Source organism: Carettochelys insculpta, chromosome 2 (assembly GCF_033958435.1).
Source record: "Carettochelys insculpta isolate YL-2023 chromosome 2, ASM3395843v1, whole genome shotgun sequence".
Classification (NCBI taxonomy): domain Eukaryota; kingdom Metazoa; phylum Chordata; order Testudines; family Carettochelyidae; genus Carettochelys; species Carettochelys insculpta.
The window spans coordinates 234,079,667-234,151,755 of record NC_134138.1 but is presented as its reverse complement, the minus strand read 5'-3'; the positions used below and the strand labels follow the sequence as shown (position 1 = coordinate 234,151,755).

Sequence of the window (72,089 nt, the reverse complement as noted above, 5' to 3'; positions counted from 1 at the left end):
CATCCCCACCCCCGCCCCCCACCCCAGCTGCCCTCCCAACCACTCTGATCCTCACCTGCACCCCCCGCTGACACCGAGGCAGCCTCCCTGGCCCTCCTGCCAAGGCAGGCCACCCCCCCAAAGGCAGGCCCCTGCCCCACCACTGAGGCAGGCCCTCCCGCCCCCCCACCACTGGGGCTGAGCCTGCAGACCCCTCCACCTCCTTGTGCTCCTGGCCCCATCCAACCCCCAAAAGGGTGCCCCTGGAGCGGGAGGGGCTCCTACAGCCTCTGGGGTTCACAGCCCTCTGTCTCCTCCCTGGAATAATGGCCTCCCTCCACCTCCCTGGCCCCTTCATTCAGGTTGAGATACCTCCCTGTTCCCCGACCCCCCAATGTATATAGGTACCCCACCTCACTCATGTAAATACTTACATTCACAGTTTTATTCTTCCAAATTTGCATTTGTTTATTGTTAGTAAAGTATAGTTTCATTTATAGCTAAAGTAAAGTTTATTGTGTGCAACACCCCTGTGTCCCCCATTATTGCTAGGGGAGAACAGTGAAGGAAGGATAGGCAGGAAGGTCCTGAGGGGCGTGCCCAGGTGAGGGTCATTGTGGCCCATGGGTGAAAGCCACCCAGAGGGCTTCCTGAATCCAGAGCCTGTCCTGGTGGACCTGGGTTTGGAGGCCATAGCGGGCTGCTTGTATCCAAGGCTGGCCGTGGCCATCCAGCTTGGGGGAAGATCTCCCCTCTGGCCTCGATGAGGTTGTGGAGACTCCCATGACCTAGGGGATGTTCTCCACCCCAATGTCGAGGGTCTGAGGGGGCACCTAAATTTTGGCTTCAAGTGGTTGAAGGCGTGCTCGGTGGGGTATCATGCCTGTGTGAGCTGGCTGTTGAAGACCGCCTGGGAGGGGGTGAGGTCTGCATGAGCCCAGGCAGCAAAGGGTAGCTAGGGTCACCCACTGTGCAGAGGGGCATGGTGATGTCCCCAGTGGTCTGTTCCTGTTGAGGGATTTAAGGCCCATCCTCCATCCTGTGGTACAGGGTGAAGTTCCTGAAAATGCACACATTGTGCACCCACCTGGCCCTCCCACATAAATATCCATAAACCAGCCCCAAGTGTCCACCAATGCCTGGAGCACAATGGCGTGGTATCCCTTCCTGTTCACATAACAGCCAGCACTGTGGTCCGGGGCCCTGGTGGCAATGTGTGTGCTGTCCATTGCTCCAAAACACTGGGGGAACCTGAGGGCAGCAAACCCCATGATGGCCACATCCAATACCCGATGCACACAAGCCTCTGGAGTAGCACCTGGTTAATGGGTGTCATGACCTGCAGGGAACAGACACACTCATGGGAGAGAACAAGGATGCCCCTTCCCCCTGCCCCCATCCCCTCCCCCTCCCAGATCTCCCCTCTACCCATCTCCTCCCAGACCCTCTCCGCTTGCCCCTTTCCCCTGACCCTACCTCCTCCCTGGGCACTCTGTGCCACCCCTCTGGCAGGGGGCCTGTGTAAAGATGGAATATCATGGGTCCCTGGGGCCAGCCCCCTGCCTTACTTCCTCACACCCCTGGCCCTGGCAGCCCCCTCCCTGTGCTAGGCCAGTGAGAGGAGCATGCCTTACCTCAACGATGATGGCCCTGATGGTGGACTTGCCCACACCAAACTGCTGCCCAAAGGAGCGGTAGCTGTCTGGCATGGTGAATTTCCCAACAGTGATGACCATGCGCTCCTCCATAGGTAGGGCTGGCTGCATCTGGGTGTCCTGGCACTGGGGGATGGGGACAAGCCATCTGCAGAGCTCCATGAAGGTGTCTTTCTTCATTCTGAAGTTCTGTGGCTAGCACACATCTTCCCACTCAGCCAGAACCAGCTGGTCCCACCTGTCAGAATTTGCAGGGTGGGTCCAAATGTGCTGGATGGCCTGGGAAGGGTGGGCGTGGCAGGGGCTGTGGTGGGTTGGGACTCCTAGGGCTGGGTCTCCAGCACCATAGGAGGTGGAGGATGGCTGCCCGCGAGATAGCCAGAAGGCAAGCCAGAGCAATCCTGTGGGTCCACAGCTGCTGTGGGTCCATGGCTCTACAAGATGAGGGTCAGAACCAGACACAGGTTCAGCTTCATTGTGATGAGCTTGGCAGTTCTCAGCGGCATGTGCAGGGATGGGGCTCCTTGGGAGGGGCCTTTTAAGGCAGCACGTGGCCCGCACTTCCAGAAGGGCTTGTCAGCCATGTGACCCCATCCACAGCAATTCCTGGCCCATTCTTTCAAAAGAGTGGCTGTGGGTGTGTGGACACGCTCTTTCAAAAGAATGGATGGTGCTTTCACTCCACTTTTCATATGTAGACACGCTCTTTCAAAAGAAGAACTTCTGGAAGACCATCTTTCAAAAGATTGCTGTAGTGTAAACCCAGCCTCAATGTATGTGTTGTTTAATGGTCACTAATGTGTTCCCTTATGCCTTATGTTTATAGGCTCTAATAACTTCTGATATTTTTCTTAACATTTTCTTTTATTGGTATGGTAAGTCAATAGAATATATATATATATATAGATATATATAGATATATAAAGTAAAGAACTCCATGACATTTTATTAAGCATGAAATGGTGTTTAAACAAAACGGGAATTTGCTGAAGTAATGTTTCAGTAAGGAAGGAAATACCATTGACTTTATTACAGCTGCCTAATGTTTTCCATGAACTGCAGAAAATAATTCATTGTATCTTAGTGACCTACCATAACAGCTGACTGCTTGCACTTGATGGAAAAATTGCTAGTGTCTACTAAAGATTAACTATTTAACTTCTCAACTCTCACGCCTCCAGCCTCGTCTTTGATTCCTCTGCTTTCAGTTTTGAGCTGCCTTGTGAGCTGTTTGCCTGAAATTTGAACTCCAACAATCAAATTTGTCTATTTCTTTATAAAGTTCTTTTGTAGAAAAGAAACATCTGGATGGGAGCATGTCTTTGTTGCCTTATGCTCATGTTGAGATCTCCAAGAACTAAAATCAGAAATAAGTTCCAGTTAGTTTTTAGCTTTGTTATTTTATCTCATGGGCTGAATGGTGCAGTAAGCATGAAGGAAAGTTATGGACTGTGTTCACACATGCATACATTCTACAGCAGCTCTCAGGAGAGTACATTGCAGAAAAGAGTTGCAATGAAAGCTTGCAGCAGGCTGTGATTAAGAGGCGAATTAAGTGAAAAAATAATAATTATAGCAGATAGCAACATGGGAAACAAAGTGAAGGAGTGTAGGACAGGAAGAGTGAGAGCAGGAGATTTGCTTACTGACACTTCCCAGAAGATTCCCAGAAGGGGAGGGATAGGTCAGTGGTTAGCGCATTGGCCTTGGGAACCCAGGGTTGTGAGTTAAATCTATGAGGGGGACTTTTAAGTGTTTGGAGCAGGTTAGGCTTGCAGAAGGGATAGGTCAGTGGCCTGAGCATTAGCCTTGGGTTAGGAGTTCAACCCTCAAAAGGGCTGTTTAGGTATCTGGTGCAAATAAATTAAAAAACAAAACAACTATTAAGTATGTTGATTGGTCCTGTGGTGAGTGCAGGGGCCTAGACTCAAGGTCCTTTCCAGTTCAATGAGATAGGGGTGCATATATATATATGCGTGTAACTCTCTGCAGCTGACAAAGAAGATGTGGAGGGGTAGCTGTTCTGCAACGTACCTCACAAGAGATCTAACTTGATCTGTACTGATAATGCAGTATTATACCCTTCATCCTGAAGGACCTTTAGCCCTCCCCACCCCCAGACATTATTAATACAACAGCTAGCTACTGCACCACAGTGGAGGAGTGAATGGTCCAGACAAGGGCTCTGGGGCAAATTTATTTTCTCATGAAAACTTACATTGAACCCTTAAAGTCCACCCATAATGGACAAGACCTTGCACATCCCCTTGAAATATCACTTATATATCATTCTAGAGACATACCTACTTTGAATTTGACTCTATAAGGTATGTGAAGAGGCCTCCCTCCCCACGCTTGAAGCACAGCTGCCTCTAGGATGGAAACTTGGTGCCTGATTCTTCTCTCTCACTAGTGTAAATCAGGAGATTTGCCACTGAAGTTAATGGGTTTAACTGTTATAAAATTGGTGAGAGGTGATCAGGCCCCTGGTCATTGTAGGCAGGGAAGTGTTAGGTGTTGTCTTTAGTAAATCTGGTCAGTTAAATCCACTGACTAATACAACTCTTGTAAAAATTGCCATGAAAAGTGGTCTGGACCTCAGCTTTATGTCCTATTCATAGAATGACACATGCAACAGTAAAGTGGCTCCAATCATCATATGAGGGCATTGGCACACAACAGGATTGTCTGCTACACCACTCACCCACTTGAGTAAGTATTCCACTGACTGGCCATGAATATCACTTTTTCAGGGGGTGGGCAGGTTGCTTGTTCAAACACTGACAAGATCTGCTTAGGAGATGAGATATTGTAAGATCACTACTGAAGCTGGCTTGGTTGTGGTTAAATCCTATTCTTTCTTTCTCCACAGCATTTTGAAAACCTGAGCTTTCCTTTTGATCCATATGTCTAATACACTCATTCACACCAAGGTCATCTCTAACCCGGATGTCTGTGAACACCTCTTCTCTCTGACTCGCCTCATGTGACATCAGGTTAACTATTCAGGGAATAATTATTCAGCATGAGTGAGGGTATCAGAATCTCTCAGTCTTTAGAATAAAAATGACCGTCACAGATCTGGAAGCTTTGCAATATAAAACTGAGAATACCAGAAGTCACTATATTGTTCAAATAATCACTTCAGATGAAGAACTGTTGTTCCATGCAATTTATCTTGAATACTTTGCCAGTCAGTTTTGGAATGACTCAAGAGACTGTGCTTTCATGGCTTCCCTTGGAAGCTCTTCTATCATAGACAAGTGATAGATACATGAATGTGTGCATAATTATGGATATAGGCTGGAGGGGGTATAAAGCAAATGTTTATTAAACCATATGACATTTTTAAAACAATTCACTATATGGGTTTTCATTTACCTTAAAACTCCTGTGGAAGGTGGCCATACCACCTTAAACATGTCTCATCTGGGACACTATGTAGGGGTAGGCCTGGTTAGTATTCAGAAGAGAGACCTCCTGGGGTTACTGGATACTCTGTCGCAGAGAAGTAGCTGTGTTAGGCTACCTCTTAGCTAAATGTAAATTGGATTTTGGGGGAGGGATACCTTTGGGGATGGGCCGGGGGGGGGGTGGTTGTTGAGAATTGGCCTTGTAAACTCAGGGTTGAGTTCAATCTTTGAGGAGGCCATTTAGGGATCTGGGGCAAATAGATTTAAAAATATTTGTCAGGAATGGTGCTTCGTCCTTCTGTGAGTGCAGGGGAGTGGACTCAAACACCTTTTGAGGTCCCTTCCAGCTCTAATGAGATATATATGTGTAAATTGAGATTTTTAGTGGAGGGGGATCATAGACAGTTGTAGTGGAGTAGTGTTGTGTTTCATACTCATAAAGAAGGGTTCTTCCTATCTTTAAGTCTTTACCAGTCAAGCCATGATAGGAACTAATAGATACTGTACCAGCGTTCAATCAATCCACCAAGGATTTGACAGCAGTAAACCAGCTTCCCATGACTTTGAACAATAAATCAAGCAAGAAAAGCATTTAGGTGAGTATCTGAAAGACAGGCTGTTATGCAGTTCAGGTGGAGGAGAAGTTGAGAAATTCTAGCTAAGGACTATCGCGTGCTGCTGTAGTTGTGTAAGGCAAAGTTGGCTTCAGGGTACCAATAGAAAGGGTATTCGATGAAATTCCCTGGGAATACAATGTTCTGCATTGAATTTTTCACAATTTATTTTATACTTTACATGAAAGGAAGGTGATGGGACTGTGATTAGAGGATCCTGGGATGTGAGCCATTAGGGGATCCAGTTTCCCAAAGGGTACCTTAGTGGTGTGATCATTTTTGCATGAAAGCAAGCTTATCCTGAAATACACCTACACTGTTCACATCCAGATACTTAAGAGAAAGAGAGAGGAATGCAAGAATACAAGATTTTACATACATGTTCAGATCAATGGCCCATCTATCTGGGATCACGTACCTGACAGAAGCCAAATACAGATTATTCAGTCTGGATTAACACTCAGTGACAATTATGCAGTTACATGACTATCGGATACGTTTGCCTCATCATTGTCTTAAGCATGTGAGTTCATGGTGGATGTCTCATTATAGAGTTCCATCCCAGCTAGTGTCTCTGACAACATTTTTATGTGTCAAAGTATCTAAACATTCTTCTGGAATTCTACCAAGTTTTTTGCCTTAATGGTATTTTGTGACATGAGTTTCAGAGGTTAATTAAATTAGTTGGGTCTATACTACAAAGTTCTGTGTACAGAATCACTGTCGACCGAGTTTTGCCAACAGAATCTCTGTCTACAAAACGTCCACACCTAATAGGGGCTCCCCCTGTTTATGTCAACAGAAAATGACCAGACTACCCAGCCTTCTGTCAACAGAACAGCCAACCAGAAGCTCTTCAAACAGGGCTGCCAGGTGAACTGGAAGCCCTCTCTGTTGACAAAGCCCCCGCACCGCTTCCCCCCGGAGCATCTATACTACTTTTATCCTACAGAATCTGTCTACAGAGATGCCATGCCTCAAAGTTTCCAGACATAACTCTGCTGGGAAATAGGTTGTGTTCTGTCGACAGATTCTAGACAGAATGCATTTGTAGTGTGGACATTCCCTAATTTTGTTGACAGAAGGCCGTTTCTGTAGACAAAAATTTGTAGTATAGACACAGCTATTGTGTAAACCTGATTGATAAACCTATATTGTTTGCCTTTCAATTTCATTGGGTGGTCTTGTGTACTTGAAGGAGGAGACAAGATAAATAAGGATGCCCAGCTGTTTTTTCTGTACTAATCACCATTTTTTCATACCGTAGTCATAGCTCCACTTAATTGAGGATTTTGATATTTTGAAATTTGGCTTCTTTGCTATTCAGAATGCAGATCAACAGTTCTAAATTCTCCACCAAAGGAAGTGGAACCCTGGCTCCACAGAAACCTGCCTGGTAGGCCGTCTCAGATCTGTGGAACCCGTCAGCCCAGGGCTTTCCAGTCCCAGGGCAGTCCACATTACGGGCTGCCCCTTAGTAGTGGATCATGGAGCCCCAGACCTCCTCAAGTTTGAGGTAATATTTCTGCCGTACTGCCATGGAGCATAGACACGGCAAGCCCTGTCCCCCTAGTAGCTCATGAATCAGGTGGCAAGACAGGCAAGTGGACAAGTAGCCAGAATGGAATCCTGGCTTCTACAGCTGCTTTGTCAAATCTGAACGATCTTCATGAAATGTTTAACCATTTGATGAATTGGTAAATTCTGACAAATATGTTTTCCTGGAATTTATTTGATCAGATCATAATCTAACTCTGCCCCCATTCAATTGTGTTTGTAACATAGGATGCAGTTACTCCAATGTCATCTAGAGGGACATCACTGAAGTGAATGGAGAACTCCCAGGTTAGAGACAAAAGAATCGGATCGATAGTCTCTTACATGATCATGTGGTGTTATGCAAATAAAATACAAACTCACTCATTCTTCTGTATCAAGTGCAAGTCAGGTACATGGAAGTAGCATCTTGCAAAAGTTTTCTGTTATTGCATGCTTACGCTAATGTTCCACGACTCTTAGTAAGTTTGACATATTCTTTATGGCCCTCAGCATCATTTGCTGTTATTCAGAGATATTAGATGCTACTTATGTTTTATTCAGAGAACTAGACAGCTGACTACATGACTACTTGTGCATTTTTGAAGATTTTCTGAATTGTGTTTAAGGAAGGTTCCAGTGGTACACAAACCCATTAAGTTAATTTAGCAGCATGGATCTGTAGCGTTTCTTAGATGCAGCACGGCCTTTGAGACAGTTAACTATGAAGCTGATTGATCTGTAAATGTAAATGGATTACATATACCAGCAAAGTTTCACTTTCTGTGTTATTTAACCTATAAGATAGTGATTACGTGACTGTTAGCTGCCTAACTCTTCAGGACAGCAGATAGCTTTCAAACATCAGGTTAAAAATATAAAAAATATATATAATATAAAAAAATTTAAAAAAATGTTTGTTTGGCACACATAGAATACCAGAAAATACATATTCATCTAAAATTTTGCAGAAATATTTTATATTAAATGTTTTAACCAATATTAAATGGTTTTCTTCAAATTCAGTCTCTGTGCCTTTCTTTGCACTTACACAAATTTTACTTTCCTATAGCTCAGCTGACTTAGTTAAGTTATTCTTGATATAAATTAAGATAGAGAATCAGTCTCTGTTTCATTGTGGATAATTAGAGGTCTGAGTAAGGGTTCTATATCCAATCTTAAATTTATTTTATCTGTCTTGACCATCTCACCACTCAAGCTGAATACAGTAAACTCTTTCATGTCCAGAAGCCCAGGATTGAGAGGTTGCTGGATATTCAAATATTCTGGAAATAGAGAGGTATACCTAGCAATGCATAGCACTAAAGAAAAACAAGGTTATATATTAAGAAACAAACCAAAATGTATGCAGAGTACTTTATTTACCAACGACTGTAGTATTATAAACTGTAAACTTATACTGTATTTGCTGTATTTATTTGTGTTTACTCTCACTATACTGTACTTATGGAAAATGTAACTACAATTTACTTATGGTTAAAATACTGGTTATTTGAGAATTCTGGATAATAGAATGCCAGATATGAAATTTACTTCATAATTTTTAACAGAGTCTAGAGACATTTCACTTGGGCTATGGCTAGATGACAGTAATTTGCTGACAGAAAACTTTTGTCGACAGATCGCAGCCAAAGTGCCAAGTGATTGCAAGAGTAATCTGCTCTGTCGACAGAGAGTGCCTGGACTGCCCAGCTGCTCTCTCGATAAAACAGCCAACTGGAAGCACAGCAGACAGGGCTGTTCGGGAAGCCCTTTTTGTCAACAGCAGGTCCCCTGGAATGTTCAGGTCAGCTTTCTGTTGACAGATGTCTGTCAACAGAGGAGTTATGCCTCATGGAGAGTGGGATAAAACTGTTGACAAAAGAGCTGCATTCTGTTGATTTACTGTCGAGACAACACCTTGGGAATCCAGACTTTCTCTGGGCTTTGTCGACAAAACCCTCTAGTGTAGACAAAGCGTAGGGTATTTTAATGTATGTAACTGCTTCAGTGCTGACTATTATATCAGAGGTGTGGAGTAAGACACATGTCCAGAGTTATACTTGGTATGTCTTTATTGACAAGCCAGCTTTTCAATCAAACTTATAAAAGGAAGGTGCTAAAACACGCTGCGGCCTAGAAACCACAGTGGAATGCAACGATGAAACAGTTACGATGGAATTCTCTATGAAACTGAAAAATAGAAAATGAGATAGAGTGGTGAGACGCATTCATTACAGATTGAAGTAACTGGTCATTCTTTGAGGCATACAGTATCTCTTCTGTGTTACTTATTTGATATTTAGGGAAATATGCATCCTTGCCGGGTGGATTTTTTTTTGCATGCATCTTGTGGGGTAGTCTGAGTTTGTGATGTACCTATCAGATCACCAGGTTACTCCTGGAATGAGCAGGAAAAAGTCTTAATAAATGATATCTGATATTAATTGATCCTATACTTATCAATAGTTTAAGGCAAACACCTGAAAACTTCCACTGTAGAATCTGAAAAAAGGCATAGAAAGCAGCCAGACTATCCGAGAGGTTGATGCATACATGACTGCCCCTGTCCATACCTTTCAGAGTCTGCCAAGATATATGCACTGTTCTGTTGTTTGGATCTAGGTCTTCTATCATTCCCTGAAGTAGGATAGACAGTGGGAAAGCTCTCTTTTCACACTGAGTCCTTTTATAATGTAAGGGTCTTGCTGTCAGCCTATAAAGGAAAACAGTTCCTGGAATGGTGAGACAGCTCATGTGTAAAGTGATCCTGCATCAGTTCCACAGCTGCCACAGCAGCAAACACTGGAGCCAGACAAGAGTCTTCACTAAAGGCAGGCCAGGAAGCCCAGCCACAGACAGAGACACTAGTACATAAAACACATTCCAGTGGTTGGCATCTGGGTCCTGCAGCTGCCAAGTACACCCTGTGTGTGGCCGTGGGTGTTGGCTTCAGTACTAGAACATTTTGAGGAGGAGGCCAAACAACCAGTAACCCGAGGAGAACAGAGCCAAGTTACTCCAGAAATTATATTCATATGCCAGTTTGCTTGCTCTGTCAAAAGACAAAGTTTTATCTCTAAGATGTTGCTTTGTATGCATACACGACAGTTTGTAGAGACAGGCTCATATTTATCACCTGGAGAGGGGGGTAGCCACTTGTGCAGGAGATCACTTGTAAAAAGCTACGCCACTCTTTAATTCATCCACAGGCTGCTTTAGAGACCTTAGGGCCATGGGCCCAGTTGTACATTTCTCTTCACATGGACAATATGGGAGACACACTATCAAAAGAGATATGAGCACTAGTTGAGCTGGTGCCACTGACAGTAAAGAATGCTCAAGGCTGTTCATACATAAAGAGGTCACAATGGCTTTTAATTTAACACTTTACAACATACACACTTAGTATGTATAGTGCAGCAAGACAGACCTGTATTACGGATATATGTATTTTCAGTAACACTGCACATTCAAGGCTCTAAGAGCACAAGAAACATAAAATCTACCATTTCTCAGGTCTGAATAGAGTGATGTTCCATACGCAATAACTGCATTCTCTAATTTTATTTTAAGATGAATAGCGGTTGAGGCATGTGGGGGGCACGGTAGGGGAGTGGGGGAACCTCTCAAATTAAAGACTGTATTTTTGACTTTCCCCTTCCACGCCTCTAAGGCTATGTCGGAACTCGGTGCTCAGAGTGTATCAGGAAGCATTTAAATCCCACAGAATGGTTAAAAGCTAATACTTCTTATAAAAAACATTCTTTTGAGGCCTGATCCAAAGCTCATGAACTAAAATGCACTTTGGCTCAGGTCCTTCATTTATTTCTCCTTTCATTGTCTTACAGAACCCATCCCTTTTTACTACCTGAACAGCAAAGCCCGTAAACAAACAAGTCACCTCCAGATGACCCATTTTACCACTTCGCAAACATTAACGAGAAACTGATATTTTACTTGAAACTAAGTTCTGTTCCTCCCTTGTGTACATTTATAGACAAATTTCCCTCCTGAGATTTCCTAGCAGCCATTTCCAGAGCCTCCTGCTATTGGAATCCTGCTTCAGACAGTGGTGGTGAAATTCTGAAGAATGAATGTTTTGTTACTGACTTCAATACGGCCAGGATTTCACACTAGTTTTTCATTTTGTTTTGTATTGTCCGCTACACAGAACAGCCCTTCATGAAGCAAGTCAGTTAACACAGGAGAAAGTTCATAATATTAAGTAAACCTTTTTGAATATGTCTTTCAGGATCCTATAACCTGAGCTCCAATCTGAGCCTGAACTTCTATACTGCAATTTAAACAGCCCCTTAGCCCAAAATCAACAGGCACAGCTTTGATGGCAGAATTGCTTCCAGTAGCAGAGCAGAAGTAAGGATGGTCTGGCTTAGTATGGCCGCCCCTAACTTCTACACTCCTCCTGGTAAGGCATTGCCTTAAAAGCTGGGCATCCGGCCCACAGCAGCCATTCTCCAGCTGGCCAGCTCTGAAGGCAGCGCAGAAGAGAGGATGGCAATACAGCAACCCCACCCCCTAAAATGACCCTGTACCCCCAGCGCCTTCTTTTTGGGTCAGGACCCCTAGGTTTCCCTCGTATAATGTAGGTTAAAAGCACACAAAGAATCAGATTTCACAGTCGGTGACACTTTTTAATCACATGAATTTGGTAGGGTCCTGCTTATGGTGCTGCATAGTTAAGGCAGTCATTTTGCATATCCTTTACAAAGAATTAACCTGAAGTACAATCTCTTCTTTTTTTAACTCCCCTGCTATCCTTTGACACAAGGATTATGATTATGTCTGCCAAGGGGTTCATTGGCGGGTTATTTAGTGGCCGAGGAGCTGAATTCGAGCCCTGCAGTGTTTCCCACAGAAATGACAGTATAATCTTGGGAGAGACATACTCATTCACTGGATTGTTGGGTCCTTTCATCCCTCCCTTGTTACTTCTCTGGCTCATGAGCATGTCTGTTCTCCTCAGAGTGAGCTGTGGCTTGGAGTATGGCAGTGCTCAGCAAGCTTTATCAGCTCATGGCACACTTCAGCGCTCACTCAAGTTCACAGCACACCCAATATATATAACCCAACCCCTCCCCGTCTGCAGAGCCAGGTCCCACCAGCCCCCAAAACTCTAACTCAATGCCCTTCCCCTCACCCAGAGCCAGGCAACCCTGGTTCCCCACTCTAACCCTAACCCTTTCCTCTCCTCCAGAACCAGACACCCCCAGCACCTCATATAACCCAATTCCCCACCCCTCACCCAGAGCCAGGCATCCCCAGGTACTCCCGACTCCAACTCAGTGCTGGTAACTCATTAGAGCTGCTGCTACTGCCGCCAACACGCCAGAGCCACTGCCACCGTCACTACCGCCCCAGAGCTGCTGCCGCTGCTGCCGCCATGCATTTCTCCCACTAGCTGGTGGGGCACATGCACAGAGCAGCAGATGGCACTCCCACCTCTCAGCTCTGAGGCACACTAAGCACCTCTTAATGGCACACCAGTGAGCCACGGCACACCGGTTACAGTGCACTGGTGTATGATGTGGCACCACTGTGTTCTGTTCCACCCTAAGTCCTCCTGGGTTGTCAGGTTGATGCCTCCCTTTTTAAGGTACACATGCAGTATGTCTGCGAAGGGCTTCTGCTGCCATCTGTGAGCCCTTCTTGCCTGGCTTGCCTCCTGAAGCAAATCTTCCTCAATCTCGTAAGTGTCACACCTACGTGCAGAGCCATCTCCTTCACAGGAGGAGGTGGAGTAACAGCCCCAGACCCTGCACTTTTGTACCGCCCTGCCCCCCAAAGGCTTTAGTTGACCTGTTCATTAGTTTTTCCATCTAATGGAGGGTTACCTGCTGGATTTTGCTTAGTCCTAGTGTTCAAATAACTCCCTAGTGCCACTCCAGCATGCAGTCTGTGCAGGGCAGGCTGGCCGGCCTGACCCTGCCCTTCCAGGTTTCTGTCTTGGAGGGACAGCCTCTTCCCTCTTCTGGCAGTGGGACCCTCCACTAGTCCAAGCAGTCCTTCCAAACACTGCTAGGTGCCGGCAGCCAGTTTCCAGCTGGGCCCCTCTCCCACAGCCCAAAACTGTGCTGCCCCCAGTGCCCCACACTGCCCACTTCTATGGGCATTTCTCTCCTCTCCCAGCCCTCCGTGTGTGTGTGTGTGTGTGTGTGTGTGTGCACAGTGGGGAGCAGGAGAGGGGTCCTTGCTACCAGGCTCCAGGCCAGGGGTGGGGGCAGCCTTTATGACCCACTGCCTCAAGGTCCTCCTTGCTTTTTTCAGTTCTCCAGCAGCAGGTGCCAGTCTTGGGGTTCCCCTCCTTGCAGTACCAAGATCTAGGGTCCCAGCAGGGCTGGCAAATTACAGAAGAGAGTTTCCACTGACTCCCACCCCGTTTTAGGATGTTTAAAACTTAGCCTGTATTCTAAAATCTGAATGTTACTTGGATTGCTTAGAAATCTGCCTTCTGGGGATGCAGAATAGCGGTAATGATTCAAATGTGGAGTCATTTGACCAAGCCTGCATTACAAGCTACTCCCCAAAACCTGTATCCTTTTGGTCTGTTAAACAGAGAGTAAGGTACTGCATATGTTGAGATGAGTCACAGACAAGTTTCATTGACACTGATGGCGTGAACTTGCTGGACCATCAGTTAACATACCAAGGATAAGCCAACCAAATTGCTGTTAAGACAGAAGGAGTTTTGGAATAGGTGTCTATAAGGTGCTACAATCTGAGCATTATAGGTGGCCACTTGATTTTGATGAAATTGTAATCAGTCCTGGGGACTGGAAATTAAGCACGTGAATGCTTCCAAGGCAGGGGCCAGTACTAGGAGTCAGAAGACCGGAGAAATTAAAGGGAGAATAGTGTGGAGCAAGGGGACTGTGGGGAGGGGGATAAGTGGGGATGGTTCATAGGGGAGGGGAGAAAAATTGGGGCTCCAGGAGAGGAAGCCATAGTACCATCCAGGCCTTCCAGTGCACCCCCAGACCCTGCACCCCCCCAGGAAGGTGGATTTCAGAATGCAAGATCGTAAGTGGCAGGATACTAATCATAACCAGTGAAGGGTTTTCATTACATGAGCTTCGTTATAACTATAAACTAGAACTATGATGTAAGAACATTATAATTATGCATCTGGGTGTTACCAATATTTAATCTGCAGCCAGCAGCTGCCCTTGAAATTCGCTGTAACCAGAATCCACCTGTATAAAAAATGTTAAGGAAGGGGGCCCCAAGCAGGTGACTTGCCCCAGCTCCCCTGCCCCGGGACAGCCCTTCCTACATGCCCAGTGGCCAGCCCAGCAGAGTTGGTGTTTCATGACCTGCACTTCTATGCTGCTGAAGTAGAGTACATAGCAATGAGGTGGACCAAGAAAGCAAGTATAAGAGTGTGGAGGGCAGAGGCGCTGAAAGAACATGTGCAGCACAGAACATAGGGCAATGCTGACACCTGGTGTCCAGTCCTCAAACACACATTTAGTTGTCTGTTTCCAGTCACTTATACAAAATGTGAAACATGCCATGTGACTGCTGTGATTCCCTCCCACTTTCTGCCAGTCAAGACTGCTTTCAGATGCACAGTTTGTGTTTAAGTAAGAGGCAGCCTGCCACAGAAGAAACACAGCAAGAAGTCCTTCATCTGACGAAGCAGGTCTTTGCCCACGAAAGCTTATGCTCCAAAATATCTGTGAGTCTATAAGGTGCCACAGGACTTCTTATTGTTCTTGAAGATACAGACTAACATGGCTACCTTTGTGATACTTGTCACCAAAAGAGAGACAGTATTTTCTGTCATGGAGATGTTAACATTTTCTGTCCAACCATATTTTGCTTTTCCCCTTAATCTAAAATAAGCATAATTTACATTGGAGTACGTGGCTGCTCTGTCCTATGTTTCTAGGCAGAGTCACACATACAATCACATTATCTCCACTTCCAAACAAGTCTGGCTCCCCAGCCATCTCAAAACTGCCCTCTTTGGATGTTCCACAGCCTCTTTCACACATGGTCACTCTCTCTACATCTCATTTCACTCCCAGTACAGGCCAACGCTGGCCTCCCCTGTCCCATCATAGTCTATACATCTGTCTGCCAGAATGATCTCTTCCTCTGCAGGTCCTCCCATTTGAAATGGTTTTCTTGTGTCTTCCCAGCTCATTGATTTTCCAGATATTTCCAAATCTCATCTGAAAGCAAATCTTTCCACCCTTAGTTTCTCATTCCTTCTGTCATTATACTTTAGCTCAACTTTGCCTCGTACACCACAGTATTCTGTAGGACTGTAGACATGGCATGGTTCTGCTGGCAAAACTCCCTCTGTCACCAGCCCCTTATCCCTGATTTTTTTCAGAGATAAGGGGCTGGTCACAGAAGTGGGTTTTGCTGGCAGAACCGCACCGACACAGCTTGTTTTCTGTGGCAAATATGCAAGTGAGCACATGAATATGCAAATGAGCTCCCATTTTCAACTTTATGAGCCCTCATTTGCATCATACTGCTGGCAGCTGGACTGAATCTAGACGCAGCCCAAGTGAATAGCTGCAATTAGAGGTACCGACAAGAACTTCCTCAATGGCACCTGGTGCAAAGCACATAGATTTCTTAAATAAGGAGATTGTGGTTGTCCTACTTACTTTGGCCTTGAGTATTTCATAGAATTATAGAATACTAGAACTGGAAGAGACCTCAAGAGGTCATCAAGTCCAGTCCTCTGACCTCACGGCAGGACCAAGCGCCATCTATTATCACCTCTGTTAGATATTTATCCAACCTGGTCTTAAATATCTCCATTGATGGAGATTGTACAACTATCCTTGACGTTTTATTTCAGTGCCTATCCACCCTGACAGTTAGGAAATTTTTGCTAGTGGCCAACCTACACGAACCTTACTGAGATCATTTGCGATGATCCTAAATATCCATCAGCTGTCACTACAATCTCACGCATACACAGCTTCGGTATGGTATACCTATGGTAGGTACTGTAGTTTTCAGTTAATTTAATGCTCTTAGAGAGCCTACTTTACTTAAAATACTAAATACTAAGGCCCCCGGCTACACGTGCTGCATGCTTTTCGAAACTGGCAGTTTTGAAGCATGTGCGGCTGCCGTTATGTTAATGAGGCACTGCATATTCATGGCAACACCTCATTAGCGTATTCCAAAGTGCTATATTACCATTGCCCCTCCAAAAGGAGGGGCTAGTGTGGCTACAGCCATTTTGTAAACACTGCAGGAGAAATAATGCTTATTTTAAAATATTTATTTTGAAATAGGCACTGTTAAGACACAGAATAGCACTACTGCGAAATAAGCCATTGTGGCATCCAATGGCACTATTTCGAAATAGGCACTATGGCTGCATCTACACTATTGCTCCCTTTTGGAAGGGGCATGTAAATACAGCAGATCGGAAATGCCAATGAGGTGCTGATATGAATATTCAGCACCTCATTTGCATAATGACAGCCACTCGCTGTGCCAAAAGTACTACTTTCGAAATGTAAAATAGCTGTGTAGATGGGGTTCTTTTGAAAGGCAGACATGCTTTCAAAAGTACCCATCTTCCTGAAAAAAATTAGGCAGAAGGGTGCTTTTGAAAGTGGGACTTCCTTTTGAAAGAACCCCCTCTCCACAGCTATTTTGCATTTTGAAAGCAGCACTTTCAATGCAGCATGTGGCCCTCATTGTACAAATGAAGGGCTGAATATTCATCTCAGCCCCTCATTAGTATTTCCGATCTGCTGCATTTACGTGCCCCTTCCGAAAGGGAGGAGTAGTGTAGACGCAGCTTATGTGTCCAGACATGCTATTTTGAAATAGCAGTGTGCTATTTTGAAATGCTTTCTTGTGTGGAGCTGTGTTATTTTGAAATAAGCTATTTCGGAATAGTTATTTCAGAATGGATTATTTCAAGATAACGCTGTTATATAGATCATAGAATCACAGAATCATAGAATCATAGGGCTGGAAGGGACCTGAAGAGGTCATTGAGTCCAGGCCCCTGCCCCAAGAAGGATCAACCCCAACTAAAGTCATCTCAGCCATGACTATGTCAATCCGGGACTTAAAAACCCCTAGGGATGGAGATTCCACCACCTCCCTAGGTAATGCATTCCAGTGCTTCACCACCCTCTTGGTGGAATAGTTTTTCCTAATATTCAACCTACTCCTCTCCTTCTGTAACATTAGCTGAGGGCCAACTGGCTTTCAATTCATGTTGTAGAGGCTTATGGCTTTAGTCACTAAGGTCCTAGGTCCAATCCCACCTGCTGACAACCAGGATTGCTGTCTTTACACACATACTGGCCATTCTCTTAAGTCATGTCCACTCTCAGAAAGAGGCTAGACCTCCAGAGAACCCCATGAGGCTTATGGAATTCCAGGTCCAACACTAGTGGAACTGTGGGTGTCTGGGGGCCATGGCTCTCTCATTTTTCACTATCTGTCAGGACAAGTGATGGAGGGATGGATTGGAGAGTCCCAAACAGGAGTGGGGCCTTGAGGGGGAGGCAGCCTGGGGGTGAAGGCCATGGTTCAGACCCCTGTGGGTCCCCTCCTACCCTCCACACATGCATCTTTAGGGTGCATCCCCTGCTCCTGTTCAGCTCATGAAGTACATGCTTGCATGGCTGGCTAGGAAGCTATCTCAGTCCTGTGAAGAGTTTCAAAGATTTTGAAAATATACTCTCTGAATTGGGACAAATGGCTCAAAACCCACAAAAATGCTCATGGGAGAGTGAGAGACAGAGATGTAGCCTTAGAGTCCAGGGATCTCCCAGTTGTCTGGGCCTGGGGAGTTTAAACTTGTCTAAACTAAAATAGATGTTTCAGCCAAACTTATCTCAGTTGGATGGCCACCAGCCTGGGGCCAAAGTCCGATCTCATTTATACTGGCGTAAATTGGAAGTAACTTTATGGAAGTCAGGGGACTTGCCCCAATATAAATCTGAGGCGAGGGACTGTTTCTGCTACATGCTGGTCTGAAAGTGTCAGCATACACCCTGTGCCTGTGTAACCTATGTGCCGTGGGGAGGAAGCATGAGTGAGTTGCGTTTGGGTCATTGTTGCCCGGCAGATAAAGCCCTCCTGGATTTGGGTGTGGTAGCAGGTCTGTATGCGAGCATGTCTGAGAGGGGGTTTGTTTTTCGTAAATATGAACCACTACCCGACACAGGAGGCCCTGCTCTTCTCCCTCCTCCCTCTGCTCTCCAGCTGGCCCTGACCCCCAACTCCCTCCCCACTCCTGCTTGGCCCAAACATTCCACACACTCTTAGCCCAAGGACCCCCTGCCTCCTGCTCAGACTGACCCCCCCGCACCAAAAGGCCTCAACTTCTCCCCTGGCTTGAACACCCTATCCCTGAAAACTCGTCCCTCACCCCCTGCTTGGCCCACAAACAGCCACCGTCCCACCCCAGTTTGTCCTGGAGATTCCCTCCACCCCTCCTTGCCCAGGAGGGGGAGGATTATCTGGGTCAGGGAGCAAGTGATGGTGACAGCTGCCGCAGCCTCAGGGGATGGCTCCCCTTCCCAGCACTCATCACATGTAGCTCTGCTTTGGTCTCCCAGCATGCTGAGCCCCATGGGGCTGAAGGACAGGGCAGCATGCCCAGGTGGGAGGTGAGCGAGACTTCAGGGTGGAGATCCCTTGTGGCTGCTGCCACTGCCTGTCCATCCCCTGCCCTGGTAATCCCCAGACAGGCTGGTTGGGGAGGGAGCTAGGGGTGAGGGTGGGGACAGAGTAGGAAAGGGGCAGGAGGCCCATTAGGGGGATGTGTTTGCACCTCTTGCACCCTCCCTGCATACAGACCTGGGTAGTTTGGGGTCTGCTCTAGCAGGTTCCCTATTGCTAGAGTCAGACTTCATGAGGGCAAGTGGTCAGGGCAGCTGCTTTGCAGGGGGCCATATGCCCTGTGTGAGCTGGGAGAAGCTGAGCCAGGAGCAGGAAGTGGGTTTTTTCCCCAATTCTGAAGTATTTTGCAGCAAGTTTTTTTTTTAAAGAAATCAATACACTTAACTGAGTGACTAGTTAATCAGTTAGCTGACTGGCTAACCGTGACTTCAGCAGAGGAAGAGTCTGCCTGGATTCCAGGAGAAGGTTCCTACAAACAAGTGGAGGGAAGAAGACGTTTCACACCAAGCTGTCCCACCCAGAAGAAGGCTTGTCCTACCCAGAGGAAGGAGTCACTCAGCCCCAGCCTGCTCCTCTCTGTCCCGCCATCTCCTAGCTGAATCATTCCACCACACAAGCAACATGGCTCAGAGCAGGGCTCAGGGGGAGCTCAGCGAGCTGGGGCCAGGTCACTTTGCTTCCCACTGCCACCGGTGAGTGTGAGGGAACCCGGTACCCCACTGCTGGAATAAGGCCCCCCCCAGTTCTCTCCCAGGTCATGTAGTTGGGGAGAGGAGGTTTGCGGGAAGGAGTGCAATGGGGACAGGAGGGGGATGAGCAGGGGCAGAAAGAGGTGAGGTGGGAGTTGAGCAGAGGTGGGGCTTGGAGGAAGGAATGGAGCGAGGTGGTTGGGGGCAAGGAGGAGCAGGAAGAGGCAGGGTCTGGTGCTGAGCAGAGGTGTGTCCTGGGCCCCACACACACCTATGGGCGGTGCTGGTTTCAGACACAACAGACTATAGATTCGGTGATCAAAGAGGAGCGTTGTTTCTTCTCCCTGCATTTCTGTGGGGACTGAACTGTTCTGATTTTAATTTGTTTTCCGTATTTCTGTTTATATATTACTCACAAGAACACAAGAAAATAAGAGTGGCCATACTGTGTCAGACCAAAGGTGCTTCTAGCCCAGTAGCCCTTCTTCCAACAGCGGCCAATGCCAGAGGAATGAACGGAACAGGTAGTCATGAAGTGATTCCTCCCACGTCATCCATTCTCAGCTTCTGACAAAAAAACTAACTCTGGGAGTGTCTGTGGATGACAAAATGGCCATTTTACATTGTAAAAATAGATTATTTGTCTTTTTGTCATACGTTTTTATAAAGTTGTTTAAATTCATTTCTTTACTTCTTTTGGGACTTGAATATGGGAAGCGTTGACCCTGTGCAATTGTTGCTGAAAATCCTAAGAGATGGAACTCTGGGTCTCCAGTTACTTGGCTCTGTGAGGGGTTTTTTAAGTTACCAGAGAAAGTCAATGAAGTGAACTCTAACCTACTCCAAGCTTCCATCTGAGCATGGCACAGTGAGTTCTTCTTTAACATCCTCTCCAACAGCCACTCCATCCTTATAGTAACCTGCTTCTTCTTGTGACAAGCTGTGCAGTGGCAGTGTATCAGGTCTTCTGTTCCTGCCTCTGACTGGTAGTCCATGCAGGATTTCTCTCAGGGGATTCATGCCAATGTCCTCATTGGCCTGCAGAAAGGCCTTTCTTCCACTTCGGATTCCAGTCTGTGGGCCCTCTATTTGGCAGCCATCGAGTCTGCTCTGTCAGACTCCATGCTGCCAGTCAGAACTGGCTCCTACCTTGGCCTGTTCTTAGTTCCCTCCCTCCTCCCTGCCCCCCCCCCACCCAATCCTTTTCAAACTTTACAGAGCAAATTCCAACTGTTACAGTGAGTAATGCTTCCCAGGGTTATCTTTATAGAAGCCCGGTTCCTTTTCTTTTGTCAAGATTCACCAGAAGAGCAGCGGCGGACTAGCCACTGCACTGACAGGGCCTGTGCCTAAACTCCTATATCCTTCAGGGTTTGGTTTAACATAGAAAATATCTCAAACTCTTATATTTAGGTTAAATAGAGAACAAGAAAGTATTAAGGTTTCTTGACACAAAGTAGCATTTACCCAATACTTTTACGTATTTTAGAGTTGGGCCTTAAAAAGTTTATTTGCTGTTTGTTCATGCTTTTATATTTTAGATTAGGGTGACCATATCTCCCTAGACCACATACAGAACGAGGGGCGGGGGAGAGTGTTAGCCAGTGGCTGGGTAATGTGTGGTGAGGTACTCCCCTGGGTCCTAAACAACGCAGTTTTTTACTGTTAGAGCAGGGAGCTGCTAGCACTCCTACGGCCAGGCTGTAGTAACCAAACGGTTAAAATTCTTTTTGTTGTGCCGGCTGTGTTGCAGTGTCAAAAGGGTTAACAGCAGTCAGGCTCAGAGCTTAACTAGTTACAAGTTTATTAAGCTACAGTTATAAGCGTGCGGTTACAAAGGCTATTGTTTACTTCTTATATGTTAGCAAAGTACAGGTGTTAACAAGTTATGTTACAATCCAATGCAAAGATATCTGTTACCATCTAACACAATGATATCTTGATACAACGACGTCTAGTTACAGAGCTCTAATTCTTTAGCTGAGCACAAAAAAACGGAGACCTAGCATGGGTGTATCTTACCCTCTCTGCGTCTCTTGATACCAGCGTAGCCAAGCCGGATCGGTCACTCAATTCCGCAGAAAGACAAATATGAGGTTGGGTGTCCCCAGTTGTGGACCTCGGGAGGCAATCACGTGACCCGGCCAGCAGGTAGCTGGTGGAACGCACTCAAAGTTAGAGTTCTGCTGGGCCCACCTTTTATGCCCCTTTTAGGTTACGTATTCTCTTTCTTATCTAAGGTGCCAGATCATACTGGTCTGTCTTTTGTGACGCCAGTTTGTTACAAGGGCAATTCTTACTTAATTTGCCCTTGTAAGACAGGAGATAAGCAATTTGAGAGTACAGGACATTCTTTTTGTGTGGGCGGGGGACTTCCCCTTCTGGGATGGTTGTGTGGTCATCAAATCCATCAATGCCAGCTGGGGTGATTTCTGAGGGTCCCCCCCCCCTCTTGTTGACAGTTTGGCCTGTTAGCCTTCTATCTGTACTTTCTGCTTCTCAGGGTCACGATAAGTTAGCACATCTGGGCGTCAATGAGGGCATCAAAGACTGTGCTGTCAGCAGCCGTTTCCATGCCCTGTGTGCTCCTCAGTTGCGGGGGGCAGTGAGCAAGCTGGCTTGTAAGGGGGAGACTTTGTCTGGCTACAGAGAGGCAGTGCTCCCCTCCCACATCTCTTCCCTGCTGGCTCTTTTTGTTGCAGAGAGCACGTACTGTGCTTTCAGGCCAGCAGCTGCACCTGCACAGCTAATATGGGACAATTAGTCCATTTTATAAAATAAGTCGGGGTGTCTTTTTGGCATCCCAAATACAGGAACGTCTTTCCAAAAATGGGCCAGATGGTCACCCTCTTTCGGAGCTGGGTTTTGTATCAAAAATACTGCCTGGAAAGCCTACATTTTTCAGAATTTACTGAATTTACTGATGATTGGATCAGTGCAAGAAATGTTGTTTTCTTTCATCTTATCACTTGGCTTTTTCTGACCAAGGACGTGCACAACAAATTCTACAGCGAATGATTAATTTTATTTTATGCAGATTCTTACAACCAGTAAGGTGCATTACCTTGTTCCCTCCCACTACAATTCTCTACCATAAACATTATGTGTGCGTCTACACTAGCCGGCTACTTCGAAGTAGCCGGCACAACATCAAAATAGCACGCGTCGCATCTGCACGCGCCATGTGCTATTTCAACGTTGAAATCAACGTTAGGCGGCGAGACGTCGAAATCACTATTCCCATCTGAAGATGGGAATAGCGCTCTACTTCGATGTTCAACATCGAAGTAGGGCATATGTAGATGATCCACATCTCACTACGTCGAAATAGTGGGGTCCTCCATGGCGGCCACCAGCTGAGGGGTTGAGAGACACTCTGTCCAGCCCCTGCGGGGCTCTGTCATCGCCGTGTGCAGCAGCCTTTAGCCCAGGGCTTCTGGCTGCTGCTGCAGCTGGGGGTTCATGCTGTGTGCACGGGGTCTGCAACCGGTTGTTGGCTCTGTGGATTTCATGCTGTGCAGGCTGTGTGTGTCTGGGAGGGGCCCTTCAAGGGAGCAGCTTGGGGCTTTGCTGGCCCCTTATTTTGATGGGGAGCGCTTGTGTGTGTGGACGCTCCACATTTCCTTCCGGGGTGGCTCCTTTCAATGTTCTCCGTTGCTATACGACATTGAACATCGATGGCACCAGCCTTAGAGGATGTGTAGATGATTGCACGTCAAAGCAGCCTATTTCGATGTTCTTACACGAAATGTGGTTACTTCGACGCAGTGTGCTAATGTAGACGTAGCCTATGCTTATAAGAAGCATACCAATTTTTAAGGGGATAAGGCAATATGCTATGTTCATAGAATACAATTTGGGCATTAAAATGATCACATGCTTTTATATGTGCATATACACACATATGCCAAAGGTTTTGTAGGTAATAATTTATTGTTATTTGTTTTTAGCATTGCTTGGTCAGCTCCAGTGGCCAGCTGAAACTGCATACAAGGGACAGAGAGCTAGGGCTTCTGTTGAATGCCTTTGACAGTCTGATGTTTTTGCAGTATGAGCCCATAACTGTGATTCCCTTTTTTATAAATAACAGTAAACCACATAAACACTGACCTAAGCAATACATAAATTCAGAAAGTATAGCACAAAGCACTTGCATTAATAACATTCATGAACAATACAGTTGATTCCGAAATCTCAATCTTCACTTTTTTATTAAATCTCATGTTTATGGAAAAAGTATTATCAATCAATGAATATTGAGCAGAGCGTTCCTTTTACTTTATCCCACAATACAAAAAAAAAGAGGTTACTACATGAAATCAACAAATAAGTAAAAGAAAGTATTTAAAGAAGTATACAATCAACTTGAAATACTCACTTCTCTAGAAAGCTAAAGAGAAACAATCTGACTGAATTTTAAAGTTTTATAATTTTCTCTAAATATCATATTAACATTTGCAGCTATAATAGGGGTCATGTCATTGTGGAGCAATGCTGCAGAAATATATTTCAAAGTAACTTTTGAAGCTATAAAACCTAAGGCAATGCCATGGGTAATTAATCCCATCATGTTTCAGGGCATAGTTTGATTGTCTGAAACACATCAAGAAGGATCTTCCTTCATATACTATTTTGTACAAGTGGTTAGATGTACTATAGGTTTGTTTTTTCAAAGCCGCAAATATTGGTTGTTGTCCAGTAGCTGGAACAGACATATTCATGTGACTGGTCATACTGAAATACCATAGCTGGATTTGGCCTTATACATGGTACATCCTATGTTACTGACACAGCCAGAGTTTTTATAAATTTAAATTCTGATTATCATATTCAGAGTATAAGAAATATAAATGTGGAGAATCCTCAGACTGCAACAACATAGTGGTTTTCATATTGAATGACAGTGCAAAAAATAATGAAAACCCAGGTGAGATGATAAGAGTGATTGTATGTAGGAGAAGGTGATAGGGCTTTATCCCTTTCATGGCAGTCGCTCAATAATGAGTAGGACATCTTCATGTCAGTCGCCTATTTGTGAGTCCGTTAATGACTTACCAGCCTGATTCTGCAGCCACAGGTCTTATCACAGAAGGGGCAGGTGTTGGTAGCTGTTGGAGGGGCACAGGACAGTTTTTGCTGCTTTTTTCTTCTCTGCTTCTCCTCATCTGCACTGTTGTGGGACCTCTCAAATTGATTCACCCCCTCACAGATCACTACTTTCCACTGGGGATTGGTCCCAGGCAAGGTTCCTCTAAGTGTCATCACTGATATTGCACTTTTTCATGTGTGCCTTCAGCATGTCCTTATATAGCTTCCTCTGCTCCCCAACACTCCTCCGTCCTTCCTTCAACTCCGAAAAGAGATTATGTTTTGGGAGGTGCTCATCAGACCAACCACATGACCAGTCAAACGAAGTTGCTGGTGAATGATAATGGCTTCAACACTGGTCATGTTTGACTCTTCCAGGACACTACTGCTCATGTGTGCCTCTCCTCCCAAGAGATCTTTAGGATTTTCCAGAGATAGCATCAATGACTTTATATCCATCATGGCATTGTAAAAACCAGCAGTGTCTGGGTCATGTTGTCTGCGGAGCTCATTCCAAGCTGAATAATATCATTCTTTAAACAAGACATTCAAGAATCTTGCTTTGCATTAGCACGTGTGCGTATCACGTCACAGTGCTCGTACCTGGAAAACTAGGAGATGAATTACAGTGCTCTGCATTGGGTGTCAAGAGGCTGGAGGAATGATGGAAGCAGGAATTGCACAGAAACCCAGACGCTGCCTTCTGAAGCTGCAAATGAAGTATCAAAGCTAAGAAAAATATACTTAAAATGCTCCATGGATGCAGACATGGAGCATAAAATACTTTATTCAGTCTCTTACGTTATTTAATATCATATGCTATTGGACCATCCATGGAAAATCCCAAATAGAAGGACACTCTTTCTATGCTTTTGCCACTTCTGAGCCGACCTAGGAAAGCTGGTCGCACTGGTATACTGATTTTTTCATCAATTCCATATTCCACATAGACAAAATCATCTGCAACTGTGCCACGTAGCCGAAGTAATAGCTCTTGAACACGCTTATCTTCCCATATGTAGCCTTTTTGCCACAAGGAATGCAAGTTATGTCCTGGGATGTCACTGAAAAACTGGTCAATTTTTCCTTTATGAACAAGCCTCTTCAGACCTGTACTATTCCCAAGATAAAAATGAGCAATAGCTTGTTTGTAACGATACATTTGTTTGTATTGCCCTCTAAAAGACTTCTTCAGTGATATGACATACTTTTCCATTTGTCTGGAATCCTCATCTAATTGTTTTTGATTCTCTGGCCAGAACAGTAAAGAGGCTAAGAAGTAAGGTGCTGAAAATCGATGATCTAGATCTACTTGCTGTAGGATTTTTCTAAGCTGTGCTTTCAGTTCATGACGAGCACATATCTTCTTGGATTTAGGTTTAATGCAACTGAGAACAATGTTTGCCAAAATGAAGTTCTGCTTCTCCCTCAATAGGGGTCCAGGTGTGCATTTTTCAATCAAAAATGTATATTGATTCACTATTTCTTCCATTTTGCTTGCAGATTTTTCAGGACTATTGAGATGCTCCAGAAGTCCAGAAAACCTGTCTGCTCTGGAAGCCTCCAAACTTCTCCTACAGTTCTCTTCCTGTCGAGACAAGCTGAGTTTTGAGCTTGTTAGATTGTCCCCAGATATCTCATGATCCAAAGGGCAAAATATATCTGCGTATTTGTTGAAACATTCTCGAACTCTCTTACGTATTTTGAACTCCGCAAATTCTTTTTCAATATTTTTTGTTTTTAGAAGGACAAAGTAGTCCTCAAAAAATTCAAATGCCTCTTTCAAACTCGAGCGCAAATTAGATAAATAGCCACTGTAATGGTCAAGTACAAGCTTAAAATCTTTACTTTCCGTGTCAGTAGTTGCTGTTGGGATGGCATGCTTTCCTGACAAATATTGTCGCATATCTATTTGGGACAGTGTATTTTTTTTGTTGAAAAGAGGAGTACAGCCAAGAATATCTATAGCAAACAGACCAGTTTCTATCTCTCCCAAATAACCAGCTGTATTATAAGTATCATATCTCCTTTTAGACCTTTGGAGTTGCAAAGCTTCTCTTATATTTTCTGCACTTTCATTTTGTTGTTGGGATTCTTTAAAAGCCTCTGAAGCACGCTTGGCAAGATCTAGCAAATGTTTCAAGTCTTCCACAGCTATGACCTTCCTCTTTGCATTTTCATCCACCCAAATTTTTATCTGACTTTTAAAGACTTGGCCTAAAGTATCTGATATATATGAATTGTTAGGGGCCCTTTTTTTGGCTTTTTCAGCCCACTCAAGCGCAGAGGTAAAATTCTTGACTATAATATAATAGTGTCTTGCTAAGGCTTGACATATAAATGGGTTTTGGCTAAATTGAAGGGCTGCTTCACGTAAAACATGTTCAACTTCAGCACTACCTTCTTCTTTTTGAATTTTTTCAATTAATGGGGAAAACAACGTGTCTGTGTCATCTCCATGTTCTTTACGTTGTCTGGTAAGTAGCATACTTAGAACATCATCTAGAAGTTTTCTTCTTCCTAAGCCAGTATCATAAAATAAGTTCTGTCCTAACAATTGCAGTGTTATTGCACTTTTAGTTAACCCATAGGTTAGATTTAATTCTTCTAGACAACAACTAGCAATCAGTGGATGAATGATGCGTACTCCTTTGTATGTTCCATGTTCTTCCACCTGACTTTGTATTAAAATATTAGAACAAATTCCCATCTTGTCTTCTAAACTTTCTTTGCCCCAATATTTGCTAACTATGCCAAAGAAATCTTCACATTGTGATACTGAAATAGTCGACTCTGTAACATAAGAGTTTAATATTGCTAGGAAGGAAATAAGTTGTCCTTGTTTGCTGCTAATATCCAAACCTTTTAGTGTGTTCTTGACCACATTTTGTATATACTCTGGATTAAACTGTTCTTTCATAATCATAAATGAATAGAAATCTTCAGGGTGCTGATGCTGCTGTTTGATTTCTTCTAGCTTCCTCTCAAAAGCCCTTTGCTCTTTGAAAGAAAGCTCATGTTTGAGATTAATACTGTCTGATCGGCTGTTCTTTGAGCTTTCTACAGGATTCTGAGACCTCATACAATTTATAATGATCACGAGACAGTTTTCATAGCTAATGCATTTTCCTGCTATAGCTGACTGAATTTCATGCTGCAGAAGATAGACATTTTCTTGCTCTTCAAAATCATCTACAAGAAGTAACACTGGCAAGTAGTCGTCTTGGTTGGTTGCTCCATAGGTGATTAGAGTTGTCAACTGTGTTCCAATTTCTGCAAAATCAACAGTTTTATTTTTCAGAACAGCACATCTGAATTTAGTCCTTAGTTCCCAGAGAACATGCATAGCTAAGGTAGTCCCACCACAGCCTGGAGAGTGATAAAAGTTGATAACTTTGGATGATTTTTGCGTAGGGGACTTGACTGAAGATTGAATCAACTCTTCAAGTTTTTCATAACTGTCCCTTTTGATAAAAGGTGAAGTATAGTTTTCAGAAGAGAAATAAAAATTCCACCATGTTACTTTGCCACCACGGTAAAAATTCTCTTCTTGAGATTTTATGAATTCAGAAAATTGAGCTTTATCTTTTTCTATTTCTGTGTCTGTGCATTCATTTTCACAAAGTATTTCCAATGCAGTCATGAAGTCTTCTTCCTTCTTTAAAAGAATAGTAGAAGAACCATTACATGGTAAAAGCCTTTGAGAAGACTGTGTCACTGATTTCAATTTAAGGATAGTACCATTCACTGTGGGAAGGTTTAAATTAGCAATGCATTTGTTAGTAAGTTCTTCTGGACTAATGGATCTAGCTTGTAGAAGATCTTTCCATAGCTGGAATGTTTGTGCACCAATACAAATGCAGAGCATGCCTTCAAGCCCTTTCAGCTCTTGGTAAAATGTGCAGAATGTTTCAATAAGGGGATCCCCAGGATCTTGCACTTCGGACAGCAAAAGAAACACTACTAGAAACTTTCCTCTCTGCAGTACATCTGAGTGTAAAAGAAACGAAATCAATTTCCTAACTTCAGCAGCCCTTTCTTGTTGCCACAAACGAGGAGGTAAAGGTCGATATTTTTCATCATTAAGGTCTGATCTGCCATTGCAGAAAATCCAGCTCGGCTGGTGATAGAGATTCAGATCTTCAACTGTTTCAGAAACTGATTTCCCTTTCTCATGATATTGATTTGGAAAGTGAAGGTTTGCGCCTCGTTTTTCTCTGTATTTTTTGGCCACCCCAATCTTTTCTGACTGAGAATCAAACTCCAGCACAGCAAACCATTTTACTTCCTGCAGAAAGTCTAAGTTCTCTGTCTGAGATGGATGACACTTGTTTGTTACTAATATATACCAGTCATAATAGGAATTATCCAGCAAGTCCTTGTTACCTGTGAATAGGCTAATCAGCTTTCGGCCCTCATTCTCTTTCTTCTTTCGTTTTTCTCTGTGTTCTTCCTCAGCTGCTTTTCGACGATCTGCTACAGTTATAATCTTGGATTTAAATGACTGACATTCTTTTGGATTATTAAGAATGTTCTTAGAGCAGGGTCCATCCCGTACATATAAAGATTGTTCCCAAGATTTGGTCTTAAAATTGTAATTATTAGTAAGGAAAAATTTTGTTTCACATATTGAATGTTTTGGAACTACATCTACTTCAATGACAAATGTATTTGATGGAGTGTTATTTTCCAATAATACTTCCACAAATCGAGGTTCCCTAATACAGGCTTTTGCATTGCTGACAAAACTTTGATCAAAGTACTTTTCAATTTTTTTATTAAAATAGTCAATAAATTCATCTTTGCTGCTTAGTTTCACTCCTATAATTTCCCCATGTGGCTTGTTGCTTACTCCAAAATGGATAGTACCGTTGGTGCGAGAATTCAGGCATGCAGCTGCAAATCTAAAGGTTTCATTAGTAAATTTCAGCTTAATATCCTCTTCTGTTGCATTTTCTGTGTTTGTGAACAATTTGAACTCATGTGCTGGCTCAATGAGATTCAGTGGCCCTGTTTCAGGGACATTAAGTATATAATGCTGTATATAACGACGACTGTCATGAAATTCATCAAAAGGATATGGCAAACAGTTTTGTCCGGATGGACGCTGATTATTTTCCAGTAATTTCTTTGATGTATCATTTGCTTCACCTAAGTTGTTTTCTATTCTGTCTGTGAGTGCAAGCTGCATAGACGCTGTGCCTTCAACTAGTCTAAGTTCTTGCGACTCACTGGTATCTGCCGACTTTGATTTTCCTTTATTGCACTCATCTTGCTTTGCAGTTTCTCCACCTTCCTTCTTCACTAAATATTTTTCATCAGGAGTCCTTTCTCTGTCTTCTTCTCTAACTGTCTGAGCCGTGCTTTTAGCTAGAAAGTTACATTTCAATGCATTTATAATTTGAAGTGCTGGGCCATACGTTATACCGATAGCTGTAAGATGTTTTATAGTAAACAGCTTCAAGTTTGAACCTGACACATCTTGATTTAACAAGATTTTGCTGTATTTCTGATCTATCTCAAGTTCTTCAGTTACCCATTGATATACTTGTTCTTTTGTCCAGTTCTCAATATTTGGAGGCAGATTGGGTTGCTCGCTCTTCTCAAGATTCTTAACTTTCGCCCTTAAAAGAAAAAGGCAAAACAAAAAATCGAAGTCATTATGTATTAATGGTATATTAATTTTAAAAATTATTTTCAATCATTTGCTATCAAATTTCTTTATTAATGGTATCTGAACTATAACATAAAGGATCAGTCTATATGGAGAAGATAACAATAATGCCTAGCTTTTATACAGAGTCTAAGATACTACATATGGCAAACAAATTATCTTGTCTATTATTGCAAAAAGAGGAAAGATATTTCACATTTCAGTTACTGCCTTAAATTAAATTAAGGTCAATAATGAACAAAATTTGGAGTCTTTAGCCGCGTCTACACTAGCCGGCTATTTCAAAATAGCCGTGCCAACTTTGAAATAACGCCCGCCGCGTCTACACGTGCTGAGCGCTATTTTGAAGTTGAAATCAATGTAAGGCGGCGAGATGTCGAAATCGCTATCCTCATCAGGAGATGGGAATAGTGCCCTACTTCGACGTTGAACGTCGAAGTAGGGCACATGTAGACAATCTGCGTCCCGCAACATCGAAATAGCAGGGTCCTCCATGGCGGCCATCAGCTGAGGGGTTGAGAGATGCTCTCTCCAGCCCCTGAGCTCTATGGTCACCGCGTGCAGCAGCCCCTTAAAGCTCCCTGCCCCCTGAGTTCCTGTGCAGGAAGACCAGAGCCCCAACCACCACCCTGCACCCATGGCAGCCAGCCAGCCCCCCAAGTGCCCACAGGGCACCCCCCCACAAGGGGACCCAGGGCTCCCAGCCTGCCAGCCAGCGGGGGAAGAGGCAGCGGGGCCCCTCCTGGATGGAGGCCGAGATCCAGGACCTACTGGGGCTCTGGGGTGAGGAGGAGGTGCTCCAGGTAATGGGGAGCAAGAGGCAGAACGCGGATGCGTTTGCTCGGCTGGCCGAGGGCCTGGCTGCCCGGGGTCACCCTGCCCGCACTCCTGACCATGTCAGGAGTAAGGTAAAGGAGCAGCATCAGGGTTATGCCTGGGACACAGCCAGCCGATCTGGGGCCGCCCCCGCTGCTTGCCCCCTTTACAGGGAGCTCAGGGAAATCCTGGGCCCCCGGTACACCTCCTCCCCCCTGGCCACCCTTGACACCTCGGCCGACAAGCCCCAGCAGGCCCCAGAGATGGAGTCTGCCCCGGAGGCCAGCCCTGCACCTCAGGGACCCCCCCAGGAGCCCATCCCTGGGACACCGGAGGAGGAGGAGGAGGCCTCCAGCAATGGGGGGGCTGCAGATAGACCTTCCCTCCCGCAGCTCCAGCAGGGTGTCCGCCCATTGGGTGTCCCCCCGACCGTGGGAGCGGACCCTCAGGTATGTAACCCCCCCGGTGCACAGCCCTGGGTTTAAGGGGCGGGGACAAGGGACATGACCAGGGCCCTCCACGCACCCAGATGACCATGGCCCCGCGGACAGCAGTGGCATGTCCCTCAGAAGAGTCCATCAGCCCCTGCCCCCCAGCAGGACAGTGCCATGCCCCATCCCTGGGAATGGGGGGAGCGGAACCTAGGGTCCCCCATGGGGGGGGTTGGACACCCATCATCATCATCAGCATCTCCGGGGGACGGGGTTGGGGAACCAGCAGCAGAGGGGTGGGGGGACAAGGGCCACGGGTCAGGGCCCAGACTAACGGCTGTCACCACTCTTCTTCCCCCCTCTGTTCCACAGCTGCACCATCGGAGGGCCCAGAGAGCACCGGTGCGGCGTCTGTGGTCCCGGACAGCCCACTGGGGCCATTGCAGCAGGCCAGCCCCTCGGCAGAGCATGGACCAGCCCCAGGACGAGCCCAACAGCGGCGGAGCCATCTGCGGGCATCCATGGACCCCCAGCTGCTCACCACCCTCCGGCATCAGCTGGAGGTGTCCGAGTGGCGCCTGCAGGTGGAGGAGCGGTGGCTCCATCTCCAGGAGTGAGAGCTAGCCTGGTGCCAGGAGGCTTGGGGGGCCTTCATGAGCACGTTCCAGGACATCGCATGGCACTTGGTGCCCCCCACCGTCGCTCCGTCCGCCGCTCCGCCTGCCGCCCCTCCACCATCAGCCGTCCTGGGGCCTGCCACCGAGGGGGACCATGGGCCTCCGGACACCGCCCTGCCCTATCTGCCGGTTCTCCCAGCCCCCACCCAGCCTCAACGGGGCCTCCGGCCCAGACGTGGGTTGCGCCCCCCCACACCAGGCGCTGGACAGTAGGGGTGCAGGGCAGAGGACGTTGCCCCCCAAGGCTCCCCTCCTTTGTACATATTCCCCCCATCTTTGTAAATAGTTTTTGTTCTACCCCCGTTTAGTAGCTGCCCCCCCATGTACATAGTTCCCCCCTTCTTCTTTTAATAATAAGGTTGCACTGTTTTGTTTAAAAAAAAAATTCCATTTATTTCAAAGAAAAGTGTGGGGGGGGGTGCTCTCGGGTGCTCTGTGGTGTGGGCGTGGGGGCAGGGAGTGTTGTGGAGGATGGGTGGGGCAGTGGGTGGCTCACCAGCAGCTGGCCCTGCCGGCGTTCACTCCGCAGCCTGGTCAAAATGGGCCCGTAGGGCCTCCTGGACCCGGATCCCCTCAGGGTCGACCTGGCGACTGGGGGCAGTGGGTGGCTGGACGTCGGCCCTGCCGGCCTCCACAGCCCAGCCCTGGAAGAAGGCCTGTCCCTTGCTCTCCACCAGGTTGTGGAGTGCGCTGCACACGCCCACAACCTGGGGGATGTTGGTGAGGCCTGCATCCAGGCGGGTGAGGAGACACATCCAGCACCCTTTGAGGCGGCCAAAAGTGCGCTCGACCACCTGGCACTCATGGTTCAAGCGCGTGTTGAACCGCTTCTGGCTGGCTGTGACATGGCCCGTGTAGGGGTGCATGAACCAGGGCTGGAGGGGGGTACGCCGCGTCTGCAAAGAGGCAGAGGTGCATGGTGGTGTCGCCCACAGGGATCTCCCGCTGGGGGATGTAGGTCCCCGCATCCAGCTGGCAGCACAGGCCCGAATTTCTGAACACCCGGGTGTCGTGGGTGCTGCCAGGCCAGCCAACATAAATGTCCAAGAAGCAGCCCCAGCTGTCCACCAAGGCCTGGAGGACCACAGAATGGTAGCCCTTCCTATTCAGGAAGTGTCCTCCGCTGTGCTCCGGGGCACGGATGGGGATATGGGTCCCATCTAGACCCAAAAGCAATTTGGGAAGCCCAGGCTGGCAAACCCCGCGATGGTGGCATCCAGGTCCCCAAGCTGCATGAGCCTGTGGAGGAGCAGGGCATTTATTGCGTGGACGACCTGCAGGGGAAGGACATGAGAGAGCACCAGTGAGGGGTGTGCAGGGTGTGTCTGGCCCTTCCCCAGGGTTCCCCCTCTCCTCACAGGGCTCCCCCCGCTCCCCACAGGGTTCTCCCCCCCCCTCCCCCCAGGGCTCCCCCCTCTCCCAACAGGGTTCCCCCCGCTCCCCCTGGGTCCTCTTACCTCCATGAAGACAGCCCCGACGGTGGCCTTGCCCACGCCGAACTGCTGCCCTACGGATCGGTAGCTGTCTGGAGTGGCCAGCTTCCAGACAGCGATGCCGACCTGTTTCTCTACAGTGAGGGCATGTCACATGGGGGTGTCCTGGTGCCGTAAGGCAGGGGTGAGCCACTGGCAGAGCTCCAGAAATGTCTGCCGGCTCCTTCGGAAGTTCCGGAGCCAGCGGTCATTGTCCCACTTGCCGAGCACCAGCTGCTCCCACCAGTCCGCGCTCGTGGGGTATCTCCACAGCCGGTGGCGTGTGCGGCTGGGGGACGGGGGGTGGGAGGGCAGCAAGGTCTGGGGCTGCTTCCTCAGCCCCTGGGGGCAGCTCATCTTCCTCAAATAAAAGATGGTCAGCTGCCTCCTGCATGGCACTGAGCAGGGCAGCCACTGGTCCTCCAGGGGCAGGTGTGTGGGCGTCTGGCTGCTGCTGCTGCTGGGGGTCCATGCTGCTTCCACGGGGTGTTCATGCTTGTGGCTCTGCAGACCGTGTGCTGTGCAGGCTGAGTGTGTCTGGGAGGGGCCCTTTAAGGGAGCGGCTTGCTGTTGCCCCGGAAGTGCTAGTCTGCCCTGTGACCCTGTCTGCAGCTGTTCCTGGCACCCTTAGTTCGATTTGGGCTGCTTTGGTGTGTAGATGCTCCCCTGCAGCGCTTATTTCGATGTAGTGCTGCCCAACGTCGACGTTGAACGTCGACAGCACCAGCCCTGGAGGATGTGTAGATGCTATTCGTCGAAATAGCTTATTTCGATTTTGCTACATCGAAATAATCTATTTCGATGTACCATCCCAGTGTAGACGTAGCTTTTGTTAGCCATTCAGTCACCTATATCAAATTAGTTGGAATTTTTAGTCCCTTTATTGGTCAACAGATGAAACTGGTGCTATGTTTGTATTCTCAGCAAGGAAACCAGTGGCAAGGTGGCTTCATGCTTAGCTCTGTGGTGTCCAACCTGTGAAGCCTGAAGTCCAAATTCATTATTTAAAAAATAAAACTCCGCAATCAATAATTCAAAGAAAATTTTCTGCCCTGTTCCACTTTTTAACTCCTTTAGCACCATGAACACAATGCAAAGGGATCACAAAACACTCACAAGTTTTCTGCTAGGGACTCCTCCAGTACATACAGTGCCAACATAGCTATAACCTATTATAGTTTAACCACAGCGGCAGGTGAAGGACTTGGCAGGTGATGAAGAGAAATGGCTGATATGTGCTGTGCTCTGTAATCCCTTGATGATTAGAGTAGGCTGGTGCAGGTCAGAGCACCCACCTGGTCAGGGAATCAAGTAGTTATAAGTGATAGTTCTCAGAATCTCTTCCTTTGTGAGGGTTGCCCTGGTTAGCTGTGTCAGAGAGAAGAGCCATCCTTTACCAAGCCCTCTTCCAGGCACAGTAACAGCCAATTTAACTCCTGTCCTGTTCTTCCCTGGGTTGCCACAGTCTGGCAGCAAAATACGCAATGGAGGATTCAAAGCTACACTCTCATACAAAAGAGGAAATTGGAAAATTGACATCAATGAGAAAAATTGGATATAATTGGCATTCGTGAAGCCTGGTGGGATAATCTGCATTACTGGAATGTTAAAATCACTGGCTACAACCTGTTTAGGAAAGATGGAATGACTCAAAGACGTTGCAGGTGCCACTCTACAGTGACAGCACCAATATCTGCTTTAGAGCAGTTGATAAGTCAGACCATCATGAGCCTGAATGCATATGAATCCATGCACTAAGAAAGCCCAAGAAGTGTGCATCTCTAGTCTTTATAACAGACCACTGCATTAAATAGATTATCGGGTAAGTACTTCCTTAAGTTGTTTGCAATTTGTGGAAAGAAAAAAACGTGGTTGTATGGTGGAGGTCTCATTGGAGGTAGAAGCAAAACAACATTAAAATTTTGAAAAATTATAGATGGCCATATTCTTGTGCAAAATGTGCAGCACCCCACATAAGGTAGCTATACCTCATTATGACGAATATATTTGAAATAGGGAGTTACCACAGAGAGAGGACAGCTCTCACAAGAACATCTCCTGGGCCAGTGGGGGAAGTGGTGGGCTGCATTTGGAAAGGTAGCACTTCCTAACTTCTCAGGGTAATGACAGGGCTGATTCAAACATTTTAGCTTAGAAGCTACAGATTTCAGTTTGAGGAGTGGGAGTATTTCAACTCACAATCAAATACAAATTTTGTTCTCAACACAATTATTCCCGAAGGACAAAATTTAGAGCCTTGAAAGGCCTAGGTTGGACGCCACTTCTTTAGGTATTTTTCAGATATGCTAAAGTTTTAGTTTTCATTGATGTCGATCTGGCATATTTCATAAGCAAAACATTCACTTAAATAAAATAAAAATGAATAACAAAGCAATGATTGTGGGAATGTCTAAAGAAAACGGTTATGATCTCATTTACATTGGTTTAACTGTTGTATTCAGCAGAGTTAACCCTGAGTTCTGTTCTGAAATAGAGATTTCCATTGCAAAGCTGTTGATGCTTAAACAATGATAACAGTAAGAGTTGGGTATAAACCCCAGAAAACCCCTGAAAGGATTAAGGGAACCTTAGGGTGCTAGTAATCTCACTGATTGTACATAGGAAGGTGTAGTCATGTAAAGGAGATAGACACAAAAGAGGAGAGAGAACCAGACAGATGGCAAGAAGAGGCCCAGAGGAGAGGCTGTAGTAAGTTCCCTATTTTTGGGAAGAGGCCTGATAAAAAGCCAAGGAAGATGGAAAGGTAGGAAGCAGACAATCTGTTCCTGAGATGAGCTTAAGGGAAGACCAGGAGCTGTTTGTATCACAATCAGTGGAACAGGAGTCGGAGGCCTACACGGACCTTCAGTGCTTATCACAAAGAAAAATTCCAGTGGCGCTATGAATTCCAGTATACAAGAAGCTCAAAAGTCTGCAGACCAGGGGTATCGCAGCAAAGAAGAGGCCAGTACTACCTGAGTAAACAACATGATCATGGTAAGACCCCATCAGGCAAACCAGACAACTGCAGAAAACCCAAGCCACTGAATCAGGCAATGAAAAGATGCCACGATCCACTGCCTACACTTGATGACATCTTGCCAGAACTCTCCAAAGCCATAACCTTCATGGTCCATAATATGAGGAATAGGTTATGGCACTGTGGTGGTTTGGCTGTGCCACTCTGGCGGGAGAAGGGTTAAAAGCAGGCTGGAGGGACCCTGCACAAACCCAGCCAGTGAAGGATAGGCTTATAGGGAGCAGATCAGAAAGCAGCTTGCTGGGGCAGCCCTCATAAAAGCAGCTGCCCCCCCGAGCAGAGGATGGTTGGATCCTAACCAGTGAAGGAGAAGGACTTGTTCCCAGTGAGAAGCATCTTGGACAAAGCCTGATACCTGCCAATCTGTGGACTTAATAAAAGGGCAGAGAAGGTTCATGAGTCACATGGAAGAGGCCCAGGGAGGGTGAGCAGTCAAGGAAAAGAGAGAGGGCGGAACATGGCTGCCATCAGAGGATCCCTGAGTCAGGCCTCGGTCTCTCCCTCCTCACATCTCACCTTGCCACACTGGAGGAAGGCCATTACAAACTGCAGTGTGACTCTGAGGCAAGAGGCTAGAGATGGAAGGACAACCTAGGTGAAAATAATTGCTGATGGTACATTACTGTAGGTGAAAGGAACCATGATATAGAACAGCATCAAGAATGACAAGAGTAGCTTCTCTGCTGGCAAGTAGCCAGGTGAGCCAAAGGGAAGAGAGAGGGGGATTTTTGAATTGCAGCAGTTACCTGCTCAGAGAGTCTTTTGCATGGCCAAAGGAGAGAGACAGGATGAATTAAGTCTTTGAACCAGGTTTGGAGGATTTCAACAAATATCCAGGTCCTGAAGGAAATCTTGGAATAACAGATATGTGAGTGGAAAGGAAATGTTTCGTCAGACATGATCAGGTTATTATTGTTTTACTTTGGGTTTGGTGAGAGACATCTCAGGCTGCCTGATATAACCCCCTGTACACTGTAACTTTTAAACAGAATCCCAGTAATTCTTTGTGCTTTAATCTGTCTTTTTTCTTTAATTGCTCTTTAACACCTCACAACCAAGTATGCTGTATTAAATTTTTTTTCGTTTCTTTAATAAATCACCTTTATAAGGCAATGAATTGATTCTGTGTCCTAGAAAAGAGTCTCTGTGTAAGCATGCCTAAAACTGAAAGGGCAGCTATCAGAGATTGCAGTTCTTTCTTTCTTTTTGTTTTCAAGCTCTCATCTAAGGGAGGGTTGAGAGCTTAGAGGTACTCCACAAGGAGACATCCCAAGTGTAACTTCCTGGGTTCTATAGAGGGGGTTTCTCACTTGGGTGGTGGCAGCTACCCCCCACAGCCAGGGAATTTGTTACCTCGGGAAGCTTTTAATCAGAACCCTGTGGAGACAAGATATGTTTAAGGTCTCTTTTGGGCCTCAACTTCAGCACTTGGAGTGTCAGAGTGGTGAACAGCCTTGACAAAGATGAACAAGATCATAAAAGAAAATTACAAACATTTTAGCAGAAATGAAGGCACAAGAATGTAAAACTCAAGCCAGAACAGAATCCAGCTCAAACAACATTTGGTGACACACATTGGACATCTGCTCACATCAGAGAAATTGAAAGCAGGTCCCAGTAAGAGCAGTCTGAAACACGCCAGGTTCTATGGATGTGAAATGGATCTTGCACTTCATAAGAACAATAAATGATCCGTCCAAGCTCTGTGCACACCTGGCTGCAGTAACAGAACCCATATTGCCAGCTCACAGGACAAGACATGAAGTGGCACTGAACTGATTCCCAACAACAAGCATTTGACACACAAGCAAATGATAACAGATGTCCTTGTCCTGAACTACTACCAGCCAGGACTGCCACTGTTATTCCAGTGTGATGCATTGGAGAAAGGATTGGTTGGGACATCTCTTTTGCAGGAGGAGCCACTAATTTCTGACAGCAGCCCCAATCAGAGACTAAACAGGGGTGCACCCAAATAGAAAAAGTGGTGCTTGAGGTGGAGTCATTGCATCAATACACCTCTGGCCAGGGGTCTGCAACCTGTGGCTCTGGAGCCACGTGCGGCTGTTTAAGGACTTCTTTGTGGCTCCCACTGCTACAATTGCAAAGTAAAAAACACCCTCCTGATTATTTTCTATAAATGGTGAACATCTAAAAGCCAAACAATGAACAACTTATGTTTAACTAGCAAACAATATGTGATTTTCAAATGCTAGATAACTGCCCCTTTAATATGTGCAATGTATTGTGGGATATGATACTGTATCTGTGTTTTGATCATATTGCTTATAGTGTCTTATTCATATGGATTGTGGCTCTAGAATTATTGAGTTTTTTTATCAAATTCAAATACTATGGCTCTTCTGGCTGTATGGGTTGCTGACAGCTGCCTATGGCCAACCAACAACAGTACAATTGGAAAACAAAGTGTTAGCATCAGTCATGACAAAATCCCTTCTTCATGCTCCAAAGAGGTTGCAGTACATATTGATGTACCTCCAGAGCTACAAGATAGAGATCGAACAAAGTCCAGGACGATTACTGGTGTAATCTTCCACTTGGCCACCTAGCACCAGCAAATTAGGAGATAAGTATCAAGACCTGAATCCATTAACTTGCTGTACTATGTCCCTGTTTCATCTGCATAGCTGATCGAAGTCAAAGAGGCTTTGGAAAAGTATGTCCAACTCCAGGCAGTCAAGGGACTGATGTTTGTTGAGTGTCCACAAGACAAAAGATTAAGTACAAGGAGCAGAAGCCATACAAAAATGAGTGTGCAGGATGGAATCATATTTTGAGGAGAGAGATGTTGTCTCTCCCTCATTAGGTAAGGATGTCCTTGGGCCCAATAATATGGAGGGCAAAAAAGCCAGTTGCCCTGGGGTCTGGAGATTCAAAGGGGTCCTGGGCTCCCAGCCACCATTGCTGCGACTGCAGCAGCTCTTGCAGAATTGGGTCCTTTAAATTGTCACCAGAACACCGTGTGGCTCCGAAGGTTGTGTGGAGTGGGGGCTGCAATGTGCTCTGGGTGGTGTGGAGGGCTGGCTGCCCCGGCCCTGCCTCTTCCGCCTGAAACCCTGCTGCTTCTTGGAGCAGGCCCCTATCCCACCAAGCCCAGGTGCCTGTTGAGGCTGTCAGCCTAAAAATACACACCTCACCTCTGGGCATTCACAGCTGTCTTGGATAGGCTTGAGATTGTGTTTATTGTCTGTGAATGAATAAACACCTGCACTCCTAGATAAAAAGGTGTGACACCCTCTGGTCACTTGATAACTGCCAGCCCTAAGAAACTCTGTTACCTCATGAACTACCTACCCAACCCAGGGAAAAGGTGGGAGTGGACTTATTTACCTTCTCTGAAAGCAGCACTTAATTACAGTGGACTCCCAACCATATTTCTTGGTGGTCAATGCCCTGCCTGTCAAAAGAATCAGGCTGGCAAACTGAAGATGCATTTTGCGAGATGTGACATTTTGAACACAATTCACTGATAAAAGACTCTATTTTGCTGTGACAGAATTAAAGGAATTTGCATGCAAAAGTGTTGACCATTGCACTGCCTCTCCAGCATACTCATAGGCTACGGTTACACTGACCCAAACTGCCAGCAGTAGTATGCAAATGAGTGGTCTCAAAATGCAAATTGCCTCTCATTTGCATATTTGCTCACCATCAGACACTGCCACTAGCAGAAAAAATGCAGTGTAAATGCGGTTCTGTCAGTAAAACGCCCCCGTTGTCGGCAGCTTCTTATGTCTGATTTTTTCCAGTATGGAAGACTTGGCATGATCACTGGAACTGGAGCTAGAGGGCCCATGCTTCGTGAAGGGACTGTTAAACAAGCAAGGCGAGCAACTTGTTTGTAAGCAACACAATCATATGGACGTAGTAATCCACAGGGTTCATAAAGTCCCTCTGGTTCAACTTAACCTCATTCAGCATCATTCTTTGCTAATGAAGAACTGCTGAGGGATGATGGCCTTGCTGACCCCCGGAAAAGGTGGAGAACTCTGTCAGCCCAAGACTGTGGGATGGCGTGCAATGAAGCCCAGAAGCCTGTTGACAATTGTGAGGACATTTCAATATAGCTGACCCTTGTCTGTGAGGAGGAGGGTGGCCGGATGAGATCAACTGGGGCTGAAGTAAGGACAGGAAGCAATGTGCTTACATTGCAGCAAGTGAGGTTTAGGTTGGACATCAGGAAAATTTCCTGTTAAACACTGGAATAAATTGCCTAGGGTGGTTGTAGAATCTCCATCATTGTAGATATTTAAGAACGGGTTGGATAAATACCTAACAGGGATGATATAGATGGTGCTTGATCCTGCCATGATGGCAGGGGCTTGATGACCTTCTGAAGTCCCTTCCAGTTCTAGTGTTCTAAGATTCTAAGACAATTTAGTTGTTTACATATTTTTGTTGGACTTGTGGCCATGGGAGGGTTAATCTCTTGAATGTGCCTTAGCCAGAGGGTCAGACCACTCTGTCAGCTGGAATAGGCTGAAAAACAAAAGGAAACTAAGTCACAATGCCTACGATTCCACATTCAGACACCGGTGCATGGAAAAACTGTGACAACCTGGGTGCGTCTACAACAGCCAGCTACTTCGAAGTAGCTAGCACAACGTTGAAATAGCATGCGTCACATCTACACGTGCCATGTGCTATTTTGATGTTGAAATCGACATTAGGTGGTGAGACGTTGAAATCACTATTCCCATCCGAAGACGGGAATAGTGCCCTACTTCGACGTTGAACGTTGAAGTAGGGCATGTGTAGATGATCCGCGTCCCCCTACATCGAAATAGCGGCATCCTCCATGGCGGCCATCAGCTGAGGGGTTGAGAGACACTCTGTCCAGCCCCTCTGGGGCTCTATGGCCACCGTGTGCAGCAGCCCTTAGCCCAGGGCTTCTGGCTGCTGCAGCTGTGGGTCCATGCTGCGTGCACAAGGTCTGCAACTGGTTGTCGGCTCTGCGGATCTCGTGCTGTGCAGGGCAAGTGTGTCTGGGAGGGGCCCTTTAAGGGAGTGGCTTTGGGCTTTGCTGGCCCCTTATTTCGACGGGGAGTGCTTGTGTGTGTGGACGCTCCGCATCTCCTTCCGGGGCAGCTCCTTTCGATGTTCCCTGTTGCTACTTCGACATGAAACGTCAACGGCGCCAGCCCTGGAGGACATGTGGACAATACACATCGAAGTAGCCTATTTCGATGTCCTTACTTCGAAATAGGCTACTTCGACGTAGTGTGCTAGTGTAGATGTAGCCCCTATGAGAGATGACCATGTTCTCAACTAACAAAGACAGTAGATTTTGATGTTGATATTTCTTGCTTTATTCTTTAGCTGATGCTACCAAATGCTAATATATCAAACCAGGATCCAAATTGGAGGATCAGATATTATAAGTGTATGCACCTTCTGCTTTGTCAGGAGATGAAACTGCTTTGCCTATGGCATTTTGTCTTCTGTCAGACAGAGAGAGATGAGCTTATGGATCAAACTCTTGTGACTATTTTTCATAGTCATGTCAATTATAGACCAGATGGTTTTTATGTTCAATTGGCTATTCCAGAGAAAACAGAAGAAAAGAGAATGTGACTTATACTTTTTTTTGTCTTGTGGCTATTATGGAGATCAAAATGGGGTCAAAATTGTGAAGTTGAGATCTGAATTCACTGGACATGAAATTTGGGTTGGGATCGGCTCCAGTTACTTCCAGTTTGAAAAGGCATGAGGCAGGGAGGTGGCAGCACTAGAATGGCAATTAATGCTGGAAAGATAGCCAGAAGAAATTCTGAGGATAGTTATGAAGGTGAACAGAGAGACTGAGGTTGTTTCAGGCAGATGGGTGATAGGAAAAAGGCAGAGATTACTAGGGGGAGAAGGAGACAAACAATCTTCTAATTCAAACACATTTAAAACATTATATAGCTGTCCATTGTGCTTTGTTCTGTTGCCAAAGAGCTATGACCAAACTGAATTTCCACATCACCTCTCCTCTTTACCGAGCACAGGAAAATACTGGACTATTTGTGTAAAATTATTACTTCCTAATCAAATTATTTGCAGCTACCACATTTGAATCAGTGGTACCAGTCAGGTTAATATACCTTTTTTTCCCCATAATGGAATTCTCAGAATGAAGAGTTTTCTTCTTAATTTTTTTCAGTGAAGAGAATCCTCGAAGGCTAAAAAAAAAAAAGGAACACTAGATTATTTAAGTTTCCCTAGCAGCATGGGTTCTCAGGCTGCCTATCTCCATAGCTGTACTGTTACAAGTACAGATTGGATTCTGGGATTTACTGGTTCAAGGGCTGGAGAAGTGCATGGCATACCGTAGAATAAAGTTACTGTTCTGGCTCCAGTCCACATTTTATGGGCTTGGGGACAGGTGGCAAATATGCCATGGAGCTATTGCTTCCACATGTCTTATCCTTTGCACAGATCTATCTGGCCCAGCTCCCCTTTTTTTCGCATTATGATGTGAAGGGACAAAATGCATACCTATGTTAATAAAATACCTTGTAAGCATGTGATGGTATACAATTAATTTCTAAAAGTATAGCACTTATTTTCTCAACAGCACTCTCCAAAAAGTTTACTCATTTTCTTTTCACGCCTCACAATTTAAGTTGCTTTATTTTGGAGTTTGTTTCCTCAACACAGACATAAAACTGAAATTCTTCTAAAGTACATTAACATGGAAAAACACATTATAATGGGCAGATTGTTTTCAGCCTAGCACAGGTGTTAGCAACCCTTCTGATGCAAACTGTGAAATTTGACCTTTTGACTTCTCTCTACAGCTGGAGTGCTGGTGATACTTTTCAAAGTCACTAATAGTCCTACTTACTACAGCTTCATTAATATATAGCCACGGAGAGGTAGCTGTGTTAGTCTGTATCTTCACGAAACAAAAAAGAGCAGTCCTGTAGCACTTTAAAGACTAATAAAAATGATTTATTAGGTGATGAGCTTTCGTGGGGTAGACCCACTTCTTCGGATCTGGAAATGCTGAGAAAAGTAAACTGACATGACAAGAAGTTAACAGAACGTTAGAAAAAAAATTAAATGAAAACTGATGTATCAGCTACATAGGACAGAAGAAGGAGTGCGGGGCGGGGAAAAGGGGGTAGAAAATTACTTACTACAAGTGTCTATTAAGTTAAGTGAGTTGCCTGAGGTCAGTAAGAGTATCAAAGATGGGGACACTGTCCTTGTAATTCGTAAGGTAATTGGTATCTTGACTGAGACCCAGAAGTAAAGTGTCGAACTTGAGAACTTGTGGTAAAGTATCTTTGTTTTAGGATGCAGGTTTTCAGGTCTTGGATGCTATGGCTTGCTCCACTGAAATGCTCACTGACAGGTTTATATGTATTTAGATTCCTAATGCCTGATTTATGTCCATTCATTCTTTGGCAAAGTGATCGTCCAGTTCATCCAATATACATAGCAGCGGGGCATTGCTGACACAGTATTATTCTGTGAGATGAGGTAGTCACAGTTGTAGTGTCCAGTGGTATGAAGTAGTTTAGATAGTGAGAGGCCTGTCATTTCCCACAGATAACCACCTAACCTCAGGAAAATTCTCACCAGCAACCATATGCCATACCACAGAAATACTAATCCTGGAACTTTTCCCTGTTGCCAACTCTGTCCATATATTTACTCTGGAGACACAATCACTGGACCTAACCACATCAGTTGAACAATCAGGGGTTCAGATTCCTTACCTTCACCAATGTTATATACACCATCATGTGCCATCAGTCCAGCCACCTCAGCTGAGCAGGATCAAGTATACCTAAACCATCCCAGATAGGTGTTTGTCTAACATGTTCTTAAAATGCTCCAGTGATGGGAATTCCGTATCCTCCCTTGGAAGCCTATTCCAGTGCTTTAGTATCAGTGTAGTTAGGTAGCTTTTCCAAATATCTTACCTAAATCTCTGTGTAGATTAAACCACTTACTCCTTGTCCTGTCTTTGGCAGATAATGAGAACAATTGATCAACAGCCCTTAACAAATTTAAAGACTTATCATGTCTCCTCTCAGTCTTCTTTACTCAGAATGCCCATTTTTCACCTTCCCTCATAGGCCAGGACTTTACAACCTTTTATGATATTTCTTACTTCTCCTCTCCTCTTTCCTCATCTTCATCGTTCTTGAAATGGTGCCCAGAACAGGTCACAGTACTCCAACTGAGGCCTCATCAGTGCCAAGTAGAATGGGCCAATTACTTCCTGTGCCTGTTTCATACACCCCAGAATATTAGTCTTTTCTGCAAATGTATCACGTTAAGTCATCTTCAACACCCAGATCATATACAACACCCAGATCCTTCTGAGCAATGCTGCAGCCTAGCTAGCTATTCTCTCTTTTGTTAGTTGTGCATTTTATTTTCCCTTTCAAAGGGAACAGCTTTGCAATTGTCTTTACTGAATTTCATCTTATTCATTTCAGACTAATCCTCCAATTTATCAAGGTCCTTTTAAATTCTAATCCTGTCCTCCAAACTTCTTGCAAACCCTCCCAGTTTGTCACTTGCAGATTTTATAAGCATAATCCAAAGTATTAGCCAAGTCATTAATGAGCATATTGAATAGTACTAGACCCAGGAGAATCACCAGCTGGACACCACTAGGCACATCTGTAGTAACAAGAGGTAGCCGTGTTAGTCTGTATACTAAAAAATCAAAACAGCACTTATACGTATATCTGCGTTTCATTATTTGGAAAACAGGTGGTGGAAGAAATGTCTGAAGTTGGATGGTTTAAGTTTCATTTCCTAGCATTGCTATAAGGCTTCTCAGTTTCCCTTTATGAACCAGTGTTACAGGAAGTGAGGCTAAACAATACCAACGCCTATGCTAGATTGTGAGTAATTTACTGTTGAAAGTAAAAATGTATTTTTGCAATAGCAAGTTTTGCTACCCATTTGCCACATCATTACTGTAGCATAGTCTCTTTCAGTTAGGGACTTCCATTGATATCATTTAATTACAATCACTTCATCAGCTATTTCTAACAGCTCTTTCAGCAGGCAAAATGTTCAAGAATATCATATTTTATCTCATTAAAGCACCTGTCTAATATTTTGACAAAATAATTTAACCAAAAAGGAGCAAATTCAAAATAAGTTGTTAGCTAGTTTAGAATTTCATAAAGTATCTTTTATGGTACATGCTTCTCCTTTGCCTCTTAGAGATAAAAACTGATAATGCACTTACCAAGATTGTCATTCAACTTCCTTTGAGTAGTAGTTAGAGAAACATGTAGATTCAGGTGGGAAATCTTATGAAATAGTTAAATGGTTGTTTCTTCTAATCAACTGCAAGATGAAGTTATTTCAAAACCAATATCTTCTTGCAGCAGTGTCTGCTACACAGAAAAGCTAAAAAGAAACTGAAACTTTATTTCCTGGAGCCACTTACATAATCTGCTAACATCCAATCACATGACAGGAGCTAGCATTCACTCTTTTAGCAGCTACTGGTGCATCTTCCCTTAGAAAACAAAACAAGCAAGGAAATAGCTACAATCTCTGAACTTCAGTGATCTTCTAATCACAAAGCTAGAGTGGACAAAACAGTCAGAAGGACTAGTCTGTCACCTAGAGCACTGGCCCTGCTGGACTGACAACGCCTCCCCCTCCTTCCGGTGCCCCCCACCCCACAACCTGCTGTCATGGGGAAAGTTGGAGACTCATGCTTGTACTCCCCATGTGTTAGCCGGTGGCCAGGTAATGTGCGGTGAGGTACTCCCCTGGGTCCTAAACAACCCAGTTTTTACTGTTAGAGCAGGCAGCTCCTAGGACACTCACCTACGGCCAGGCTGTAGTAACCAAACGGTTAAAGTTCTTTTGTTGTGCCGGCTGTGTTGCAGTGACAAAAGGGTTAACAAAATAGTTAGGCTCAGAGCTTAACTAGTTACAAGTTTATTTAAGCTACAGTTATAAGCGTGCGGTTACAAAAGGCTATTGTTTACTTCTTATATGCTAGCAAAGTACAGGTGTTAACAAGTTACGTTACAATCCAATACAAAGATATCTGTTACCATCTAACACAATGATATCTTGAAACTAGTTACAGAGCTCTAATTCTTTAGCTGTGCACAAAAAAGTCAGAGACCTAGCATGGGTGTATCTTACCCTCTCTGCGTCTCTCGATACCAGCGTAGCCAAGCCGGATCGGTCACTCAATTCCGCGGAAAGACGAATACAAGGTTGGGCGTCCCCAGTAGTGGACCTCGGGAGGCAATCACCTGACCCGACCAGCAGGTAGTTGGTGGAGATGCACTCAAAGTTAGAGTTCTGCTGGACCCATCTTTTATACCCCTTTTGGGTTATGTATTCTCTTTCTTATCTATGGTGCCAGATCATACTGGTCTGTCTTTGTGACGCCAGTTTGTTACAAGGGCATTTCTACTTAGTTTGCACTTGTAAGACAAGAGATAAGCAATTTAGGAGTACAGGACATTCTTTTGTGCGGGCGGGGCACGTCCCCTTCTGGGTGATTGTGTGTGTGCATCATATTGATCAATGCCAGCTGGGGTGATTTCTGAGGGTCCCCCCCCCCTCATGTTGACAGTCTGGCCTGTTAGCCTTCTAGCTGTACTTTCTGCTTCTCAGGGTCACGATAAGCCAGCATATCTGGGCCTCAATGAGGGCATCAAAGACTGTGCTATCAGCAGCCATTTCCGTGCCCTGTGTGCTCCTCAGTGGGGGGGGGGGGGCAACGAGCAAGCTGGCTTGTAAGGGGGAGACTTTGTCTGGCTACACCATGTAGTGCTGTAAGGGGGAATCTGCTGAAGACAGATTCATGACAATTTGTGGCAAATGTGGACACAACAGTCAGCTCTCATATAAAGACAAAATGATGATGTTTAAAACCCCCAAATATCTAAAAACACACCTCTAAGGGAGGAGACAAGAAAACATGATCCTGGATAGTTAACTAAAATGGGTTACAGAGAACCAGCAGAAGGCTACCCAAGAGCAGCAATAGAGTCTGTAACAGTTGTCTACCCCACAAAAACAGATGTGTAACAGCTGCAGCCATCGATTAGAGACCTAGTGGACCAACAACAGGCCCAGCAGCAATGCTTGGAGCAACAAACGCCAGTGTCCAGGAGGCAATGGGAAGTCTGACAGCTCAGACACTGAACCCCATCCAATGACTGATCCCAACGTACCTCATGAAAATGACCCTGAGACACTCCTAGCTATCACTGAGCAGGTGCTGGTAGCAGTGCAGTGGCCTCTGACATTGGGCCATCTTATTAGTCTCCATTTGACTGGACCAGTGCAATCCACCTCCCCGGGTCTTGACCCATTAACTGCTCCAGATTACCTTAGAATCAAGGCTGCCATCCTTGATTATTTGGATATCGTGGATGAGATACAAAATTGTTGCTTTCATGCTGAGAAATATTTGGTGCAGGAAATGGCCCTGAGTGGCAGCCCAGAAGTTGAGGCTAAAATCCAAGGCTTGGATGGGAGGAGCAGGTCAGTGAATCAATCCTGGTGAAAAAATTCACTCATACGCTCCTGGGAGGACAGGGATGGGTCCTGAGACACCCGCCAGAGACATGGCCCAAAGTGGTCAGCTTAATGGAAAGTTACCTGGATGCTGACTTCCTGCTGAAAATGCTGGGAAGTAACCAGACTAGGATCAGGGGTCCAGGGTGGCTGGAGGTGAAGTCCAGCTTGTGACCAGAAGATTTGAACCCAATTATATTGAATCAATGAGCTTGCTTAAAATTATGCTAGGACACCAATTAGATTACTGCAAGCTTTTCAAGCTCAAACTTTTTATTCCTAAAAAGTATCTTTATTCTGGTATTCATGACCCACCCCACTAATTAAAGCAAGCTAATCTCCTGCTTGAAGGACACAGATACAGCCCTCAGCTCAAGAATAGGCAAAAAAAGCAATAAATTCCTTGAAAACAAAAACAACATTTATTTAGAAGTGAGGTTACAAAAAAGGAGATAGAAGTAAAATAAAAATGATAAAACAGTAAATGTTATGATGCAATGTAAAGGAAATGGCATGATAAAAACACAATACAGCAAAAACAATTTCACCCAACTCTAATATATGCTCTATGATAATAGCTATTACATAAAACAATAATCATTCACTTAATATTCCATAGCAATGTAATAATAAACAGGCATATAACATAACATCTATTATATGCACCAAGATAACAGTTAAATAATATATCATTTGATATTATCCACTTAACATTTGAATTCTTAACATTAAAACACCTAATAAGGCCTGATCAGACAATCATTAGATGCATAGGGGAAGATCTCATAGGCCGTGTCTACACTAGCCCCAAACTTTGAAATGGCCACGCAAATGGCCATTTTGAAGTTTACTAATGAAGTGCTGAAATGCATATTCAGTGCTTCATTAGCACGCGGGCGGCCGTGGCGCTTCGAAATTGATGCGGCTCACTGCCGCGTGGCTTATCCCAACGGGGCTCCTTTTCGAAAGGACCCCGCCTACTTCGAAGTCCCCTTATTCCCATCAGCTCATGGGAATAAGGGGACTTCGAAGTAGGTGGGGTCCTTTCGAAAAGGAGCCCTGTCGGGACGAGCCACGCGGCGGCGAGGCGCATCAATTTCTAAGCCCCTCGGCCGCCCGCATGCTAATGAAGCGCTGAATATGCATTTCAGCGCTTCATTAGTAAACTTCGAAATGGCCATTTGGGTGGCCATTTCGAAGTTTGGGGCTAGTGTAGACGTAGCCATGGTGAGTTATGTTTGAGGAGGGTCATGTGATGGTGGGTTGTGAGGTGCTGGCTGACGGGTTGCTTGCAGCTGCCTCTTCCTGAGGTCAAGTGGCTCCTCGGGTAGGATAAATAGAAGCCCATTATATTGCTGAACAAGCTGCTGCGAGGCCTTCTACTGGCTCAATGGCCGCTGCCTGTAGCAACCCTGGAAGCTTTGGGTCGGTTGCTGAAGCTGTGGCAGAGAGTGTCATATTGGCAGATTTTTTTTCTTTGCTGGATCCTGTTAGCGTTGCTGCCACGATTCTGCAGATGTTTTTTTTTAACTTGCCAATGTCTAGCAAAGCCCTTATCCTTTGCTGGTCCAGGCCCCCTACAGAGTTGTAGCATACTCGTCAGTGGCTCTTGAATACACTTTGGCCACCTAGCACAGCCAATCAGCATTCAGCTTTGCTCTGATGTCACACCTCCTAACAGCCAATCAACTTGCAGCTCAGCTATGACACCATCATCTAGTCACACCGATCGTATGTGTCTTCCCATGTGACTGAAGCCCCATTCACTTCTATGGGCTCAATGGATTCCTAAGGGATTTTTCAGCTGATCTATAGATTAACTCTATCTAATTCCTGTCCAGAGGTGCCATTGATTTCTATGGGCCACAATGTATCTCAGTGAATTTACCATTAAAGAGCAAACTTACTATATGCAGTGGACCTCTATAAAACCAAAAGAGGAAATTTCCCACTATATTACCTGACCCTTATGGTCGCCATTACTATAGTATCTATTTTAAACTATTATTAATGTTTAAAGAATTAAAGCTTTATTCTTGAAATTAATCATCATTCTAGGTCTACCAAAGGGCTCTGAGACCATTACCACTTATTTTATTTTTCGCTAAGCATTTTATAATTTTGGCACATTCAAAACCTCTTCCCGAGGTTTTTCTGCAAGCTTTTTCCATTTAGAACTTTGTAAGGCACTTTGGGCAGCTGAGGCAGAAATGTCTTCCACAAGCTGAAGTGAAAGAACATACCCACAGGTACTTCTTGCCCCAGCCCTACCCCCAGAATATAGTGGATAATGCACTGGTACCTGTTGTTACACAACCTTATCGTTTCCAGGGACTCCACTAGACTCGGTAGGCACACCAGAATGCTTTTTACAAGAAGGCAGAGCTCCACTCCGAAGAAAGGTGTGCTTGGCTCTGTTTTAGGCGGGAGAGTTCAGGATGGAGTTTATAAACCCTGCACCAGCATGGAAGGGGTTAAAGGGCTGCTATGGACTTGTGTTGTCATGCCGTTTCCCCACCCACCGGCATATCGACTTCTTCCGCCAGCACAGCGTTATCCCCAGACTTGCAAACCATCCCATCATCCAGCTCGTTAATGAAGACGTTGAACAAAACCGGCCCCAGGACAGACTCCTTGGACGCTCTGCTTGATCTCCTTCACCTACACCACCTAAAACGCCAGGTTTAACTGGTTAATTGATTAAACAAGTAGGCGGTGGGCAGCTGGGGAAGATGCTGGGTTGGAGCAGCCTCCTTGCCATGGACAGTGGCAGCTCTGACTGGGCTGGAGTGCCCTCCCACCCATGGCACCCTGGGGACAGGGCTGCTCTGGCCTAGCTCAGGAATGTCGAGGGCAGGAGTGCCCCAGCCCAGCTGGAGCAGCCCCTGTCTATGGCGGGGGGACTGCTCCAGTGCAGCCAGGCTGCAGCAGCAGGTTGGGTGTCTTGTTTCTGCCCTGTATACTTGTGTGGTGAGCAAGCTGCAAAGTAGACTACATTATAAACAGTTGTGTAACTGCTTGGTTTCAAACACACTTCTATGGTTGTACAACAATAAAAGTTGACCCTGCCTTATTAACAAAAATACATCTGAGTCAAGAACAACCAGGCACCTCATGAGGAGTTAGTAGTTCTTCCTCCCTATTTTTGGTAAGTTCCATGCTTGGGTAAGTTAAATTAGATGACAGAATTTATGCCTGGCTAGAATAGATCATTGTGGGTTCTTATCATATTCTTATACAAGCCAAATGCAATACGGTAATATGACACAATGTCCTTTGGACAGAATCAGGAGCAGTTCACCTTGATAGGGATACCTCAGTGGTTTGAGCATTGGCCTGCTAAACCCAGGGTTGTGAGCTCACTCCCTGAGGGGGTCATTTAGGGATCTGGGGCAAATAGATTAAAAAAAAAAAGGGGGATGGTGCTTAGTCCTGCCAAGAGAGCAGGGGACTGGATTTGATGACCTCCTGAGGTCCCTTCCAGCTCTATGAGATGTGTTTCCCAAGAAAGACGTTATCCACGTGAGGGAGCTCAGATTGAAAAAGGAGAGTATGACCTGAAGCACTGTTGTATTCCAGTAATCTCTGGGTGCTGGAATGCTCCTTTGGAGAGATGTAGACAGTGCAACATATAATGGCCCAGATGCTCTCCAGCATCAAAATGGTATGGCTGCAAGCCCATTGCCTCAGGCATGTGGGCTGCTCCTCTGCAAGCTGGAGCATCTCTAATCATTCTTACATATTATCTAGAATTACATTGTGCTTAACTCTGCAATCTGCTTCAAAATTCACCTTTTCATTGGTTTCCACTGCCACAAAGCAATCCGTTGGGATGCTGAAGTGTTAGTTTTGATGGTATAAAGAGGCCAAAAGAGTCCAATGTCTTCACATGCCCCTGCAAATGTACCACAATAATTAAACAGGGACCAGGATTTGAAGTAGAGACCTCAGCTTGCTTAGTCCCATGGCAACAACCCCTACTAAATTTTTTATTACTTTTCATGAAAGATACAAAAAAAAAGGAAAATCATTTAAGCATTTAAAGTGTGAAGTAGTGAGCAAGGCATTTATTTTAATAATCTTATTCCTTTTCCCTTTCATCACAGAGAGCTTCTATAAAGACCCTTCACCATCCCCAGCCTGGTCATCTTTTAGATGGTATTAAAATACCGTTAGTTAGTCGGGGTGGGCTGGAGCTGTTCAAATCCATTTCCTCTTCCATGAAGACAAAAAAAAGAGAAACAAAAATGGTGAGAGAAAAGAACAAGCTCTGGTGCTGATTCTTAATTACAACCTTGCTGTTGCAGAAACATGGACACAGCATGGACACGCCATTCTGGGACCTTGCAACTTTTTACCAGCATCAAGCTGTTGATGGCATTGCTATTAGCTGTCTCTCTGCTCCTGAGCTTTACACCATTAATAGAGTCAGAAGGCAAAAACAGAAAGAGATAGAAAAGAGGAATATGCTGTTGGGAAAAGAAGGACACATAAGGGAGAGGGTGACAGCAGGAACCCAATTTGCACATCCCAGATGTTATTAAAGATTTGGCAAAAGCCAGCGGTAATGATGACATCATTGGTTCCCTCTCTGGCCCAGATGCGTCAGGACATCTCTTGGAAGCTGGACCAGGGTGAGAACGGGGAGGAGTGGGGACCCAGGACCCTCTGACTTTTTCTCTCTGTGGATCCAGCTCCTTTCCCCTTTGCTTTCCTCCAAAACTCCCACTCCTGGCCAGCAGAAGGTGGAGCCTGACCAGGGAGCCAGGGCAGATGTGGAAGCCACGTGGGGTATCTACCTCCCTACAGTGTGGGGGACTTGAGAGCAGCTCCTACCATGTCCCTGTCCCGCAGTCTCCCCACCCAGAGCAGGTGGAGGGACCCTGACACTGTGCTGTCTCCATACAGCTGCCCATGCATCCTTGTCCCTGGTCTGGCTGTGGCTGGGGGAAGGGGACTTTGAACCGACAGCCCAGCCATGGTAAGAGCTATACAAGCAGCTGGGGAGAACCATAGATTCTCCATCTGCCCTGGGCAAGGGCCTCAGGGAGCAGGGACACAGGTGGGGAGCTGCTTTCCCTAGCCCCCCAACACTGCAGGCAGATGGAGCGCCTGCTACTGCTCCCCACCTGGCTCTTACCATGGTGGAGCCATGTATCCAAGACCCTGGCACCTGGCTGCTGCCAGGTCAGGTTCAGATCTGCACAGCCAGCTGTGGGGATCTTGGATCCTTCCACCTGCCTCGGGGGGGTAGCCTGTATGGGGGCGGGGATGTTTTCAACCCCCATGCACAGCCAAACTGGGTGGGACAGACTTCTCAGCTCTGCTCCAGATTCTGTTTTGAGTGGGGAGTAGGGGTCAGAACCTTGCGGAAAGAGATTGGACCTCTGGGGGATCAGGAAAGCTGGGACCACTGGCCCATCATCCACAACCCCACTTTTGGGAAGGTTCTGATACCCTTGAGTGGGACAGTGAAAGCCCAGTTGTTTCCTGGTGGAACTTGAGGTCCCAGGAGACAGTGATGGTGGCAACCAGGATGGTAGCCTGTAGCTCCCAATCATCCTGGAATCACAATTCCCTCCTAAGTCTCTTTTGTACGACCTCAAAAAGTGGGGTGGGGAGTGTGAATGGGTGAAATAGCATGTCTCTTATTTTGTTCATCATTTTAGGCCTACTTTCTGACACCAGTTATGCTCCATTAATTTCCATATCAATTCTCCTTTCATTTCATGATCTCAACACTGTGTTTGGGTAGCATCAGTGGACCTTTCCAACATAAATGTTCCCAGAGCTGCCAAGGAACCTCTCAAAGGAAGCAACTATAACCTTCTGATAAAATAATCGACACCAGCAGTAATCTTTCCAAAACAAAGTAAGCTTTTTATTAAAATAGCTAATGATCCCTAATATCATGTATCCTAAAAAACCCTCAAAAATCCCTGAGATACAAATCTCTTATTACAAGTTAAAGAGCACTTGAATGGTAACAGGCTATAGCTTACAGGATACTAAGCAAAGCAATTTGTTGCAAGTGCCCAGTTTGCAACGAATTGCTCACAGCAGAACTTACATTGCTTTGAAAGTCTAAATAGATAAAATACAAGTGAAACACACATCTGAAGCATACATATATTAAACACACAGCCAATCCTAACCTATTTTATAGTATTATTAAAAGAACTTTAAGTTTACTCTACAAATCTGTTGCTTTTTTCTTTAAAAATGAAAGCACTACTATGGTTGAGCTCCTAGTCTGTCCGTTCTGATCCACTCCAGCTCTTTCCTCACTCTGCAGTTTGTCCCTCTGGCTTTTCTACTGGCACTTCGGCTGCTCTCAAAGGGACGCCCCAGTATGCCGCAGGCAGCTGGCCTTTTATGCTACAGCATCCCTCTTCTTGGCTACAGTTATCTCCCTCACACACTCTAAGCCTTGACCATTACTTCAGAATTCTCATTGGCAGGTCTGACCTTGAAAAAAAGTTGTAGCCAGTACAGGTAGGTTTGGATCAGCTGGAGGCTTAGCTGATTGACCTTGCTGTCATCCCTCCCTGTTTTCTCATCTGTTGTCCCCTGTAATCAGTTGGTTCCCGGGTCCAGTAGTCCCGCCCACTAAGCTGGGGGAGGCACCTTAGCAGTGAACAGGCTTAGGCTCACTCACTTTGCGGTTGTCATCCCTCACTTTACTGCACATGCTCAATGGTACCAGGCTGTGGGCTGTCAGACCCTTGTCTGGTCTTTACTTGGGCATGTTTTGATTGTGCTTAGTAGTTGCCAGTTTTGCACGTGCTCACCCCAGAGCTGTGCTGTGCTTTTGCCAAGCCACACTCACATGCATTCCACCCTTTCCCAGGGCACCTTTAAAAAAATCAAGAAATCCTGCACACTTACTGAGCACATTCAGGGTCTGTAGTGTCCATATCAGAGAGAAGTGATTTTTTTCCCTCTCCTTAGCTGTGTCTACACGTGCACGCTACTTCGAAGTAGCGGCACTAACTTCGAAATAGCGCCCGTCGCAGCTACACGCGTCGGGCGCTATTTCGAAGTTAACTTCAACGTTAGGCGGCGAGATGTCGAAGTCGCTAACCCCATGAGGGGATAGGAATAGCGCCCTACTTCGACATTCAACGTCGAAGTAGGGACAGTGTAGACGATCCGCGTCCCGCAACGTCGAAATTGCCGGGTCCTCCATGGCGGCCATCAGCTGGGGGGTTGAGAGATGCTCTCTCCAGCCCCTCAGCTCACTGGTGGCCGCGTGGAGCGGCCCCTTAAAGGTCCCCTCCCCCTCCCTGCCTCTGCAGGAAGCTGAGGGAACGTGCAGGCTGCAGCCTGCACACGCGGCCAGCCTGCACCACCCTCAGCCCCTGAGAGCTGCGATGGCCACCCGGCAGCCCCCCCAGCGCCCCCAGGGGACCCCCCCCCAAGGGGAGCCAGGGCAGCCAGCCCTGCCAGAGGGCCAGCCAGGCTGGGAAGCGGCAGCGGGGCCCCTCCTGGACGGAGGCCGAGCTGCGGGACCTGCTGGGGCTCTGGAGCGAGGAGGAGGTGCTCCAGGTAATGGGGAGCAAGAGGCGGAACGCGGATGCGTTCGCTCGGCTGGCCGACGGCCTGGCTGCCCGGGGTCACCCTGCCCGCACTCCTGACCATGTTAGGAGTAAGGTGAAGGAGCTGCGGCAGGGTTACGCCGGGGCCCGGGATGTGGCCAGCCGATCTGGGGCCGCCCCCGTCACTTGCCCCTTTTACAGGGAGCTCAGGGACATCCTGGGCCCCCGGCACACCTCCTCCCCTCCGGCCACCCTTGACACCTCGGCTGATGAGCCCCAGCAGGCCCTGCAGCTGGAGTCCGCCCCGGAGGCAAGCCCCGCACCCCGGGGGCCCCCCCAGGAGGCCATCCCCGGGACATCGCGGCAGGAGGAGGAGGAGGAGGAGGAGGGGGGCTCCTCCTCCGCAGAATCCAGCCTGCAGATCCTCCTCCTGCCATCCTGGAGCAGCAGCAGGGCCTCCAACCCCCGGGGATCTCCGGACCGTGGGAGCGGACCGACAGGTAGGTACCCCTCTCTGGTGGACACTCCTGGGCTTGAGGGGCGGGGGTAAGAGATATGTGTCCAGGGCCCCCCACATGCTCACATGGCCATGGCCCCAAGGACACCAGGGCCATGGCCCTCACAGCACTGCAGCCATCAGCCCGTGCCCCCCCCCCACCCCGCACGATAGTGCCATGCCCCATCCCCGGGCCAGGGGGGAGCGGAACCTCGAGGGGCTCCTGGGAGGAGGGGGTGGGACACCCCGCAGCAGCAGCATGTGATGGAGTGGGGGGAGTGCCAAAGGGAGACTCAGGCTACATATGAGCCACAAGAGCCGAAGAGCTCCCAGGGCCAAAGGAGGATCCTGGCGCTACAGCTGGCAGGTGACACCTCTGCCCTGAACAAACAGGAGGGAGGAGCCGAGCTGGCTTGGAATTGGGGGGCGAGGGCAGGGGCCACAGGTAGAGCCTAGGGGAAGGGAGAGCTGGTAGGCAGCCAGCCAGAGGAGGGGGAAAGCTGCATCCCAGAGGGGCCCCCCTTGGGGTCTTCTCCCCACGACGGGTTGGAAGGACTGTCTCTTCTGACAGCTGGTGCTGTCACTCCTGCCAGAAACTGGCCATCTGTGGCCTAAGAAACCTCTCCTGTTGTCAGAACCTGCAGGGTGAAGTGAGAGTCGCTCCCACCAGGGGATGGGGTGCAGGGCAGGGGGACCCCTGAACCCCATCCATCACAGCAGCATCTCCCGGGGACGGGGATGGGGAACCTGCAGCACAGGGCTGGGGGGACAAAGGCCACGGCTCGGGGCCCACACTAACGCCTGTCTCCATTCTTCTTCCCCCCCTCCTCTCCTGTGTCCTGCACCTGCACCATCAGAAGGACCAGAAGAGAGCGCCGGCGAGGTGTCAGTTGTCCCGGAGAGCCCTCCGGGACCATCGCTCCAGGGCAGCCCCTCGGCTGAGGACCGACCGGCCCTGCGGCGGGCTAGACGGCGGACCCCGCGCCTCCAACCGCCGCCGGCGACGGACCCCCAGCTGCTGGCCATCCTCCGTCGGCAGCTGGAGGTCGCGGAGCAGCACCTCCAGCTGCAGGAGAGGGCGCTGGCCTGGCGCCAGGAGGCATGGGGGGCCTATATGCAGACATTTAACCGCCTGGTGGACTACCTGGCCCCCCATGCCGCGCCGGCCGACCCATCGCCCGCCCTGCCCGCTCCTGCAGCCCCACCACCAGCTGCTCCGCCCGTCGCCAGCCCGTCCGCCGTTGTCCTGCCACCCACCCGCGAGGGCCAGAGCGCCGAGGGACCCCTGGAGCCACCTGACACTCGCCGGCCCCCATACCTTCCGGTCCAGCCTGCTCCCACCCAGCCACGGACCAGGCTGCGAGCGCGGCGGGGCTCCCGGCCGGCCACGCCCAGTGCCGGGCTATAGGGGCGAGGGGCCCAGGATGTGGCCCCCCCCCCTTGTATATAGTTGGACCCTGTTTTTTTGGTCCCCCCGTTTGCCCCGTCCCCCCCATGTAAATAGTTCTCCCCTTTCTCCTCCCTGGTTTTCTTTTTATTATTTATGGCACACAGTTGTTTCTTTGGATTGTTTTATTTTTGTACATATTGCTTTTGTTGAACGTTTGTACCTAGTTTTCTGTTTGTGGTTCACATATTTATTTACATCCAAAAAAAAAAAGGTTCGGAAGAAAAAAAAAAATTACGTTCAGCCACAAGTGCGTGCTGTCATTTGTCCAGGACAAGTGGGGGGCGGGGCGGTGGGGTGCTCCATGGTGTGGGCATTGGGGCAGGAGTGTGGGGGAGGAAGGGGCGGGCAGTAGGGGGCCTGGGCAGAGTTCACCCCGCGGCCTGCTCGTCGAAGTGGGCCCGCAGGGCCTCCCGGACCCGGGTCCCCTTGGGGTCCACCTGCCGACTGGGGGCAGCAGGTGGCTGGACGTGTGCCCTGCCGGCCTCCGCAGCCCAGCCCTGCAGAAAGGTCTCCCCCTTGCTCTCGACCAAATTGTGCGGGGCGCAGCAGGCACCCACAATCTGGGGGATGTTGTTGGGGCCCGCATCCAGGCGGGTCAGGAGACATCTCCAGCGTCCCTTCAGGCGGCCAAATGAGTGCTCCACCACCTGGCGCGCATGGTTCAGGCGCTCGTTGAAGCGCTCCTGGCTAGCGGAGAGATGGCCCGTGTAGGGGTGCATGAGCCACGGCCGGAGGGGGTAGGCCGCATCTGCGATGACGCAGAAGGGCATGGTGGTGTCCCCCAGAGGGATCTCCCGCTGGGGGATGTAGGTCCCCGCCTCCAGCCGGCGGCACAGGCCTGAGTTCCAGAAAACCCGGGCGTCGTGGGTGCTGCCAGGCCAGCCCACGTAAATGTCCTGGAAACGTCCCCGGCTGTCCACCAAGGCCTGCAGGACGACAGAATGGTAGCCCTTGCGATTGAGGTATCGTCCGCCACTGTGATGTGGGGCGCGGATGGGGATGTGAGTCCCATCCAGAGCCCCGAAGCAGTTGGGGAAGCCCAGGGTGGCAAAGGCGGCGATGGTGGCATCTGGGTCCCCCAGCCTCACGAGCCTGTGCAGGAGCATGGCGTTGATGGCACACACAACCTGCAGAGAAAGCACATGGGACGGCACCAATGAGGGGTGAGCAGGGTGTGCGTGGCCTGGCCCTGCCCTGCCTTGCCCTCCCCCCGTGGGTTCGCTTACCTCCATGAAGACAGCCCCGACGGTGGCCTTTCCGACACCAAACTGCTGTCCCACAGATCGGTAGCTGTACGGAGTGGCCAGCTTCCAGACAGCGATGCCGACCCGTTTCTGCACTGTAAGGGCACACCGCATGGCAGTGTCCTGGTGCCTGAGTGCGGGGGTGAGCCACTGGCACAGCTCCAGGAATGTCTGCCGGGTCATCCTGAAGTTCCTGAGCCAGTGGTCGTCGTCCCACTCCCCAAGCACCAGCCGCTCCCACCAGTCGGTGCTGGTGGGGTAGCTCCACAGCCGCCGGTGTGTGAGGCGGGGGGTGGAGCGGGGTGCTGCAGGGGTAGGGGTTGAGCCCTGCTGCCCTGGGGGCATCTCCTCCCCTGGGGCAAGGAGGTGCTCAGCTGCCTCCCACATGGCATGGGTCAGGGCAAGCCCTGCTCCTGCTGGGAGGGCTGGGTGGACCTCTAGCTGCTGCTGCGGGGGGTCCATGACTGCGGCGCCCGGGGTCTGTGTGCCTATGGCTCCTCAGACCGCGTGCTGTGCAGGCTGAGTGTGTCTGGGAGGGGCCCTTTAAGGGAGCGGCTAGCTGTTGCCCCGGAAGCCCTAGTCCGCCCTGTGACCCTGTGTGCAGCTGTGCCTGGCAGCCCTATTTCGATGTGTGCTACTTTGGCGTGTAGACGTTCCCTCACAGCGCCTATTTCGATGTTGGGCTGCGCAACGTCGAAGTTGAACATCGACGTTGCCGGCCCTGGAGGACGTGTAGACGCTATTCATCGAAATAGCCTATTTCGATGTCGCAACATCGAAATAGACTACTTCGATGTAGGTTTCACGTGTAGACGTAGCCCTTGAGAGCAGAGATGGGGTGGGAGGGGCTGACTACATGAACACATAACTCCCTCAGTGCTGCGTTGAACTTAGGACTCTCTGGAGCTAAGTGCAGGCACCGCTCAGCTTGAGCTAAAGGCCAGCATGCACTAAGCTTAGGCTGTAGAAGACACATTATTTCTCTGTGAAGTGGTCTAAGTACCACTATATGGGACAGTTAACCACACATAGGTGTGTGGGTTACAACCCACACCTCCTCCTAACTCCTCCCTGCACTATCCTGCAGAGGACAGGGACAGCCCCCCACTCCATCCAGGCCCCACCTCTTCCTGTTCCCCCTCTCCCAGCTTCTGCCCCCAGTTCCCTCTCCTGAGGATTGTGGCCAGGGGCACCTACAGGTGTCATGCGGTAGCCCCACTTTTTAGCAGTGACAGGGGAAAGTGGGGCTACTTAGCCCTAGCCTACTCCACTAAGGGTAGGGAGAGGCAAAATCTGATAACAGCACTGCCTTTGAGTAATGCAAGCCAGTCCACCCACCTAGCTACAGAGAAGCAATACCTTCCACACCCTACCACCTCCCTTCCTTGCCTTATGTAATCCTTCCCACTCTGGGGCTCACAGATGCCAACCATTCATTTGCTCAGCTGGCTCCCATAATCCTCTTTGGGTGAGGTTGTTGTGACAGAACTCTGACTCAGGCTTTCTGGCCACCAGTCGGTCACAGCCCCCTCTCCTTATCAACAGGTTACTGCCTAACCAGTTATTCTCCAACTTGCAGAGGTGCATTTGATTTTTTTTCTTTCTAAATGAAGTACATTGTATTTATACAAAAACCTGGAACCCTTGATTATAAGCTGCTATAATTATCTATTTTGAAACAAAAGTTGTTTTAAAATTTTTAAATTTGTTTAGCTTGTTTGTATTAGACACGCTACAACTCACCTGTTAAAAAAGAGAAGGTTTTATAGCCACTCATGCTTTTAAAAGGTTTAACAAACACTTTTTTGTTACTCTTATTCCTCTTGTTTACTTTGAAATCTGTGATGTCTGTAATTGGCAATAACTGATTTAATTTTAAGGCATTTAAAAAACCCCACAGCAAGTAAGAATGAAATGTTTCAAGTTTCCAGAGTAGACTTTAATAAAACGTCATTATGGGCTACTCCCTCGTTAACCTGTTTAAGACTGGGCTGCTTCTCTTGTAAACGGAGTGTCAAACCACCTGAGCTAGCATCTGCAAGAAAACAATGAAGTGTTTTTATTGTGATTTGGTTTTTGCAATGCATTTTTTTAAAAAAAAGTGAGTAGAAGTTGTTGCTGTTTTGTGTATGGGAGATGAGTGTGCTTGGGTTGCTGTGTGGAGCCTGTTGATGGGCTAAAAATTGTGTGAGTGGCCGTGTTGTCCTCACAGAAGCTGGTGGGCGCTGTCTGTCGTGGACGAACAGCATCTGCTTTTTTTTTAAACTGCCTTTTGGTATCGTAAGTGGCTTGTAACACACAGGATGGGCAGGATACTTTTCTGACCCTCTTGTTGCTGGGCTGCAAAGCTAGAAAGTGGCCAACACGCTGCCCAATGCTCTGTGTCTCCTAGAGGACATGGTCTGCAAACCCAATAATGTACATAGATAATGGAGCAGTGGAGTAGGAAGGTGTGCCACAGATCATCTTCCCTTAGCCCTTCCTGAGTCATAATGTGCTGCGCCGGCAGAATCAGCATTCAAGTTTAGACCAGGCACAAGGCTGCTTAAGCTGCGTGATCGGAGGAGATCGCATCCTGAGGGCATCATCTCAGTCACAAACTTGTCATTATAAGCAGTGTTTGTGCTCACTAAAAGAAAATGAGTGATTAAACACACTATTATTGCAGACATGCATCTGCTGAGTTTAACTGTAACTGGAAGGGTGCATGGGTGTTAGTTTCATTTTCATTCGGAACTGCCTGGTATGAACATGAGTGAAAGAAATAAGCCATCAAGAAATAGGAGCCATGAAAGTGAGTTTTCTTCCCTTCATTATTATTATCAATGGTTTATGGAATAAGAGAAAAGGCTGATTTTACAGCTCCTTTTTCTGGCTTTCTTCTCAGTAGATGAAGTTGAAATGACAATTGGCAGTCATTTCCTATTCAGCCAAACTACATGTGCTGCCTTATGCTTGTTTGTGTGGCGATTGCTCTTCCCATCATAGAGGGATAAAGAAGATATTCAACAAATACACTCTGCACTTTTCAAGCATTTTGCTTTATTTCCATTTCTAGGCTGGTACATGCTGCTCAAAGCATCACCAATTTTTTCCCTGTCTTCCTAAAACCAAAACATAGCAATATAAGTTTTGCATAAATTAAAACCAGAACGCAATCATCTCAGCCAGTCTACCTTATTCAAATTTTTGTTGGGTTAGGATAGGCCAATACACTGTTTAGATTTGGAGAAACTATAGAACAGAAAGCAGAAAAAAGTTGTCTGGTTGTCACACTGGTGTGTGATAATTCCAGCTCTCTTTGGGTTATGACTCAAGAAGAGCTGCTAGAGATGGACATTTTGTAGAACACCAGATGTGAATCAATACAACCTTTGTGAATGCAATGATTCATGGATATCAAAGCTGGGTCTATGGGGCTTTGGGTGGGCAGTGCTTCTAACTTACTGGAGACCGGGGGAGTGGGCGGGTGGGCAGGTGGGCGCAGCCCGCCCACGACTAAAAGGCCCCTCTCACGACGAGGGGGGAGGCAGTGCTTCTAAGCTAGGCAGCCACAGCTCATCCACAGTCAATACATCATAACATCATGGAAGACGTATGCTGTAGGAATGCCACCTTTGGCAGAGGTGACTTCTGATTGACCCAGATATGCTGTTTAATCTTGGAAGGAGTTCCAGGGAGCTGTCTACACAGCAAAGTAGATCCCTCACTTGCAGCTGACACAGACTATGCCTTGTTCCTGGTTTATGCTACCTTGTCTCATGCTCAGGCCCAGACTTCTTGCCCTGCGCTCTAGTTCCAGGCTATGGAAGCTGACTTCTGACCTGTGGCTATCAATGCTGACTAGACTCTAGGCTATTGACCTTGCACTGACCCTTTGCTTAGCACCCTGGCTCCTGGCTTAGCCTCTCAGGCCCAATCATCTGTGACTGTATTCTATGACTTCAGCCACTGGGGCTGCCTCTCTATTCCCTGGTTTCTAACAATGGTATTTTGAATCCAGATCAAATTTAGCTCAGGCCCATCTGAAATCCTGATTATAGTTAAACCAAATAGAAAAAGCTCAGGAGGCAAATGCATGCCCATATTTCCCCTTTTCCACAAGAGTAAATCAATCCTGTGCAAAAGTTCTTACTTTAAGACGAAGCAGAGTGCTTCTAAATGCTTTACCCGTTGCCTTTAAAGGGGTGGAATTCCTTGCACCCCCCATGCCCAAGTGTAGAAAAGTTTTAGTATGTTTTAAAACATGTAAGATGGTCTTCCTAGGGCTGTTTGAGACTAGCTGAGGCACTTTTAATGGATTTCATGTGATTTCAGATGTAAGCAGACGTTAAACAAAACACTTTTTTTCCTAATTGAGACACAGGCTAACAGCTTTGTTCTTTAACAATGAAAGTTTAAATTCTGGACAACAGAATAAAAAGTAGAGGAAGACCCCAAATCCACACACAAGCGAAAATATTCAGAATATTAGTGGATGAAACAAACTATCTCTTTAATTAACTTCTGTTTATGTCCTTGTGTCTCCCATATAAGGTCTGTGCTGGTGGAACATTTCTGTTTTGTTCTGGAGTGTTAATATTGCCTGGACTATGCTCTGCACCTCTATCCTGGTAACGTGTGATAGTAAGAGAAAGTAATTTAAAGGCTTCCCACTCTCTTTAGCCCAGTGGAAAAATGTTTCGTATATATAGCGACGCATGTAAAATTGTACACAACGATGTCACCGTATCTTCTCTTTTTAGTCAAGGTCTATTATGTTTTGACTGAGGACAAAAGAGAAGCATCAAGGAGTTATTCATAAATGGTAATAAGGCCACTAACTGTTTAACAAATACAATTCCCAACTTTGGCACTAGGTGTTACTTGTGCAAATAATGTCACATTCATACAAATGGCTTATGACATGCTGTAATTCTGAGGTGATTTATTTTGCTCCAGGACTGCCCCATTGGCTTTTTTAGATTAAAGGTGTACTTTAATTGGTATGACCCACTGTAGATTGAAATTGTATGCTTGTCTTTGGAAATCTGAGCAAAGAGCGTGGAGAGAGAGGTGTGTATGTTATCTTTTCAGGTAGGACAGGACCTCCCTGAGTATTTTGGTGTTTACATTGTGTGAAGAAATGAATCCTTGTTTAACTTTCTGTTTGTGTTAAATCCTTTGGTATTTACCTCCTTGTTCTTTGGATACTAGCTGCATATGCAGAATTACTTTATACCCGAGTTCTTCCTAGACTTATGAGTGAAAAAGTCATTAACTTTCTTCCTATAAAAGCTCTTAGTATTGGCACAGTGGGGCGGGGGGTGTCCAGGGCTATTAGATTTTGTGGGGACCCCTAGGCCCTGGAATGGGACCAAAAATGAGAGGATCTGAGTGTGGGAGGGGCTGTGGGTTGAGGCAGAAAGATGGGGGTGGGGTGTGGTGAGTCTGTGAGGGGGTGTGTGTGGCTGGAGATTAGGCATTTGGGGTTCAGGAGGGGGCTCCAGGCTGGGGTCAAGGGGTGTGGTGTGCAGGAGGGAACACAGAGCAGGTGGTTGGGGTGGTGGTGCAGGGTCTGGGCAGGAGTCAGTCTGCTAGAGTGGGCTCAGGATTGATGTGCAGGGTCTAGGAGGGAATAAGGGCCTTAGGGTGCAGGGAGTTAGGGCAGGGGATTGGAGTGTGGGGCACTGACATGGGGGGTGCGCTCCCTTTTAGTGGGGGTGGGGGAAGCAGGTGACTCAGTGTAGCCCACACTACTCTTTGTTCACTTGCGGGCACCGCGGGCACCATCCCCTACATTTCCCATTGGCTAGGATTTCCAGCCAATGGGAGCTGTGGGGGAGTAGCCTGAAGACAAGGGCGCTGTGGGGATGGAGCTTCCCTCAGTGCTTGTGGTGACAGGGCGGGGAGCAGGGAGCCAGTCTGGGGCAGGGAGCAGCAGGGCTGGATAATGAGCACAGGCTTTAGCGCCTGCAGCCCTGGGCTAAGGCAAATCCACAAAAGATCTGGACTTATGGTGGCCTGGAGATCTCTTTGTGCCCCCACCCCCACCTTTCTTTATTTTGGGCCTGATCAGTCCCTTTCGCTGTCGATGGGAGCTGGATCGTACTCACAGACGTTGACTTTTGTTTTCGTTGGCGGATGCTCCTCCCATCCCCAACCCCACCCACGTAAGCTGTGGACGAGGCCTCACGTGAAGAGGCTGAAAAGGGGCAGGACCTTTGATGGAAAACGTTGAACGGAGTTGGGGTGTTGGGCAGAGTGGGGGCAGGGCCTTGGTCTGGGTGCCAGAGCCCACAAAAGATTAACTGGGTCTTTCAGGTGCTGGTCACCCTTCCTTTTTTGGGTGGGTGCTTGAGCCTTGGAGTCATGCTTGGCTGTGGCCACACTTGGCCAAAACTTCGAAATGACCATGCTAATGGCCAAATCGAAGAATACTAGTGAGGCGCTGAATTGAATATTCAGTGCCTTATTAGCGTTTGCACACTTCTGGCCACAGTGCTTCAAAAGCCCTGCTTTCGAACACGCACAGCTTGGCGTGGCTACACGGGGGTCCTTTTTGAAAGGACCCCACACATTTCAAAATCCCCTGAGGGGAATAGGGGAAAAGGACCCTTGTGTAGCCGCGCTGAGCTGAGTGCGTTCGAAAGCGGGCTGGAAGCATGCAAATGCTAATGAGGCACTGAATATTCAATTCAGTGCCTCATTAGCATGGCCATTTCGAAGGTTTGGCCAAGTGTGGCCACAGCCATGGAGTCAGTGCCTATGACATTACTCGTGCTAGTACGAGGAACCAATTCTATCTTGTTTCTCCCCAGCACATGAATATTTATAGGTACCTTTCCAAGCACTTGTGAGGAAAGAACTGCCATTTGGCTACTTAGAGTCATAGCATTCAAGGCCAGAAGGGACCTAACCTGACTTCCTGCATATCACGTGCCTCCAACACCATCTTGCACCACATACTAAATCCAACAAGCAAAGACAGACCGAAGTGTTACTACCATAAGGGGACTAAATTATTACATGACAGGTGGAGAACAGGAAGGACTTAAGTCTACTAATGCACATGGGGCTTGTCTACACTACCTCACTGCTTCGAAGGGAGGGCGGTAAGTAGGGTGTTGGGAGTTTATTAATGAAGCGCTGTGCTGCATATGCAGCACTTCATTAAGCAAATTTCGCCCCCTCCTCCCCCCGCGGCATCTTCAAAGTTTTAAACTTTGAAGTACCAGCTGGCGTCTAGCCGCGGCACACCTGCTGATGCTTCAAAGTCCCTTTACTCCTCAAAGGCTACATCTACACTAGCCCAGATCTTCAAAATGGCCAGTCAAATGGCCATTTCAAAGATTACTAATGAGGCGCTGAAATGCATATTCAGCGCCTCATTAGCATGCCGCCAGCTCTGGCTCTTCAAAATTACCGTGTTTTGCTGCAGCGTGGCTTGTCCAGACAGGCGTCCTTTTTGAAAGGACCCCGGGAACTTCAAAATCCCCTTATTCCTATCTGCTGGTAGTTCCTGGAGCCCTTTCGAAAAGGACCCCTGTCTGGACGAGCCGCATGACAGCGAAACGCGGCAATTTTGAAGAGCCGTGGCTGGCGGCATGCTAATGAGGTGCTGAATATGCATTTCAGCACCTCATTAGTAATCTTCAAAATGGCCATTTGCCAATCTGACATGGGGAAAATTTTCTTTCTGGCCCTGCGTACTGCGCTCTGTTAGAGCTTGAGCATGGGAGTAAATTAATACAAATTAATCTACATCTAACTGAAAGCAAGTTCCCATTGCAGCTTTGTGGTGTATCTCAAATATAGATATAAATATATATGAGGAAACAAAACACACAAATGTTTTAAATTGTTTCATTGGGGTGGGAGTAAAGGGGAACCAAAAGGAGAACTTGGCAGCCCAAAACAGCTTTTTTAGATTACAGAACAAGAGATTTCCTCTTCGGATTAGCTGTCAACTACCCTTGCAACACACAAATGATGTTAGGAGCACATTCATAATGCTGTGGTTGCTTTTAATGTTAGGTTGTTTGCAAGGAGTAGTCATGGTAGTCATCATATTTGTTCTGATTTTTCACAGGAGAGGGACTGTTTACTTTGAATGGGAATATTTATCCCTTTTACATTCAAAGATACTAATTGTAATGGCTTAACCCTGACTGTTGGAGGCCTAAATTACATCATTCTGTTTGTTTGGTAGACAAAACATGGCCCAAAATTGTACAAAAGATAACAGGCTGCCCTGTATACCACTACCCTCCCACCATGCTTCACCCCCAGCACAGAAGTCTGGAAGGGTGGGGCGTAGGATCAAAGTGTCATCTCATTGTGTCTGCAAATTTGATGCTTTGGTCATTAGTACAAATTAAAGTATAACAAGATGTTTAAGGGGAACAGGAAAGTATTTTGCATGCTATCATTACACGCTGCCAGGAAACATCTGGGCTCTCCAGTGTTTCATACAACTCATTTCCTCGCCCTCGTATTCTGCTCTGACACCAAGCCCTGGGACCTACTGCCACCAGTCTGCTCTCCACTCTGGTCCCACTGCCCATTTAGGATATCAGTTTTTGCCTCCTTCATGGTTTGTACCTAGCATGATTCACCAACTCCACTAACACTTCTTCCTTCTGTGGTGAGAAAGACCTTGTTGCATATCTAGGTGGAGTGCATAACATTGCAGCCTCCCCCTTCCATCTTCTCCAGAACCTGTTACTGAGGTTTTGGCTGAACTTTTCCCTGCACCTTTTGATTTGTGCACATCCTGTCCATGGCCCCACAAAGTCAGGGGATCTCCTCATCACTGGTGCTGGCCAACATGATCATCCATCATACCAGGAGGAGCAAGCTGGAAGTGGGTATATAATGTATGTTATTGGTAACTGTGGGGCCTATTTTTTCTCCCCTCATATCATCATTCTTCTGAGCAGAGTTCCTCTGAGCTGTGTCCACTGACTCCCTAGATGCCATTGAGGAACAGTGGGTGTTGTTTGGTGTCCCCATCTGGTTGCCTGATTCTTGCCTTCTGACCTTCATGCCCCCCGTACCTCATTTGTTGCCCCCCCACCCAAGTGTATATGGGCCAGTTTTACTGGCCCCGCCCCTACAGCTAACAGGGGCCTTTATTTATGGGGAGGCTTAGGCCTGCCATCTCCCAGACATACAATAGATATGGATCGCTGGGTCTGTGAAGGCAGCCAAATTGGGTGGCCTGTAGACAAGAGAGAAAGGATCAGGGGAACCCAAACAGAAGGTAAATAGTGTTTTCTGGGTAGCTACTGAGCTGGGACGTTAGATGGGAAGCAGCTAATTACTGAGAGTGTTGCATGTTCGGAACAGTCTAGATTTAAAGCCAGGTAGTAGATTGCTGGAAGGCAGAGAGCAGTTACTCCAGGGGAAGAGAGTTCTTGGAGCTGGTACATCTAGCGAGTGGGAAGGGGAACCAAAGGGGTAGGAAGCAGGCTAGGACATGAGCAGTGAGGACAGAAGGAGGAAGACTAGAGCAGCTGAGCTGAGAGTCCCTAGACTGTAAGGTGGTGGGCCCCGGTTCCCCTATCAATCACTGAGGGTATGGCATAGAAGTGAGGCAGTGAATGGGAAGACTACCTCAGACTGTTGATGGACTGAACCCTGGAAGTGGGAATGCTGAGTGACCTTAAAATATTTTTGAAGCAACATATTCCCTTCTCTCCAAGCTTTTATGTGAATTGCAGGGACACCACCTAATGGCAAACGTTAAATAGTAGTGTTTCCTTATTTCCACTAAAGACCACCCCAGGGTTATTCATATGTATTTTTATTAAATGCCACTTTTGGATTAAAGTGAAAAAGGGAACTAGCTTTCAAGCACACCCACCCCACACACTCAGACCCTCCTGCACTCACACACTTACAGAGGCAAACTCACGCAGGTGAAGACTTTCATAGGGACTGCAGAGGGAGCCAAAGGATAGCAGGTCCAGTGTATCTGGCCGTCATGACAAAGCTGGGGTGGCGAGCTAATTGTATGACCCCCTTGTTCTCTTGTCAATGTAGTACTAGGGAGAACTCAGTACCATCCCTCCTGGGGAGAGTGGCAGTGGCCTCTCTCTGCAACCAGCGGAGACTTGCTCCTGCAGAGTGATGATGGCTAGAAGCCCTCCTATAGTTTTGCACCCATCTTTTTATAAGTTCCAGTCCAATAGCTCTTGTCCTGTCCCATTGCGTCCAAGACACTGTATGACCATGAGTCATCATCACTGCCCCAGGATTCTGTACGACCCTGAGTCATCACCTAACAGCAGATGAGGCTTTGATCTTCTCTTGATGGTGGCTTTTTCTTCCTTGGGTGGATTCTTTTGCAGGGCTCAGCTCCTATTATTGTCTGGCCATCAAGGTGCTGCTGCCAGGTTGGCTTCAGGGACTGATTCCATTGTGCACACACTCACTTGCACACCTTCCTTTCTCACACAAAGGAAAGCTCACTTCGGAGAAAGAAATTTCTTTTACAAAGGAATCAGCAGGGTTTTTTACAGTTTTACAGTATCTACAAAGAATTTCTTACTAACTTACACAGCATCTGCTTCTTTTAACTTAAATTCTGTTATCTAGCTGCCTGGGCCCACGAAGTCAAGGGGAACCAGGCTGTTGGCTGTGATCAACCAGGGGTTGCCCGGTTCTGAGGATGGCGGGGAGCAAGGGCCCATTGGTGGCTGCTAGGACCTAGGGGCAGTCAGTAGGGAGCCAGGTGAGGGGCTGTGGACTAGCAGAAGACGGCTTTCCCTCATTCAGAAAATTCTCTGTCCAGCTTAGGTCAGGTCCTGAGGGTGCTGGATAAGTGAAGGTTCAACCTGTAATACTTAATATAGACCTAGTAGTGGCTACAAAACAAAGCTTATGAAACAAAATATAACTATGTTGAACAAAGCTAAATCTATAAAAACAAAGCGACTGTTACAAAGCTCACAGAAAGTTGTGGGACTTAAAACCAGCAATGACTGAAAGTTACAGAACTTACATCTGCATTGTATGGGACAGAGTGGTGGCTTTATACAACAGGTACAACTCCAAATACTGCTAAATTTTAAATGGTACAACAAGAATTGTGCTAACTTACATTCTAACACACACTGGCCATGTTTACACTAGCCCCAAACTTCGAAATGGCCATGCAAACGGCGATTTTGAAGTCTACTAATGAAGCGCTGAAATACATATTCAGCGCCTCATTAGCATGCAGGCGGCCATGACACTTCAAAATTGATGTGCCTCACCGCCGTGCGGTTCGTCCCAACGGGGCTCCTTTTCGAAAGGACCCCACCTACTTCGAAGTTCCCTTATTCCCATCTGCTCATAGGAATAAGGGGACTTCGAAGTAGGCGGGGTCCTTTCGAAAAGGAGCCCTGTTGGGATGAGCCGCGTGGTGGCGAGCCGTGTCAATTTCGAAGTCCCGCGGCCGCCCACATGCTAATGAGGCGCTGAATATGTATTTCAGCGCTTCATTAGTAAACTTTGAAATGGCCATTTGCATGGCCATTTCGAAGTTTGGGGCTAGTGTAGACACGGCCACTGTGCTGCATAGTAACCTTTGAAATCATCCCACCACATGGGGGACATTTCACTTATGAACATTAATATTTGTACAAAGTATAGGCAAGCAAAGCACTTTGCAGACAAGTATAAAATTACAGGGCCTTCCCTTAGAAGCTTCTCTTGTGATGGCATTTCTGATCAAGCCCCATTCTGGCCAGACAAATGTGGGCTTGAACTATTTACATGGATTATCTCTGGTGGTACTGTCACCCAGTAGAAAAGATCAATTCATTTTTATGGGCCCAATGGAGTAAAATATTCTTCTGCTTAAGGCCAGGGGGCAATGAAGGGAGAATGAAAAATTTGTCTGATTTTGATATCAGCAACAACAGTGTAGGTGTCTAGGGATACTGTTAATGTGTCATGCCCATGAGTTTTAAGGGGTGGGAACATTCTTATAATGTGCCCAAGGTCTGAGTGAAACATTCCGTAATACCCTCTTCTCCCTTACAGTGGTATACAAGGTCTCTTTTAAGAAAAGTCATAATGTTCCACACTATTATAGAGCCTATTTGTTTGTGGGTTGCTCTGATCAGGAAAGACCCATCACTATCTTTTGGCTTCAGCTGGAGTCTGTGGTGGCTTAATCTCTGTATCTGATCTTGAGAACATGTTATTTATTGCATCACAGAAAATGCAATTGTTGTTGACAAACATCTAAGAACATAAGAACATAAGAACATAAGAATGGCCATACTGGGTCAGACCAAAGGTCCATCCAGCCCAGCATCCCATCTGCCGACGGTGGCCAATGCCAGGTGCCCCAGAGAAGGAGAACAGAAGACAATGATCAAGTGATTTATCTCCTGCCATCCATCTCCTGCCTTTGTTCTGAAGGCTAGGGCACCATACTTTATCCCTGGCTAATAGCCATTTATGGACCTAACCTGCAAAAATTTATCAAGCTCTTTTTTAAACCCTAATAGAGTCCTGGCCTTCACAGCCTCCTCGGGCAAGGAGTTCCACAGGTTGACTGTGCGCTGTGTGAAGAAAAATTTCCTTTTATTAGTTTTGAACCTACTACCCATCAATTTCATTTGGTGTCCCCTAGTTCTTGTATTATGGGAAAAGGTAAATAATTTTTCTATATTCACTTTCTCCACACCATTCATGATTTTATATACCTCTATCATATCACCCCTCAATCGCCTCTTTTCCAAACTGAAAAGTCCCAGTCTCTCTAGCCTCTCCCCATCTCTGTAACAATCTCTTTAGGAGAGAGAAACACACTCTCTATCGTGCTCTTCTTCACGCATCAAAAGTTTGAATCAGGTATTACTTTCTCCAAGCTGTATTCTCACAACCAAGGAGTCTGACCTAAAGCCAGCTGAAAGCAATGGAAAGGTCCTGCACTACACTGATGATACCTGCGTCAGAAAGATTCAGAACGTTTTTATATGAAGAGAGCAATTTCTTCTCATTCATTAACAAGTCTTTGTAATTCTGCTGTGTGTCAGAACTGGTTTTGCACAAGCATCTCATTCCTGCAGCAAAAATAATATATCATTACATAAATTATCACATGAGGTGAGAG

At 46.7% G+C, this 72,089-nt stretch overlaps 1 protein-coding gene across 1 annotated transcript; it reads right to left on the bottom strand.

The window, feature by feature from the left end:
* Positions 1-21,358: 21,358 nt before the first annotated feature.
* LOC142007997 (sterile alpha motif domain-containing protein 9-like) lies at positions 21,359-46,088 on the bottom strand. Its single transcript, XM_074984737.1, has 3 exons — positions 45,957-46,088; positions 42,838-42,915; positions 21,359-30,244 (listed from the first exon to the last, which is right to left on the bottom strand). Exons 2-3 carry the CDS (start codon positions 42,849-42,851, stop codon positions 25,423-25,425), a joined length of 4,836 nt encoding a protein of 1,611 aa, XP_074840838.1. The 5' UTR covers positions 42,852-42,915; positions 45,957-46,088; the 3' UTR covers positions 21,359-25,422.
* Between the last annotated feature and the right edge of the window lie 26,001 nt (positions 46,089-72,089).